Source organism: Coptis chinensis, chromosome 8 (genome assembly GCF_015680905.1).
Source record: "Coptis chinensis isolate HL-2020 chromosome 8, ASM1568090v1, whole genome shotgun sequence".
NCBI lineage: Eukaryota > Viridiplantae > Streptophyta > Magnoliopsida > Ranunculales > Ranunculaceae > Coptis > Coptis chinensis.
The window spans coordinates 31365989-31435732 of NC_141463.1; the positions used below are offsets into that span (position 1 = coordinate 31365989).

Below are 69744 nucleotides of genomic sequence, written 5' to 3' on the forward strand. Positions count from 1 at the left end.
CCATTGGGAATGATAGCGTGATGATTCTCGGCTAAACCTCCATTGAGGGGGTTGAGAAACCTTGATGAAAGCTTGATTCCGATTATCGTAGAAGTCGTAAGTAATTTCCTTTCCACTCTAGAAATGATTAGTTCACCATGAGAATGGGTTTAATCGTTCACATACTAGTTATGAATTGGTAGAAATGTCATGTGTAATTAGGGATTAGGAGTAACTATATTGTTCTGCGAAGCAATTCAATTCGGATTACGACGATTCATCGTTAGTAGGATTAAGTCAAGTTAAGGTGGAATCAATCCCTCTCTAACTCCTTATCATAAAATCAACGTAGCATTCCCATAGTTGTTCTGATAGTCGACTAGTTGCATCTTGTGGGTAGTTACATCGTAGTCTAGTTGCCATTTCGTAAATCTCTCATTAGACTTTAGAGTTAAGAATATTTATACGTAGAGAACACAGCATGCGGAAGGACTAGGAGTGGAACGAATCACTCTACTCCACTATATCTCATAGGATTGAGAGTAGAAATCTTTGATAAAATATAGGCACATAATTTAGTTTTAGTTTACTTACGTTTGAGTTCATCGTTCATTTCGTAGGTAAACTATTCAATTTTATCGTTTATCACTTAGCACGAAACAAGAAACAGAGGTTCAACAATGGCAGAGAACTAACCTGAAGGATGATGCAGTAATGAAGTTGTGTCTACCAGACGAAGCAGCCAAATGAAGTTTCAAAAGAGCAAGTGAAATTTTTGAGCAACCGCCCCTCCAGTTTCCAAGACATCATGATTACACCCGACCCTAGCGCCCCGACTTCAACCAACCGTCTGTCTTTTTCACATCGAAAAAACGGGCGGCACGTTTTCTTCTCTGCGAATCGCCGGATCCGCCACGTCTTTGAACACGCGTCAAACGTTTGCACCCACCAACTCACATGGTTAACACGAGCGCTCCTCACGGATCGTTGGAAATTTCCACCTCTAGCATACTCCCATGCGCTACCGATCTCTCTTAGCGTTTTCCAACCCTCTTGAGGGGCGTGGTGGGGAGTGATATTCTCTATCCAAAGACGTGTCTAACATGGTGGAAATGACACATCGACCTATGGATCAGTCGCATCCATGAGCTAGTAGAACGCTGGGGCGGTCGCAGATTATCCGCGCGAACTTACGCTTAGGAAGTGACCACGGATACCCTTTCCGAAGCAATCATGACTAAAGGTGTACTTTGCATATCTTTACCGTCGACCATCGGGTCGCGGCCGCAAGCTACTTATATCTGACCGACACTCCACATCATTACAGCCGGACTATGAGGGCCGGTTCTCACATGTTACCCCGATCTCCACCCTCGTTTGGGACATCCTTTACGCGTGGTGGGCAAGGATACACTCTCGATATCTATAAATACCTCCCTATGAACTACCCGGACGATTCTACTCTCCCCCACAAAACCAAGAGTAAGATACGTAGGCAGTTCGCTCTCAAGTCGAACTCGGTCCATCCAACAACATATTCCAGTCCCCCATTTACTGTTTGTAAGGGAAAACCAAACAACACCTTTACACTAGCGTCGTTTAATGAGCGCATCGTTAAACGAATGATGTCACTCAAAGTGAACCCTAACTTTGCAACATGGAATGAAGCGTGTGTTGGTTAAAAAACCGTTGAGTTTGTACTGGAAAGTTGAAAGGACCAGCTGCAATATATCGTCTGTACACCACAAGACCACCCGAACACAATACATTGATACTCCCCTCATATATCCCCGCCCTCAAACACAACGAATCACACGAAGGCAAGCTATTGGGGCTGCTTGCGTTCTTATTTTCTATCACATAGTTGGCTTTAGTGTATATATCGCTAGACAAGTGTGCTTCTTGGATGCTATAAAAGTATTGCTGTTTAAGATAAACTCATTTTTTATTTAATTGCAGGCTGAGAAGATAGCTTCAAGAATGAGGGGTTCAATTGATCAGGTAACTGTTGATGACTGTAGCCAAAAGCACCACTGTCACTATTTATTGATTTTAGAAAACTCGAGTATTGGAGAGTGTTTTCTGGTAAATTGCTTCCATGCCCATGGACTTCGTCGAATAGTTACACAAAATACTCATTTATGTTATAATTTTTGCCTTTTCAAGTAGACTTGCTGAGTCGATCTCTTCAATCCCATCTAGCAGGACTAACTTTGGAGGTCCTTTGACTGCCTAAAAAATTATAGGAACCAGTTCTGTTCGAGTATTGCTATTCGTAAGACTACTATGGAAGTGTGAATGAGTGTTGAAATTTCTTATTTTATGTAGAAGCTTTCATATATTTTGAGGATGACACTGAGGAGCTCCAACAATGGGATGAACAGGTAATTCTTCTTGGCTGTTTTGGGTAACTTCTTTACCTGACTTGAAGCTCGATTTAATTTAACATCAATACTTAACGTAGATTTCAAGGACATAATACATACATATTCTACATACCAGTGATAGGCAAGGAGTATTTTACTGTTTGATGTTCTTATTCGATGCCTCTTTTTACTGGAATATGTTAAGAGATTAATTGGTTATCAAAAAAAAAGAAGAAGAAAGTATTAAGAGATTATCTTAAGTACATCATTCACCTCATCTGAGTGGTCAGAATCTAATTCTAGCACTTTTGAAATGATTAAACAAGAAAGGTCTCATAATAGATCTGGTGTTTTCTCCCTTAAATTGTTGTGTTGATGTTTCTAGACTTGAAGGTGAAGTGTCGAAGGATAGACTAATTTTAAAGGTTTAGTCATTGCTTACGATAACACAATTGTCCACACATTCTTTTGTTGTTGAAGTGCTATTTTCTAGTTCAAAGATGGGCAGCTTATTGAAAAGGGTAGATAGGTACATGTTGGTTACGCTTAATGTTGGCATGGGCAATCTTGCCCTCTTTTTCTTATGAAATCCAATTTAAAGATTGGCTTCTGACTAGAGAGGATTACATGTCATAGATTTGCATGTGCTAATTATTACCATGTGTAGTTACTGGGGTAACTGATACCAAAAACATAACTTCAGATCTTGAAATTTTAAAAATGCTTAGTTTCAAATAGTTTTTTTATGATGTCTACCTAAAAGCAACTTAGTTTATGTTTTCAAACGCCACATTTGATAGAATTTCAAGTTTGAGGGGTGACTACTTGTACCAATGTACACATAATGACCTTTAATTGCCGTGAGTCTGACACAACATTTGGGTTGACCATGGGAATGTGGCCCATGTCACATATATTACACCAACTAAACTATGAATTAGTTGATTCAGCATTTCTTCTCAAGTTCTCATGTACCATTGCACTCCTATAAAGTTGGACATAGATGTTGAAGCCCAAACGTGGGAGACGGAATGGGTTTATACTTTTTAGTGTAATGCCACTTCAAAGCAATGGCTTTGTTGCCCTTTAATCATCTTTTAAGATTATTTGATCAATTGTTGACAATAACCAATTCTATTATTTTGACGTGACTCGTGCAGATTGTCGGACTTTGTCAGATGTTCTAGATGGGATGGCAAAGAGGGGCCTGACAATTCCAGTCTGAGCTTGTGACAAAGCAGTTTGCTGGAAGATAACTAATGTTTAACTGCTTGATTTGCACATGCATTGTCACCAAGTACGGCGTTTTTTTGAATAAAACGTGTTTAAAACCCATTAAATTGCCAAGGCGTCTTGTATACGTTTTGAACCCGTGTTTTTCAAAATATCGCGTTTAAAACGTTTGAAACGCGATTTAAACGTAAAAACCGTATATATCGCGAGATTGTGAAAAGACCGCGTTTTAAACTTTCTTCTCTTTGGTTTTGTCACTTTTGTTCGGAAAAAAAACAAAAAAAAAACCCCGAGAAAGCGAGAACTTTACCCCAAAAAAAAAACCCGAAGAGCTCCTTCACCAATTCACCACCAGCACCAAGTCACCAACTCAAGGTTAGCTCTCTCTCTCTTGCTCCTTGCTCACTGAAATACCTTGAGGGTTGAATTGTTGAAAGGGTGCGTACGACCTGTGAAGTGGATCAACCTGCGAAAATGTATATCATGTTTTAATATTAGCAACCACATATAAAGATCGATCTTTAGTAATCATACCAGCATTCATTTCTACTTGGTGGTTTATTTGATTCTCAATCTTCACTCTACTACTCGATCTAATATGTCTGTTTGATGACCAAATAATATTTACACATGTTTGTCTATTATCTTCTATATTATAATTGTTTTTGTAAATTATTTTACACATGGACACACACATAATTTGCACTTTGTAATCCATAAAAATTTTACCAGTTTGAATGTGTCAAGACTCAAGAGTGTGACATGGTCTTGTAACTGAATGACAACGGTGACATATTGGCGCATTTCATTGGGCAGGTTGGGTTGCTGAGCACATAGTAACATGGCTTTTTTGTTTCCTTATTCTTTTGTACTGTGTCCGTGTGTGTGGGGAGGTTAGTTTGGTCTGGATGCGCTAAGGAATAAGGATGTTAGCCCAAAAGAAAGCCATACAATCAAAAGAGAAGAAGCCCTGTGTCATGTGGTACCAAATTCAACTGTTAAAAACCACTTCTACTGTTTTACATAACCTTGTTGCTATCTATTTTCAATTTGTCATTTCTATACAAATACTTTGGAAATAATTAGATCAGAGAATACTGATGTTGATACAAATGTAATTGAATCCCCATTTTTTACTTTTTAGATTTCGAGACCTAAACCCCCCTCTCTGTACTGTCAAACTGTCGAGGGACAATTAGACAAATACCGATTGCAGTGTCACGTAGGGGCTCAAATTATTATGTTCCAGCTGGACTCATCAAGTATTCAAAATAGCTCAATCAGTCTCTAATCTCTATCTCTCTCATGAATTGCAATAATTGTTTGTTGTTGTTGTTGTTATAGAACTACATTTTCAAATTTGCAATCTTTTGATTCTTTTCTATGTATTTGTAGATATGGGAGTATGTCGAGGCGGATGATGAAGAATTTCATCGTTTAATGAATCGTATTTGAATGAGATAGTTTTGCATTTGGCTGGTCTCTCCGTTTGTTTTGCTTGCTTTTCCTATGTCAGTATCACTGTATGAGATAGTTTTTCTTGTTTTATGGTTGGGAAACTTATAAACCGTTTCTTCTATTTCTTATAATCGCAGTTTGTGGCTTTGTGCTGCTTTTTTATGATAACTGTTTTTCTATGGTTACCGTTTGTGCTGCTGGGGCTATACTCTGTCATTCTTTGTGGTATGTTGATTTTGGGGTGTTATTATTCCGTGAATTTGTTTTGGTGAATCAGGTTGTGTTTTAAATTTTGGAGTGTTAATGTGTTATTAACCCAACATTTGCAGGGACTAGTTGTGTCAGAATGTGCTGCCACTGATGTTGTAAGGAAAAGAGGCATAAGACTTACTTGTAGGTGTGTCGTCTGTGGCTCTGTGGAAATAATGCAGAAGATATTGATCACAACATGCTTTGAACTTGCGACTTTGCAGTGGAAACTTGGAACCGCCTTGCAGACTTATTACCATGTTGAGGCACTTCAGCACTTGTTTCTTGTGTCACATAACTTTAAATCCTGTACAACAATAGAATAAGAACTTACTAAATCCGTGATCAATTAGATTATAATCTTAATAATAGTATACTTGCTCCACTAAGCTAAACTTTTGACAAAATCTCCCTTTAAGTCAATTCAAACTTTAGGAATATGATTCCAATAATCCAAATCTAGATGTTAAACTGCAGGCTTTAGGCAGGCCTATTTTATTTTATTTTTTCGCTTGTTAAACACAGATTTGCAAATTATACAAATCCAGATCGAGCATATTCCTCGTTGTCATTACAAATCAATCAACAAGAAAATATTAACGTCTTTGCTCTCGGCAACTATTAATTATCTCATGAAAAAAATGCATAAACGGATTCGTTTATATTACATTTCCATATCCAACTTTCGAATATGTATGTAATGATGGCATTATTGTCATTTCAGAGCAAAATTGATGCAGGATTTACAAGGATTTCAAAAAATATATGTAGAGGAAAAATCAAAATCATATGTAGAGGAAAAATCAAAATCAAATAGTAGAAAAGGGCTAAAAGAAAAAGTTTACAAAAATGATCAACTCCTTATTATTAATTTTGCTCATTCTTTTTTCCACTCCTATATAAAATCAATCTCCTTATCTATAGTATTTTTTTTTATCGTTTATTACCGTTTTTTTTACGTTTTAAACCCGTTTTATTGTTTTAAACCTGTTTTTTATGCCCTACGTCTTTTTACGCTTTTTTTTCCGTTTTTTTGCCGAGACATTCCGTTTAAAACACGAATTAAGTATTTTTCAAGTACACCGTTTTTAAATCCGTACCGTACTTGGTGACAATGTGCACATGTAAATGACCAATGACTCACTGAGAAAATGAGCAGATTTATATTCTAAATGCTCGGGGTTATGTGTTATAATTTGTATTCTCAAAAAATGTTCCATATGCCCTTGTTTTTGATCTGGTATCATGCAAAATTACTTGAACTATTGATTGTTGACGTATATGTTGATAAAGCTCTGTTCATGTTTGTGCTAGCTCGTGTTAAGATTTCACTGCAAAATAAGCCTCTCGGATGATATAGGTGCTGCAAGATAATGTCTAGATAGTTATGGGGTGCAAGTATAAAGCTCAGCCCCATCAGTTGTTGTGGATAATATATAGGTGCTGCAAGACAACGTTTGGATAGTTTTGGGGCGTTAAGTATTGAGTTCAGCAAATCAGTTGTGAACATTGATTTCGAAGGTCTTCTGTCAGCAGTGTTCCATGTCAAAACAATTGACACTAATAAGTTGATCTGGCATTTTATATGTACATATTATCCCACATTTATGAACTTCTACAGGGCCAGGGTGTGAGGGACTCCTAATCGCCTAAATTATGCTAAGCAAACACTCCAAATAATATGACATGCTAAAATGAAGTCAGTAATTAATCGGCCTAAATTATGCTAAGCAAAAGCTCTAAATGCTATGACATGCAAAAATGAAGTCACGCTCAACAGAAAATTGCAAGTTTCTTGCCAGAATATATAATATAAGTGGTGAGATAATTTTATACAGTTGATTGAATCAAGAGCAAGAGATGGAAGAAGTGTCAATGGCCTTCAACCAGCCGAAACAAAAACAAAAACTACAGGTAGAAGAAGAAGAAGAAAGTTTATTACCTATGAGTTCAACATAACAATTTCTCAGCAATTCCGTATTATCACTAAGCGTCCTGTGCGTTTTTGAGCTTGAGACAGTATTAACGGAGTTTGAAACAGCTGACATAATTAGCAACGCACTTTTACCTCTCAATAGACTTTTTTCTTCAATCATCGATATCGATGAAAAAGGTGCGCCTAGGTGGAAGAAGCTTGAAGTTAGAGTTGAGGATCATATTATAGTTCCTACGTTTTCGACGGGTTTATCTACCACGGAATACGACCAAAAATTAACAGAATATGTAACAAAGCTAGCAACCATCGTTGGACTTTCTAGTTAAGTATCCAAATAAACAATTAATATATCATTGCTAGTAACCGAGATTCCGATGCCAGTTACGCTACCAATCGTCCGTCATCTTCACTTGGCCATATGTCAAACGTTCAATTACCGACCGGTCTTACCGGTCTTCTGCCATTCGTACTATAAGAAATTATCTTTCGTTATATTCCAAACCTTTTTTTAACAAACCACCTCCTCCTTCTGCAAAAGACATTACTGAAACTATTCGGTTCCCTATTACCCAACTTGATTGGCTAGTAATAAATAGTTGTAAACTTGATTAACTCAAGGGATGTGGAGAGGATTAGAAGGGAGATCCAGGCATTGGAAAGAGAGATTTCAGAGGCTGAAGCGGCAAGAAATGAGTGGGAAGAACAGTCTTGGGATGTCGATGCATCTCTTGGGAAAATGTACAAGGACCTTGAAAACCTCTCTGTTGAATGCAACCAGGCAATTAGGAGGTTATTTTCATCTTCCTTTATTAGGTTACTTTCTTAAATTTGCAGTATAGTTTCATCATCTTAGGCACCCTTTGTTGTTGTCCAATTTTGAGTCTATTATATTGTTCTAATCTCTACATGACTGTGATACACAGTTTTCATACTTTCAGGGATAAAAAAAAAACCTTGAACAATGAATTTTCCGAAATATAAAAAACCTCCAGAGAAATTGCAGGACATGAGCCATTGGCTCAATGGTTGTGCATCCTCCTACACGTGCGTGAGGTTGTTCTCGAAAGTCACTAGTGTGACATGCAAGATAGGCACCTGAAAGGTCCTTTTATTAGTTGTAACCAAGGTTAGAAAGTGGTCATAAACTTGTAATGAATACAGCCCTTGCGTGACCTTGATAGTCCTCACAGAAAGTGGCCTCTACACTTGTGATCAACTATTGTTTAAGGCTCTTTTGAATGGGAAAAATGTGATCACTTTCATCACTTTATATAAGGGCAACAATTTCAAAGTTATATTTTCTTTTATGTTTCTCTCTTCTATTCAGTGGTACTCTGATGAACTTCACAATGGTGACCCGGTCGTTTCACCTTCACAGCAGTTGTTTTAAGACCTTGGTTAAGATATTTTGTTTTCTTTAAGATTAATATCGTTCTGTTCATGTTCCATTGACTTATCACCAGATTGTTGTTTGTGCTAACCGTGATCCCTCATGACGGATTTCTTTGATTTCTTTTCAGGTTAAAAATTGGAGATGAGTTGCAGTATAAGCTGAATAGCAAAGGATCAAAACCTGCTGATATATTGGGAGTAGACTACAAGTCATCTACACTAATTGCTTTTGTGGATGACTTGAAGAAAAGCTCGATGGCAAAGTTGGAGGAATTCATTTCCCTTCAGCAACAATCACAGGATAAGGATAGTAAAGTCAAGGAGAAAAGAAGCCATCTCACAGAAATTCAATCTCGAATTGATGCGGTAAGTATAAAAGAGCTTTTTAAAGCATGTCATGTGCTTATTGTTATAAGTTTTGCATCAATTATATAACTGGTATGATGCTGAATAATGTTGAGGCATATGGCTGTAGGGGTTTAAGAATAAAGCTCGAATTATCAAAAAGAAAACATTTTTTATCTTAAGCTGGTTAGGTCACCTAATCTCGAACTGCCAAATTTGGCTAGGTATTCTAGAATTTGAATTTAAGTTCTAATCAAATTTTTAGTAGTTTCTGACCCCACCCCTCTATTTAGCTTTTTTTTTTATGCAGTCTAACATATATAAATGATAGGTATCATATTAAAAAATCCCTTATGAGAATACCATTCTTCTGCCAATGGTTACTCACCCTTTCAGGTTGAATCTCAACTAAGTGTAGTGGAGAAGGAAATACAGGAGTACGCATCCATGTGTTCTGCGGAAGCAAAAAGAATTACTGAAGATATTGAACAGGAGATGCATAAATTGGATAAGAGGGAACGAGAAGCAGATGAGTTTCTGAAGGTATATTTCATTTCACATTATTTCTGTTTCGATTATAACATATATGGGAAATAGGATGTACTTACTGATATTCCCATAAATATTTGGGCAGACTTCAATTCTAGCACGAAGTTACAGGATTTGATTAAGAAAAATGATGAAGAAATCCAGAAGTGTGCTCATGAATTGCTCATGCTAGTTGATTCAGTCTCAAAATACAAAGAGAGTATGGTATCTACATTGTTAAATATCAGGAGGGATGTCTCCGAAACTGCTGAACCTCACAAATGTTTACAAGGGCTGCGCTCCTTGGCAGCAGAGTTAGTCAATGTGTAAGGTACACTTTTTAATTTCATCATACCTTCACTCGACATATTTATACGTGCATGGTCAGGTATGGGCACCCTTTATAGTTTCTTGCTCATGATTTCACTATTTTTCTCCAACTGTCTGTCCCTTGAAATTAGAAAAAGGTGCAATTTTTAAGTAATTAGCTACATTTCCGTTATGGGTAATTGCTTTTTTTCTTTTTGGGCGATTGTGTGTGTGTATGTGGTGGGGGGTAAGTTGTTATTTGTTAACATTTAACAGTGATCAATTCACTCATGACTTCTGTTATATATAATTTTGAAGTTCATAAAGTTTTACCATGTTTATTGTGGCACAACCTTCCCATTTTGCCATGTTTTTTCTTTGGCTGGAGCGTAGGTTTTGGAGACTCCACTTGAACTTAGATTACTGGCTGTCTTACCTGGTAAAACTCAAGGCTCAGTGAATTTTTTGCAGTTATAGTTAGGAGGTTGGAACAAAGAGAGCTATGCGGAGGCCTAAATAAGTTTTTGTTGTGTGTTATTTGTAGGTTCTTGTGTGATTAGCAAGTAATATAAGCACTTCTCCTGATTATCGGCTCAATGTTAGCCTTTGTGTATTCTAAGTTTGCCGTCTGTAATATATTATGGATCTCCATGGAGGATTTACGTATTTCTTTCTTTTGGGCAACAATGTACTTGTTCGCAGATTTAACCCTGGGGAAAAATAATATAATATTAAATTGCACGCATTACTCAAACATAATCATCACCATTCCCTCTTCCTTATACAAAAGTAACTCGTTTAGATGGAAAATTTTGGTGGCACCATCGTAAAAGGGCATTGAAAATTTTACCAGATGTTAATTATATATTTTTCAATAACTTGTAAACCTGAAACAAAAAGATTTTCAACAAACGATATACAAATATTACAAGTGATTGAACGATGTTGTTCATTGACTACGTGAGTACGTCACAAGCTTGGTTGGTTCTCTTGAGGTATGTCTCCCTTAAGATTATTGGAAAGGTCAATGGCTCAATGCTCCGTGCTTGGTATAGGGTGGTGGACCGGTATAGTCTAGTTCTTTCCCTTCGAAGATTATTGAATCAGAATGCAAATTTTAGTGAAGAGCAAATGAAAGGTACAGGAAAAGACGCATACTGCACGGCATATAAGTCACCAAAACATGGTGAAATATTTAGTTCATTTCTTCACATAGCAAATGAGATTCATTCTTATTGTTTATTGCTGTAGGATAAAGTATTTTTGTGCTACCTCTTGAGTTCTTGGAATATATACAATGAGTTGAGAGACGTTTTTATTCTGATTGTTAGGGGAGGTGGCTTTCGATGGTTACATTAGAACTACTTCTTCCGAAGTCAAAGCCCTCTATCTGATGATGAACCATGGAAACTTCAATATACTGAACTAGCCATATTGGTGCAGGTCGCCTGGTCTCTAATTCTCTACTTTGGCCATGTACTAAGAAATTTGGTTTTGAATCCGGGGATCCTTCAAACATTTCGCAAAGGGATCAAGTGGTAACTGACATCCCTGAGATTGTTCACAAAATATGGATGTGTTTACTTAAGATCCTCTACATAGGCTATTAAGCTGAACTACGGTAATATGATGGCTATCAGAAAACTTGAACACCATATATATATCTTAATAGAGGATACAAAAAAACTTAGTTCAATGTCTCAACAATTATACCCTAAATATGCTAAAGCTTACAAAGTTACAATGCACAATCCTTTCTAGTAAAAAGTTTACAAATCAAAAAATGTAAATAAGGAAATATAGTTTCACCACATCTCGCACAACAGAAAGTGCTTTTCGGATGGTCTAGATCTTTGATATTCTTCCAACGCCTCAAATGAATATGGTAAATCTTCAGGTATCAACATCCACCTTAGAAGAGGTCAGACTGACAGCACTGGCTCTTGGATGAAGTCGGATTGCGCGTTGGATGAGGTCAAAGGAATTCTATGGGATGGGACTGAACATGAATACTCCTTGGTGTTGCAGCTTTTTACCACATGAATTGCCACCTTGGACTTAATGTTTGACTCCATAATTCGATCAGGGTAGAGGAACACTTGCCAGAAGCCCTTGAGCAGTGGCATTTCAAACTATACAAACTACATTAATAACAAAAGTCACTCAGTTAGATGAGACGAGACTAGAGTGTTGGTTATAGAAAGGAAATGGAGAAGACAAACTGACCTTAACTAACTTTATCGGAATATTGGCCTGCCAAAGTTACGTCACACATTCCTCTGTCTCAACACGCCAGGCATGGAAAGCCTGACGTTGCAAAGAACCTGTGGCACAAACTGACTGTTCAGGGGATGCAAATGTCCAGCTCGATGAGTGAATACCTTGGACTTAAATCTTCGGTTTCATCTGAATGAGGTACAGAAACACTAGCCAGAGGCTCTCAAGCAAAGAACTATGAATTGCGGTCTTCATCGAGATACTCTTCCTTGAGATATCTGTAATTTCTACCTATTTCACAAAAACCATGACAATCATTCAAGACCTGATATATAAGCAATCTTATTAAGGAGACAAAAACTCAAGCATTTGGCAATTCGTGACAATCATGACTTTTTTATTCTTTACTCAGTTATACAGAAAAGCTAATTTCACTTGTAGCCATAAAACTTAAAAAAGGACAAAGTTAAAAAATAGTAAAATAATAACACTGTAATAACAGCAATAAAGATAATTTGATACTAGAAAAACCTTGAAAAATGTTTTTTCCTGTGATTATACATCTCAGTATATATGATTGTTCAAATCCACGGGAAGTTGTAAATGTTACTGTATTTGCTGATGCATCAATAAAATTAGAAACTAGCAGACAACAATAATGATGAAAACAAGGACGAACTTGTACCAAAAACTCTAAGATTCCATCACTATCCTTCACTTTTCATTTTCTACCAAGTATCAATCTACTGATGCAAATTCCCATTAGCTTCATATGTAATGTGTTTATGATTGTTATCAGTAAAGTAGTGAACGTGAGCATACATATGTAGATGACGATGACTATGTCAGTAATAAGATGCCCCCTCTCGCTTAACATTAATCACGTCCACGTACATATAACAGTCATATATATAATGCCACTTAAAAATGTCAAAGGATGAGGTTGCATCCTGAGCCAATTGGATATGAAAATATTATCGACTTCCTCCCCCCCCTTTCACCCTAATTAGCTAAGATTTGCCAAGTTTAATTTCGAATAGTACATGACTGAAAACTGCAACAATGTGATATCTAAGAGTTTGCATTACTTAACTCGTTTCTACAAAGGTTGGAGTACCATTTCTTTCGCTGTCAATTATGTGTTTAAAACAAATACATAGAAAGGTATCCCCCATGTAATCTTATTCTAGCCCTGTGGGTCTGAGCAGTAGTGCGACTAGGAGAGCTTCATAGTCATAATGTTTAGTAGTATTTGACGTGTGATGTTTTTTAGCATGATTTGTTTAGGTGTTGCCACTTTAGCATTTGTAACTTTTCCATTCTACTCTTGTATGCCATCTCAGCGTCATCTTACTTTCTAAACTTTTCTCCATACATCAATGCAAATACTAGTATATCGATCTAAAACTACATTATCGTCTACCTGAGTCAACGGTATGCAACAGTAATCTAGTAACACTATTTCAAATATTGCACTCGCCACCAATAAAATGATGTCATGTCATACACATTTGAGTGTTTGACACTACCAAATACACTTTAATATGGTTCTCTTATTCTCTATGTACTATGTGCAACAGGAAATGCATATTCCATTGCTTTACAATCAGTAAAGTTCTGATTTCTTTCACTAGCTTGAAATCAGCTACATCAATTGCAAAACATATATTGATATACTGGGCAGGATAGCATAGCTGATTACTCATGGCACTGCTACTGAGTAAACAAATAAACCCACAGAAGGAGTAAAAAAAAAAAAAGGGTTGACATGCAATAGACCATCATAGTTGTCTTACATAATTTGAAATGAGATTTACCTTATACATGCACTAGACCAACTCTGGACAAATAATAGGTTTAACACGTTAAATTGGCAATACAAAGTTTTCACTACATAGAAAAGGCTTCCAAAGGGTTTTAAACTTCGGCAAATTATCTGATATGAAATAGAGCAAATCTGTGAGATGGATGGAAATGTCAACATGCTCACAAATGTGATAGGAACATATAGAGAATCAGTCGAACGTAGATATGAAGTGTGGTGTAAAAAGGAAAAGTAAAAACACGTACAACCAAATATCAGAACCTATGTAACATCGACACTCACACACGGTCACAGAGTACAAGCACCCGTGTAAATGTAACTAAGAACATAACTTGGGAGAAGGAAAAAAACACAGTAGGGGAGGGGGAGAAAAACCATAGGACTAAAGCATCAGATACAGAATAAAAATGCCCAAAACAAATATGTGAAATCTTAGTCAGGAAACATTTATTTGATTAAACAATATGAAACTATCAATATTAACCAACAAAAAAGATAAAACACATATGAATATGTTGAAAATTAACTGTTATTGTTAGAAGTTAGAACATGCACCTAAGATTGATTCCTAACATATAAGTAACTTTGGTGACAAAATGTACAATATTGCAGTTAATGAAAGTTTAGAAAATTATGTAAAGAATGAGATAAGTAACTTACCCTAAACATTAGCGTTGATGGTTTCACAATTCAACAAAATTCTCGACCCGAAGGTTGGGAATCCGGTTCCAGTCCTCGCAGCATCTTCTATGTAGCTCTGGATGACAATTGATGATACGAAGCGAAGTTAGTACTGGTAACTTTCTCAAATTCTTGCAAACACGAATTTCAAGAGTTTGAAGTCTACGGGCATGTTGTATTTCCTCTGGTAAAGACGTCAACTGAGGAAACCACTGCAACTTTAAATCTTCAAGGGAAATGAGGTGCTGAAAATCAACCGACATGATTTCCAATTCTGGACAATCCCAAATTCGCAACTTCTGGAGGGCTGTTAGATGTTGCAGCGATGATTCAGATAGAGATTTTAGACCTCCAATGCCTTTAGAGAAGTCAGGTTTCGTAATCCCTCCGTCAGAGATTCCAAACCTCCAAAACCTCCACCGTAGGAAGCCTTTTCAGTTTGTCGCAATTGTCGATGAACAACTGTTGTAGACGTGTAAGGTTTCGTAGAGGTGCTTCTGGAAGAGTTTCCACTTCATCAAATCCCTTAATACAAAGGAAAGAAAGATTGGGGAGTTTTTCAACCGACTCCAGCGGTTGCCTTTTCCAAGAGATAAATATGTAATAGAAGACGGCAGCAGCGTCGGTAATTTCAATTTGGGGCAATTATAAAGCCCCAAATTTTTTAGGCAAGAAGGGAGTAGGAGACATTTTGAAGACCATCCTTCCACGTTAGGCATGTCATAAAATAAGCAACCGTTTGACGTTCGGGTGGGGCTGGATTGCTTCTAGCACCTCTTTGCTGTTGTTGCATTCAATTTCAACGTCCGACACACCAACTGGCCACCGTAGGGTTAGAGTTAAAAGCTTCTCCTTACTCCTTAAGTTGGCTTTGTAAGCATCCTTCGGATCAAGCACATTCTGAAGCCCATTTATGGTTAATTCTCCTTCAAGATGCTCTAGCTTTTCCAGCTCCTGGATACCAGCATAGTCACTAAGCCGACTCACCACAAACGTACTTAAATTCTTGAGGCAAGTCAATTCACCAATTCCCAATGGCATGCGAGTTAACTTTGGACCCTCAATGCTATAAATTTCACTGCCAATCACTAGTTTTCTGAGCTTCCTCATGTTGCTCAAGTTCTTTGGCAACATTTCAAGATTGCGACATTTCATTAGGTTCAGGGTCTGTAAATTTGTTACATTCAGGCAAATCCAAGATTCCACTTTGATAAAGATCAAGGCACCTCAACTGTTTCAAGTTTCTGATTGATGGTGGTAAAGCTGTTAATTTTAAGTTGTAGCTTAACACCAGTATCTGCAAGTTTCTTAGGTTACAGATGGATATAGGTAATGATGCAATATCCATGTTACTGAGGTTGAGATACCTCAAGTGTTTTAAACTACCGAAAATTGGTGGTAGGCTTCTGAAGGTCCATAAATTGCTGAGATCTAGCACTCTTAAGTATTCAAGTTGTGAAAACCTTGATACAAAGAGCTCTAAAAGGGAAGTGGTTGCACAGTGGTGGAAAAGGATTGTGCGGCAGAATGATTGGGATTTAAAAATTGTGTTCAAACTTGCTTGCGATGGTGCCGAATCATATATCACCGATACATGTCATGCCTTCTGAGCAACATCTCTTATCTCACCAATTTTCACAGACAAACAATCATCGACCATAACTGAGCATGCAAGATCATGCATGAGATCGTGCATCTTAAACGTAACTTTTTGCAAAGTTACATCTTCACACATATCTTGGAAGAAAGAGCACCTCAGTAACTCGTTAAAAACTTCACCACCGATATCTTCTACCTCTATCCCTCCACTAAATTGGATAAAACCATTTGCCATCCATTGATGGTTCAATTTTTCTTTCTCCATCGTATAATCTTTTGGATATATGGAGCAATAGGCAAAACACTGCCTCAAGATTGAAGGCAAATGGTTATAACTCAATCTCAACGCAGGTAAGATGGTATTCTTTCCACGTTCTTGAAGAGTCCAAAGTTCGCTGTCACTTACACATCTCCAAAATTCATCATTTCTGGAGTGCAACAGGCTTCCTAGTGCTTTTACAGCAAGAGGTACGCCTCCACACTTGCTTATAATCTCCTCACCCATTTTTCTCAAGTTTGGAGTGATCTCATCGTTCTCCATACCAAACGCATATTGCTTGAATAGAAGCCAACAATCATGCTTTGGTAGAAAACTGAGTTCATGTGTTGGATTAATGATGCATATGGTAGAGACTACAAATGTTTGGAAGCATATAGATTCTACCACTGCCGGGAGACGAGTTGTTACAATGACTGAACTTCCTTTATCTCCACATGTGAGAAGATGAATTATTTTATTCCACTTCTCCCGATAATGGTCCCATACATCATCCAATACCAGCAAAAACTTTTTGTTCTTTAATAATTTCTTGAGGTAGTTTTGCATAGAAGTTAAGTCTGCAAGAGCACAGGCTTGTTCAGAGAGAAATTCTATCATCATTTTTGTAACTCTTTTGAGCCTGAAATCATCAGAGACACAAATCCAAATTTTTTTGTGGAAATAACCATAAACCCACTCATCATTATAGATCAATTGAGCAAGGGTAGTCTTCCCTAAACCACCAATTCCAAGTATGGGACAGATGGAAAGACAATTCTGACTCCGCGCATTGTCTTGCAGTAACTTGACGATACTTTCTCGGTCCTCAACTCTCCCATAGATTACCGGTTCAGTTAGAAAAGAGCAAGTTTCTCGGTCTTGAGCGGAATCTTCAACTCTAACTCCAGAACTCAAAAGAAAAATGTGTCTCTCAGCAGCAATTTCATCAAATTTTTGTATAAGCTCTTTAATTCTTTTTCCCAGTTTGTGACGAAACAAAAGTTGTTTGAACTTTGAAATGAAAGCAAGTTGAGAGGGAGTTACTTACTTGCTTACCGCAACTCGGCTCCCCAACCTCTGACTCAATGCGTTGAAATTCCAATGCGCAATCATCCATAATGTCTTCGGCTTCATAAGCAGCATCCTTGAGCATTCTTAGCCAACCCCTAATCGACTTGTGTTTGATTTGTTTCTTCTCGGCGTCATCGAGGACAAGTCGAATTATAGAAAAAGTGTTGGAGAGTTTCTTCAAGTCTTTGTTCAGATCATTCGGTAGACGAGAGTCCGTGCCGATCAGAGGAAGGATGAAATCAACAATGGGGGAGACAACTACTTCAGCCATATCGTAGTGAGTGTAAATAACTGGTTGGACACTGAAACAATGGAGAAAATTTTCCACCGCTCATTTCGCTGCTACGTCACTGTTAAACTCAGCACAGAAATGGATGAAGCTGGTGGTCAATGGAGACTTCTGAGTCTTTAACAGACCCACACGGTCACACCATGAAATTATTGGAGAAATTGCTTTTACAAAATTATGTCCTTATGTCAGCTACTCGTCTTACATTTGAACAATTTTCTCTCTCAACAACTCGTATTACATTCGATAAGCTTAGAGGTATGTGTATTCTTATTTCAAAAATGAGTAATTAACTATTTGACAAGATAGAGTCTTACTGAAAGCTATATAATCATTTCTCTGCAGGGCATTCATATGTTCTGAAAGTCTTTCGGTTTCTATAATTTATTTGTGTCTTTATCTCGTCAACCTATTGGCTGGCTAAGAAACATCATATATATATATATTTTTTTTTTTTTTGGTAATATATATATATATTAAGAAACGGAAACTAAAGAGGTTACAGATAGTCTATCATCCTCCAAATAGTTCATCAACCAACTAGGTGGCAGTGTCAGCCACCAGAACTAGGAGGAAGATTTTACCCATATGATGCTAACTTGTGAGCTACAGAGTTAGCTGATCTATTGATCCACTTAATACTTACATTATCAAAAGTTACAAGCTCTTCTAGTACATCTTCAAGTATAATCTTTGAATACCGGGAAATGCTTGATGGTTGTTTGTCCAAAAAGTTGCATACATCTTTCACATACAGCTCTAATTCTACTGATGAGCTGAATTTCCAACACCATTGAATTCCTTTAAGTGCCCCTTGACATTCTGCTTATTCCGCAGTTCTGCCCTTCCCTCTGTTTGTTCCTGCTGCAATGAAACATCCATTAGAATCTCTAAGTACATAACCAATGCCAATGGAATGGGGTATATTTGTCTTAAAGCTGACATCAATGTTCATTTTACCCAGCCTATTTGTGGTGGTTTCCATCTTTCTAAAGAAATAGGTTGAAAATTTACAAGATTAAGGTCTAAACCAACTTACAGGGCATTTACAAACCCCTGTACTAGACTATATACATGTGTCCAGTTAGGTTTAGACTTATCATGCAACACTCTACATTGCTCTAGCCATATAATCCAGTTTATATATATACAAAAACTTGTCCAATCATGTTTGTCAATCGGCCAATCCACTGTACCACATGTCTATCCATTCTTTCACCTGCAAATTCTCAAAATCTATTAGTCTTAAATTCCAAGGTGTTGAAAACCAAAGAGTTCTTGTGAAAGGACAAACCAGGAGTAAGTGATGTACATATTCTATAAAAGAGTTACATAACAAACAAGTTTTATCAGCTACATAGAAAAGAGTACTAAGATGGTCTCTTGTTGGGATAATAGAGTGGTAACATTTCCAAGCAAACAAAGTTTCTCTAGGTCTGAGATCATTTCTCCAGAAAGTTAGACTAGTATTGTGATTCACATTGGTGACATATCTTAAGCTTAACTGATGGTAGGCAGATTTTACAGAGTGTTGTCCATTTTTGGTTAAGGTCTAATGTAGTTTATCAACAGGATTATTCCTAGGAATGTATATATTATGAATACTGAGTGAAGCATTAATATCAAAAAGAAAATTTAATATATCTATTTTCCAAGTTCTAGTATTTACATCTATAAGATCAACAACTTTACTGTACAAAGGATTATGAATTGTTGGAATTGGTACTGTACCATGCAAGACTTCTGGAATCCATGAGTCTGTCCAGATATTTATATCCTTACCTGAGCCTACCTGCCACATAGCATTGTAGACTGTTTGCATTCCCTGCCAAAACCAAGATGAACTAGATTTGTGTACAGTAGGTAAAATATTCGCACTATGATGATATTTACCTTTTAGTTGTGTGGAAAGAAAAAAGTCTGGTTTAGTGATGATATTCCAAAGAATTTTACTAAGATGAGCAAGGTTATTAGTTTCCATATCTCTAATACCTAGGCCACCACCTTTTTTTGATTGGCAAATAAAGCTCCAACTCTTTAAATATAAAGGATGTTTTTTACCAGTATTTCCCCCCCACCAAAAGTCTCTCGGAATAGCATTCAAAGTAGAGGTCATAGAGTTAGGTAGCAGAAAGGTATTCATATGAAAAACAGGGATAGCAGATGATATAGATTTAATAAGAACAGTTCTAGCTGCTTGTGATAGCAGCTTGCTTTTCCACCCAGCAATTCTAATGTTTACCTTATCAATAAGATGATTAAATATCCTAGTTTTTGGTTGGCCAAGAAAGAGTGTTAAACCAAGATACTTTTCACCAATAGTTATTTTCCTCATGTGAAGCAAATGCATGATATTAGTTGTATCAGAAGAAGGCATGTTTGGACTGAAGTCGATACCTGATTTTTCAAAATTAATTTCTTGACCTGTGATCTCACAAAAAAGGTTTAGAGCATCCAGAAGTTCTGTTGCCTCATCAATATTTGCTCGACAAAAAAATGAAAGCATCATCTGCAAACAACAAGTGAAAAATAGGACTACTATTTCTTGAGATTTTTATTCCATGAAGCTTGTTATTTTGGGTTTTTACGTTAAGAATTATGGTTAACACTTCCATACATAAAATAAAAAGAAGGGGTGACAGTGGGTCACCCTGTCTGAGCCCTCTGCAAGACTTAAAGAAGCCATGAGGTGTACCATTTAGCATAACAGAGAACTGAGGTGATGAAATGCATTGGTTGACAAGATTGACTGAATTATGATTAAGACCAAGAGATGTGAGGATAGAAGAGAGGGTGTTCCAATTAACCTTATCAAAGGCTTTAGACATGTCAAGCTTTATAACCATAAGGCCAGACTTACCTTTTTTATGTTTGATAGTGTGCATAATATCATGAGCAAGGATGATGTTATCTGTGATTTGTCTATTAGGCACAAAGGCACACTGATAAGGAGATATACCAGGGCCAATAATAGTCTTACGTCTATTAGCCAGGAGTTTGGATATCACCTTGTAAGAGATGTTACACAAACTGATTGGTCTAAAATCACTACAAGAAGATAGATTAGGACATTTAGGGATGAGAACAATATTTGTTTGATTAAGATGTTTGAGAGAATGACCTTGAGAGAAGAATAAAGCAACCATCTTTGTTAATAAGAAACCAGCTTATTTCCTTCATGCCAGCTTAGGTGTCCTTTTTTCTAGTTTTAATTAGTGGACTAATAGATCATTAGACCCGCTAATCATATCAGTCGTGGTCGACAAGTATGGAAAGGGGGAGCCTGGGTGCAGTGGGTGGTCCTTGAAGATTCTGACAAATCATTCTGGGGGACTATGTGGAGGGGTATAGCAGGGGTTCAACTAATGGACCAAATTGAAAAAAAAGAGGTTCAGGGTATCAATTGAATGTTTCTTTTTATTTTTTATTTTGTTTTTGGTTTACGGACCAAAGTGCAAAACTTTGATAATGGTACTTTTTGGTTATAAAATCAACTTGAAATTAAAGTTATTATTGTTGATTTTTTTTGGATACATTCTCTTCTGTAGTCATGTTCTGTCCATCATCCCTATGGATCATGATTTAGTTATCATCATCTAAATGAAAACTATGATTATGACGGAACATGTTGGTGAATTTGGCAACTCAACCGATTCCGTTAGGAAGTTTGCTTTGTATGTCAATGATCCTTGTCTGGTTGATTGTGCCCAGACGGTTGATTGTAAACATTGGTATATTGCGATGGAGAAACGTGGTGGTATCTTTGCTTCTATAAGAGGGAAGATGTATTATTATATGTGGGCACTGGGTGAGGTTATTGGAAGGTAAAATAATGGGCAACTTTCTTTTTGTTCACTGACCTTGCCAGTTTTTTCGATTTGGTGACTCTACTTTTTACTTTTTGCAATGGAATGATTCTTTCAAAGTTGTGTGGCTCTAGGTATTGAGTCATTAGGGTTATTCATGCTCCTCTCGCAAACAATTTTTTGCTTGTTCATGTCACAGGTCGTTACTTGTGTACCACCACTCACATTTTCTCACCAATATTCTCTTCACCCCTAGAAATAGTAGTCAATACTTCCCAATCATATAGACTCCTCAAATCTTCCAAAGCTTCCGCTACCATCCCATTTCCACACCTAAATGTGTCTGTCTTCCTCACCAAACTTCTCTCCTTGATAAACAGTAGCAAACAAGTTGTTTGAGATGTGACAAGAACTTGTGTTGTAGCTGTGATCATCAGCTTATGAAGGACAAACACACGTCATTAGGATTTTTTGATGCTAGCGTATTGGTTGGTACTTGGTAGTCTGTTTTTTTAGTTATGATCATCAAAGAGATTTGTCCTTAATAGATTGACGGAGCTATGTCTACATACGCTTATATCATACTCGGAACCACTCAAAGCCCAAGTTTTTTAGTTTAAAAAATTGGTTTTCTTTCTTTTAATTTTATGTCTTACATATTGTATCATGTATCAAAATTTTCTTTTTAAATTGTTGTATACTTCTTAACATTTTTTTCAGTCGAGAAGAAGCAAAGAAGAAAATTTATAGGATTGTGTGTGAGAATCACTTTGTTGGTTTTGGTGCTGAAATTGAGGTAGAAATTTCAAATAAGCTTAAAGGTTGGTGTGCGTGTTTTTTATTTAGTAATCAGTACTATAGGTTATTGGATGGGTTCTTTCTGTAACTATTTACCAAATTTCTTTACAGGATTGCCCGGGGTTCTAGCCGTTCTTCCAAATTGCTTAATAAATAATTGCCAACAAGGTAAATTTTTTGTGTTCTGTTGTAAGCGTATTTTGACAACCCAACCCTCTATATTGTCTTATTTATGAAATTGAGTGGTTTTGCTCTAAAGTTTTGATGTAATTTTATTATTTTAACTATTTCATCATCTTATATCTTTTATCGATAAAAAAAAATTGCGATGGTTGCTTACTATGCAAACTTGACTTTTTTTTTATTTTCATTTTATTTCTTCTCATGCAGTTCAGTCAATTGCTCGCTTCAGTCCAACGAACCGGAACTACCACCTTAATGATGTATTCAGTTATTATCATCTGTCTGAACGTAATTTGGAGACGATATCAGATAATTGGCATGTTGTTATAAGGAAGCCCGTCGTTAAATTTGGTACTGAAGAACAAATAGTTGATTTTTGTATTAAAATGCTAACTAAAGTTTTCGAAAGGTAAAACAAGTTTCTCAAAAAATTTGACTTTTTGTTTGTTTTATCAATTTTTTATGCTATTTTAGTGTATTTAATTCTTACTGTTTCTTTGATTTAGTTCTTTTTCTATAGTTATTTCTACTTCTTGTAGTTTTACTAAGTGCATCATAGTGTTTTACTAGGTATTTGCTTTAAGGTCGAGGTTTTTTCTTGTATATGAGCCCTTTGGTTTGACTTTATGCCAATATCCAAATCCTTGATGTAGTTTTCGACTCAGTAAGTCACATTAGGGATGTAATTGTTATTGACTGTTGGATTTAGCTTATTGAAGATTTGCAGTTTCTTGAGATGGTTATTTCAACACTCAAGTTAGGTATTTCCTTTTAAATTAGTTCTTGCATTTATTGTTACTGATTGTTGCGGTTCTAGTTACATGGACGCTACAAATTTAGATAAGTTTGTACCGTTGCCAACTATGATACCCTGGATTGAATTTAATCCCAATTCCCACATCGGGTAGTAAGTCATCTTGGATCCTAGATATATTATAATGCTCCAAACATACTAGCGTTGTGGCCTTTTGAGAAAACCCCACACATTTGATGGGCATGCTATAGACTTGGCTTTTGGGTGGCTAAGAGGGACAATATTAATTGTTGGTATGTGGTGAGTCGTTACAAAGTGCTACTATTAATGTGGTGGGGCTGTGATACCCTAGATTGGGTTAAATCCCACATTGGAATAATGGATACATAGCTGTCTTGGATCCATAATATATTGTAGTGCTTCAAACTTACTAGTGTCACCTTTGGAAAAAACCTATTAGTATTTTGAAATAGTGGGGGATTGTTGGAATCTCTATTGTATTTCAAGTTACTAGTGCGTGTGTGCAAAGTGTAGGAGAATAACATAGAGTGTTCTCTACACTATTGTACATAGAATATAGTCCCACATTGGTTATCTACCACTAGCTAGTGGGTAGTGGCTTGGTCAATTGCCTAAACTTGTTTTGCTTTTGCAGCAAGTTTCGGACTTCTACTTTCAGTAGGCTTCCTTTTCAGTTTTGGAAACCGGCCAATTGGACTTATACGACCAGTATGATTACTTTTCATATCTAGAAACCGACCGACCATACCTCTATATATACAGGATTGTGCGTCCATATATAATCAATCTAAGAGATAGAGAACTCGCACATAACAAAACTAGCCTCTTTTTCTTCTATTCTTCCTGTCAGCCACTAGAGAGAGTTATATATCTGTTCTAGAGAGCAGCCTTTTCAAGTGCAAGTAAGTCTGCTAAACCATTGAATCCTGTAAGGTGAAGACGCCACTGTTGCCTTTCTACACCATTAGAAGGGGCGAAATCTTTCCTTAAGGACAGCCTAATCAGCGTCTTGGTTGTTTACTGTTTGTCTACTGTTCCTTTTGTTCTACTCTAGTTGCTATTTTCATACAACTATTCTAACAATCTTAAGGAAAGATCTTCGTAGTAGAACAAAGGAGAGTGCTTTAATACAACAATCAAAAGATAAGTCTTTTACTTTGAGTTATTGTTTGTGTTATTAAGTTATGACTTTTGAAATTTTCTAATAATTTCATTTTTGTTAGGGAAACCATTTAAAGATTGAATTTTTATTGATCTTTTGTGGTTTATCAAACCCTATATGGTTGTAGACCTTTCTCTTACGTTTGTGGGAGTCAAATCTAAGATTTCTATCAAGAAAAATGTCAAAGTTTGTCTTTTTGCCAGCTGCGTCACTCATTACAGAAACTGCTATAACTTTCAGGTCAGGGCTTGGTTTTGCAATCCGCTTCTCGTGTTCAATAGATGATTCAAAGAGCTTTCTAGTGATATAAGGCTTAATGCCCAATTCATCCTGAGCTGGTTCAATGTTACATTTCTTTTGAACTATTTTTCTGGAAGGAAGAAAATATGGTAATCCAGTTTTTCAATCGGTTAGGTATCATATTCTTTCACTCTTTGCAATTCTTTTGGTTTGATTATGATGATATTCATGACTTGAGTTGCATGCTAGTTTTTATTCTTAGGAGGGAAATCCCTAAGCTTAAACTTCTTTAATAACCTAGTCAACAAATTATATGTATTTATCATTAAGATATTAATTGGTTTGACTAGAAGTAGTTTGATATTAATTTTCTTTGTACATATATAGATGTATGTAGATGGTCTAAGAGAGACCTTAAGATAGTTAATATCAACCACACTCAAATCTTGGGTAGTAATTATAATGTATTCAATGCATAATTGCTTACCTCTATTGAATGTACGTGTTGTTAGATGATGGTTATAATTGTAATGTTGTGAAAATACATGTTAGATGAAGTAACTTGTAGCTTATATATAATATAACATATGTTAAAGTTTTGTAACATGCTAGTTTTGGATATTAATCATCGTGGATTTATTTTGAACTTAATGATAGTTTATTGATAAATTTTTTCTAGTTGAAGACAATAATGGGTTGAGCCATTAGATGTTGTGGCAGTACTTGAGGTCTTGTTGATAAGGTATTCTATCTTATTTGAGCTCATGTAAGAAGAGGAGGTGGAGTCCTCAGTTGTTTTGCATATTCAGTGGCTAGATTTGCTTAATATCGTATACCTTTTGCTGTAAGGGGTACAGTTAAAGTTTACTTTTCCGATCCTGAACCTATGATATGATATGATATGATATTAATCATGTTTGGCATGAATGCATTATTTAACATTGGCATAAAGCTTAACCATGTCATATATTATTAAGTAATAAGCATCGTTGTCTATGAGAGGAAACAATCAATATCCTCCTAAACCTAATTCAGTCAAGGAAATATAAGGTTATGGATTATCTTCTTAGACAATATTTTCTAGTGACTATTTTAGACAAGGAGATGTAACGCTTGTAAATTGTCTTATTAGGCATTATCCTCCTATGACTATGAATAAATAGCCAAGGTGATGTACAAGTGCGTGGATTGTCTCACTATATGAATTGGAATGTTAAATGATGAAAAAAAGAATGATAATGATATTATCTTGAGTAAAACCCTTTTCATCTAATTCTTCTATTCTTTAAAATTCATTAGAAATGGATTTTCTTTCATATAGATAGCATGAACATAATATAACTATGTTTAATATGATCCATAATTATAGACTTGAGTAAAGTCTATTCTTGTTATAAGAGTGCATATTATTGTTGTTGTTTGTTTTAGTGTTTATAGTTGTATAATGTGTTTTGCATGTAAGTTTGATTAGGTTGAGTAACTTAATCAAGTAGCTGCTAGAGATTATGTTAGGTCAGACTTAGTTTGGCCACATATCTAACCGCACATCTTATTTGGAGGCAAATGGTTATATGTCGAGGGGGATGAGACTTATGCTCGTATATAGGGTGACACTGACGGCAACCCTACCTATGTGATTGAAGATCCCATGAAGTAGGTTCAAAGGGAAAAACAAGTCACTTCGTTGTCCTACAGTACTATCGTCTTATTTATGAGACGTCCCACCCTATGGCGAGATGGTACTATAGTATACATTGTATAACTAGAATTGTAGTGAGTAAGGATGAGTTCTTTAACTCTCATTGGATTCCATAGCCCATATTTTAATGAGGTGGTGTATTTAAAATGTAATATACACCTGATGGAAATCCACCTACGTGAATGTACAACTGGGTCGATTCTTATGAGTATTCGGGCAAGTACTCTAGAGCATTCATAGAACATAGGCAGCGCAGGGCCAAAAAGTGCAACACCGCAGAACTGGCATATAATGAAAAAGCAATGTGGGTGCATGTCATCTATTTCACTACAAGGGAAATTAGTTCAAAGTTTTTTTAATCTACCGCTTTCACGAGAGAAAAGACATGTTACCCTATGACTGGTTTAAGCCCGTAAAGCATTAATATCTTAGGCATTGCGTTTTCGATTCTCTCTGGCATTTCGTTAACCCATTTTCTTTTGTAATATTCTATTTCAAAATAGTGGGGGATTGTTGGAATCTCTATTGTATTTCAAATTACTAGTGTGTGTGTGCAAAGTGTAGGAGAAGAACATAGAGTGTTCTCTACACTATTGTACAGAGAAGATAGTCCCACATTGGTTATCCACCACTAGCTAGTGGGTAGTGGCTTGGCCAATTGCCTAAACTTGTTTTGCTTCTACAGCAAGTTTCGGACTTCTACTTTTAGTAGGCTTCCTTTTCAGTTTTGGAAACCGACCGATTGGACTTATACTACCAGTATGATTCCTTTTCATATCTGGAAACCGACCGACCATACCTTTATATATACAGGACTGTGCATCCATATAGAATCAATCTAAGAGACAGAGAACTCGCACATAACAAAACCATAGCTTCTTCTTCTTCTATTCTTCTTGTCAGCCGCCAGAGAGAGTTATATTTCCGTTCTAGAGAGGAGCCTTTTCGAGTGCAAGTAAGTCTGCTAAACCATTGAATCATGTGAGGTGAAGATGCCACTGTTGCCTTTCTGCACCATTGGAAGGGGCGAAATCTTTCCTTAAGGACAGCCTAATCAGCACCTTGGTTGTTTATTGTTTGTCTACTGTTCATTTTGTTCTACTCTAGTTGCTATTTTCATACAACTATTCTAAGAAAACCCACACCCATGATGGATAGACTTTGGACTTGTGCCTTTGGGTGAGCTGCATAAGTGGAACCAATATCGACTGTTGGTAGTTGTTGGGTCGTTCACCATCGTTGACAAGGACAGGGATGTCTGGTACATTTATAATAACAGGGGGTGGGCACATTGACTTGAAATTTCTGATTTGTTTATCTATTGTCAAGATATTTTCTGACATCATCGGTTTATATAGAAAGAAGGTGCCAATTTGGGGAGAGACCACAAGAAGATCAGACTTGGTATGGTGTTACCCTCATGTCTAAGAACCTAGAATAAAAAGACCAAGACATTTTAAATAGTGGGGAATGAGAACGAGATTTCGCCATCCCAGATAAATACTACCATTGTGTAAACACAGGGATTGGCGCTAACCTAGTTGGAATCTAAGTTACATTGACACAGATAGGTGTGTCCATTATCTGACACAGATATGAAGCGTATGAGACGACAAAATATAAAAAATGGGGCTACACCTCATACCATATGTCTGATATGTGTCCGACACGGACACGTGGCTACATATTTGACACGGAATATTTTTGAAATATGGCGTGTCCATGTTACATAGATTGGAATGTGTTAGTACCAGCCTATCAGGTATTACACGACACTTAGAGGAACACTAGATAGATTACCTAGAGGGCCCTAATTGGAACGAAAGACTTTGTGTGTGTGTGTCTCTTTGTGTCTATCTGTGTCTGTGTGTATGTCTATGTGTGCATGTGTCTGTCTTTGAGTAGTTAGAAATGCCTCCCCAAGGCATTATCATTTCACAATTGTTTGAGATATTATCCACACTGTGAATTTAAAGCCTTTCATCATAATAGTTTTGGATACTCCAATTTCAAGATTGTATCACAGCGTTCTATTGTGTTAAGCTGATGCAGGAGCCTCAAAATGGACCACTAATCAGCTCAGGCCTTGCCACTAGTTTATTTTGGTGTTCTTTATTTTGTTTTATTAATGTGAAAGTCTATTAGTATGTGCCTAGTCTTTTGAAGAAATCATATGACTAGCTCATTACTTTTTAAACATTAGAAGGCTAAGATTTAAAGATTAGGGTTATTTAGATTTTGGTCCTACTATTAATAGTGAAATTAGGCTTTGGTCCTACTTTTCAAATTTATTAGGCTTTGATCCTACATACTTCTGTTTGTTGATTGTGAGTCAAAAATAGTTGACCTTGGTCAATCTGCTTCAATCTGTTTATATTTTCAAAATGACAACATTACCCTTCAGTCTAGGACCAAAACCTAATTTCGCTATTAATAGTAGGACCAAAGCCTAAATAACCCTAACTTTTTGGGTTTATTCGATTTTAGGGGGTTTTTAGGTTTTGGTCCTCCTAATAATAGGGTAATTAGGCTTTAGTCCATGAATGATCGATTATTAGGTTTTGGTCCTCCTAACCGTGAGTTGACCACGTTGACCAACGATGGACGTTTGCCCAACTCACATATTTTGCTATTACCTACAATACCCTTGACCTGCCTTACACGTGACTTATTGGTTTTTGAATAAAAAATATAAGACACATGTCAAAATCTGGACAAGTAGTCATTGGAATTCAATTACACCAATTTTCTAATTTCTGAACTAGCCGTTGGAATTCAATCTTATAAGTAAGATTGTCCATTCAATCCTAAAGGGGAAATAGAAGAGAGGAGAGAAGATGGGTGGAAGTGAGGTTGTTGCAGTCGTTGCCGCTCCTAAGGTAAAGTTAGGTTAGTTTAGAAGGACTAAAACCTAAACGATGATATTAATAGAAGGACCAAAAGCTAATTTATTTTACTATTTTGTAGGTTTGTCAATTGTGCTATGAAGAGGGCCATTATGCTTCAACATGTTCATACTTTGGCATTCACTGTGATTATGCACCTTGTTGTGGCTTTATGAGAGTTGTGTTAGGTCACACAAATCAAGGTACTAGGCAATTCAAGTATCTTAAGTGTTCTCGTCCTAGTTGTAAGTTTGTGAAATGGATATACTTCGACAAAGAGGTATACCACCAAGTTTGTAACCTCTGCAAGGAACAAGTTTGAGTTTGTGAAAAGTGTGAGTTGTGCACTAGTTGTCATCTTCCTAATACTTGTGTCAAGAGTGCGTGAGAGTTGTGAGGAAGAGTGCTATGTGTAAGTTGTACTAAATATAGTATGTTCTACTGTGGATGTAATCTGTGTGGATGTAGTGCTATCAAGTACTCTATTCATACCCTATAAATAAAGTTGTCTACTTTTACATATCAAAACATAGCATTGTACTATATAAGATTCTTCAAACAAAAAACACAAAAACCATAGCACTCCAACAGAGCATTGTGATAAGATTCTTGAAAAAAAAAAAAAAAAAAAAACAGACAAAATAACACTCCAACATCTTGTGATGTGAGTGATCTCACTGGGTTTGACTTAAAGGCTCATAGAGGCAAGGAGCAGATGTATTCCCTGGTGTACTTGGTGTCTGAACATGACCACCATCATCATCCTCTCCACCAAACCAGTAATGAAACCCCCTTGATCCTCTTTTTCCCCTTGGCGGTCTACTTCCCCTAGGTGCTCTCCCCCCTCTCCTAACTCTTGGCACTTATTGCCCAACATCTTGTTGATTAGCATTATTCTCCTGATGCTCATGGTGCTCTTTGCTTGAACATGGTGCTTTTGCTGCTCTTTGATGAACATGGTGCTCTTCTTTGCTTCGGCTTGGTTTGTCTTGATCATGTTCTTCTTCTTGCCCTCCATTTTGAGCCTTTTGTTTGACTAATCAAGATTTAAGAAACATTTATTGATGCAATCATAATTTCCCTAATTTAAAACATATGACAATAAGTCAAACATAATTTCATTGAAACACAGTCCTTAATTAACAGGACAATTCCCTCAAACATTCTTCATACAAACATAGCATAATAACATTAAAACATACCCTATACATAATAGACCCCTACAACAACATTCATCACTCAAACATTTTTCACTCAAACATAAACTTAATAGACCTTACTTAGCATAGACATAGTTGATCACAAACATAAACACTACTTCTACTTCAATTTTGGGAGCACAAATCCCTTAGCCTTTAAGGCTTGCACAACAACTTTCTTTGGTATGTTCTGGTGTTCACCACCATGAAGGTCTTCCTCCTTCCTTTTAGATCCATGATTTTCCTCCCAGTTCAGCTCAACCATGTGATCCAGCACCATTTTGTGTGAACTCTTTGGATTAAGGTTTATGAATTGTCTACAGATTTCAGCTTGTCTGGCAGAGAAATTGTTGTAAACACCAGGAAGGATGAGATCTTTTAAGTGGGGTGGGTACCAGTCCAACAATGTCAAGTCCCTTTCCTTTACCTTTTGCTTTCCCTTTCCCATTGATATATGTGTGAGAGATGTGGAAACGAGAGAAGTGAGAAGTGTGTGAGAGGTATGAAAGTAATGTGTTGGTTTTATAGCCCAAAGTCAAGTCTAGTCTTGGAAAACAGACAAGTTTTGAAAACAGACCATGCTTATATGTCTAGTCTAGTCTAGTCTTAGAAAATAGACAAGTTTTGAAAACAGACCATGCTTATATGTCTAGTCTAGTCTGATCTTGGAAAATAGACAAGTTTTAAAATAGACAAGACATGGATATGTGTGTAGGTTTTGGTCTCCTTTGAAAACAGAAAACAGACAAAATCCCAATAGAAAACAGACAACTTTATTTATATAAAACTCTAACTTTAAAACTCTAACTCCAATAGAAAACAAACAAATTCCCAATAGAACTCCAACTAACCAATAGAAAACTCCTAACTAACCAATAGAAATCCTAATAGAAAACAAACAAACATGTTAGGGCTTGTTACCTCTTCTGCTTGGTGATGAGCTTGTCTCCTTTGCAGCCTTCTTGCAAGTTCTTGAATTATGTCCTACTTCACCACAATTCCTACATTTTCTTTTGCCACTAGCCTTTTCTTCATCATTTCCCCTTATCCTTTGTTTCTTTGGCCTCCCTGGCCTTCTTTCATTTGGAGGAGGTAGCACAACATTCTTAGGTTTAATCTGTTTAAAAAAAAAAAAAATAGAATCATATTCATTTAGATAACAAATAAATAGAACAATGTAGATTCAAATAACAACCTTGTCCCAGTGTTCTTTATTGGCAATTGGATAGATATAGCCTGCATAAGTTGCTCTGAATGACTCCACAGTGTAGTAATGACTGCAGTACCTAAAAACAAAACAATTTACAAAACAATATAATAAGATAATATGAAATACTATAAAACAAAACAATTTACAATAACATAACAACTCACTTGGCCCAACTCTCCTTCTTTGGTATTCTTGGTCTTATCACAGCTATTGCATGGACACAGGGTATCCCTGTCATTTGCCACACAATGCATTCACATGTCATATTAGTGATGTGCACAAGGAAGGTCTTCCCATTCTTGGTATTGGTGGCTAAAAACTCATTTGGTGCAACTCCTGAAATTTGATACCTATGATACTTGGCTTCCAACTTTTCAATTACACCTTGTACAACAGGTACCAAATCACCCTCACTTAGTCCATCACCTATCTCTCTTCTATCATACATAAGTGACATAATTGTCAATGTATACTTGTCCACAAACTGCATCAGTGGCTTGTCTCTGATCTTAAGGATCCAAGAATTAAAAGATTCACAACAGTTACTTGTGATAGCATCAGTCTTTGGTGCTAGATCAAAATATGATCTAGCCCATGTCTTCCTAGATTCCTTCTCCAACCATTTTTTGGCATCCTTGTCTGCCTGCTCTATTGAATCCATAAATGCCTCATGTGTAGTTATCTTGTATGCTTTAGCTGCTCCCCAACATAAACTCTCCAAATAATGACCTTTAAAGATAGTCTTAAAATTATTGTACATATGTCTGAAACAGAACCTGTGATTGAGGTGACCTAATGGTGTGAATATAGACTATAATATGAGAAAATCAAGTTTAAATATATGATGTAATATACATGTGATATGCATATGGGAAGTTAGTTGCAACACCATCAATGAGACCCTTCCGCTTTTGTCGGATATAAAAGTGAGTCATCTGCTTTGGATGCTTGTTCAAGTGGGGCTTAAGTAAGCTCAGCATCTTGTTCTAGGTAAACTTATTCTCACCCCTACATATAAAGATAGCAAGTGGAAAAATGCCATTCATTGCATCCATTCCTATAGCACTAAGACAGGATCCCCCATACTTGCCCTTAAGAAAGCAACCATCAAGTCCAATGATTGGCCTACACTCATTCACAAACCCATCTAATGATGCCTTGTATGCAACAAAGAAACCCACAAACTCATCTACAGAATCCTTGTACCACTTTACAATCTTTGCATTCATTCCTTTCCAAAATTTGTTTTTCATTTCTGAAATCACCATGTACCCTCTTCATAATTACCATGCATTTTCTCTAACAACATGATCCTTGCTCTCCAAGCAGTCCAATAAGATATGTGTACACCATACTCATGATATATCTCATTAAACAAGTCATTTGGAGCAAAGGTTGGATGGGCCCTTGCAAATGCTTCAATTCATTAGCAACCCAAGGAGCTTTGGCTTGCCACAACTTTGTTCTCCTCATCGACTTCACAAGTATGGATGTCATTATATTTCACGAGCTTCTTTGTAAAGCTCATTTATCTTCTTGCTACATTTTACAAACCACTTGCAGTCCTTATCTTTACAAATCACAAAATACCTTTCCTTATCATTCTTCTTCTTGTTTTGAAACTAAACCTGGGGAGGCTGCCATATCTTTTATAAATTGTCTACACTCTCCAATGTGTCTCCATTCCATATTTGGTTTCAATTTCAAGTTCTTTTTGGAGACTGTTGCTTCTGGGTTATCAGTCCTCTCAGCATCTTCTTCCACATAACAATTTCTTGTTGATATCACAAAATTGTTCATCTCAGTATCTTCTTCTTCATTATCTGACAATAGTGAACCTTCTGAACTCTGACTTGAATGTACATCAACAGGATCCCAATCCTCATCTTCCTTATCAGATTTAGGATCACCCAAATTAAATGTATCTTGACTACAAGGACCAAATCTAGCAACCACCTCAAACTGTCTATCATTTTCATCATCTGAGCTATCACTAAGGAATATATCATTGTTTCCATGTTCAACATCATGCTCAAATGCCTCACCACTCTCAAACAAATCATTGAATTCAGAAAGAACTTCTTCCACACATGCCTGACTACTCCCAACAACTTGTTGATCAACAACAGTTGGTTCCACACCATCTCCATCCTCACTTTGACTTTCAAAGCCAATCTCCCCCTCTTGATCATCCTTAAATCCTTCATCCAATGATTCATCACTTGCTTCCAGAATTGGTTCAACATCATCTTCATCACTCTGACTTTCAAAATCTGAGAAATTAGACTTGTTTTGTAAAAAAGTCTTTGGAATCCCATCTTTCAGCAATACTACTCTTCTAGGAAGTTTTGCATTTGGTTTTGGTTTTTTGGTTGTGAAGTGGAATAGGTTGTGAAGTGGACTCATCATTTGGTTTTGGTTTTTTGGTCAGAATAGGTTGTTTTGAGGGAGTGGTTAAGTCTACAATGACATTTCTAGTTGACTCATCATTTGACATAGGCTGTGAAGTGGTTAAGTCTACAATGACATTTTCACTTGACTCATCATTTGGCATGGTCAAGTCAAAGATGAGAGATGGGCTTGGATGATGTGAAGGGACTGAACTAGACTTATCAATTAGTGGACTTGAATTGAGTGTGGACTCATGTGTGGGCATTGAATTAGGTTCATGTGTGGGCATTGAAGGACATACACCCATGACCCTAGGGCTTGTCTCCCAATCTTGGGTCATGCCTTGCACATTCTGGTAATCATAAGACACAAACAGATGAAATTTATTGTCACTTTCAACCATTATATTCTCCCACATATCCATAAGTTGTTTGTCAAGATTTTCGGTGGACACAAATACCCCTGCTAAAATGCATTGAGCGGATGACACCTTTTTCACGGGAACAAACATCCTAATTTCTGGATGAATTCCATCCAATTCAACTCATCTCCTTCTACTGAATATACTCTCCTCAATCCACCAGAGTACTCCTCCAAACCAAATAAACCAGGCATAGTATTTTTCCATGAACCTCCCAAATGAATAACAAATTTTCTTTTGCCATACCACATGACTGAACTAAAGCAAAAACACAACATTTTATATAATAAGGAATGGACATAAACATCAATAAAATACGGGGAAACTGAAATACAAATCCACTATTCTTAAGTAATTATTTAATGGCAACAACATGGAGAATCCCTCATTTTAAATTAAATAACATAACCAACAAACAAAAAAGGTCTAACCATTGGAATAACAAAATACGTAATATTTACAGACTTAATTAGGGTTTAAATATTCAAAATAATCATTGACATGCAAATTAAACATGCAAAAGAAGGAGCATTGACAACGTACCTAACCAAGTTTGTTTTTTTTTTTTTTTTGTTTTTTTTTTTTTTTTTTTTTTTTTTTAAATATAAAACTCCAACTCCAACTAACCAAGTTTGCAAGTTTGTTTTTTTTCTTTAATATATAAAAATCCAACTCCTAACTAACCAAGTTTGCAACTTTCCTTCGAAGATCCAAACTACGTCAATGAGAGGACTGTTAACACTTTCATTCTCTCTGTGTGGAAAATGATAGAACAGAGAAATGAGAAGGGAGAAACAGAAATGAGAGAGAGTGAAGGAAGAGAAATGGCGTGAGTTAGTGAGTTTATTCCCGCCAATTTTATCGAGATCCATAGTTAACACGTGTTTTGATAACAACGGCCAAGATCTAGAAGATCTTACCCGTTAAAAAGTGACCACGTGTCTCATCACATACTGTTGAATTGGCATCAAATTACAAAATTAGAGATGGTCAACTTGGTCAACATTGACCTCATAAAGGTATTGTAGGTAATAGCAAAATATGTGAGTTGGGCAGACGTCCATCGTTGGTCAACGTGGTCAACTCACGGTTAGAAGGACCAAAACCTAATAATCGATCATTCGTGGACCAAAGCCTAATTAACCTATTATTAGGAGGACCAAAACCTAAAAACCCCCCAGTTTAGCCCCACTTTTAATAGGGTATTCAGTGTTTGGCTCCTGTAAGTTGCTTAATTCGTTTTTGGCCCCAATTCTGTCAATTGACTGAGTCAACTTTAACTGTACCGTATCATATTTTCAGAATGACAATTTTACCCTCACATGACTTGCACATGGAATTTGTAAATATCAGTGTCGATTTATTTCAATTTTGAATTCCAATACAATTTCATTTCATTGATTTCGATTTAAATGACCATCTAAATTAAAAAATCATATCGACGGCTTGGATATTAGTTTTTACATATCACGAGAAGTCAAGAAGGAGTTAGTTTATAATTAGGGTACTAAAATGACTAATTAACAATTACCCTAACAATTAGGGTTTAAGGCTACTTACAAAATTTGGGTTTTTTTTTTTTTCAATTATAATTTATTTGTCAAATTGAACATAAATTGGCCCAAATTATACTATATAAATTGGGGCTTTTGTCAAATTAGACTTCTATTGTGAATATCGTACATAAATTGGCCCCAATTACATGTACACAAATAGAGGCTTTTGTCAAAGGGAAATTATAGAGTAACACAATGTGTTACACTGAGAACGGTCACACATTCCAATAGAAACTAACCACGTAGAATACAACCTAAACAACTTGAAGAGCTGGTAAACTTAAGAAAAGACCAATCTTGCCCTTCTTCTTTACCACCAGCCATCGCCAACTACCAATTCCCCTCTGCCTCTACTCTCCCTTCCTCCTCCTTTTCTCTCTTAGTTTCTTCTTCTTCTCTCTGAAAATCACCACTACCACATCTAATAATTTTTATAATTAAGTCTTTTAGAATTTTGGAAGTAAGAATTAAAAATCAATTAGGCCCTAGTACTAAAACTTTGAAATGTAACTGAAAAAACAGTTTAACTTTACATCGAAGAACCAAAATCTATGAAACTTATCATGTGAGGTGTAAATTAATTAGTTGCAACCTATTTTAATTATGTGTTTTTGATTTAAGAATAAGAGAAATACGAAAATAAATAAAAACAGAACGATATGATGAGAGAGAAAGTCGGTGGCCGTGCCGGTTATGGTAGGGGCAGCACCTGTGCAAAACAAAGAAAATGGTGGTGGATTCTATGGCTTTCCAATGTACATACTAAGTCAGTTTCCGTCTCTTTTCTATGTGACTGGCTATAGTGGTATCAAGATTTCTTTTCCACATGGCAAAATTTAACTAGTTCGTGTTACACACTTGGGTAACACAAATGTGTTACCTTAGAACGACTCTTTGTCAAATTAGAGTTATATTGTGTATATTATTGAACATAAATTGGCCCTAATTACACTTAACAAATTGGGGGTTTTATCCAATTAGGGTTCTATTTTGCAAAGTGAACACTATAATGAAGTCTTTTGGATTGTGGGATTTTAGTATATTTTAAAAAAAAAATCCATTTAAATATATTTTTATTTTTGGCCTCTTTTTTAACAAAACTTTTAAGCTTTTAGCCCCTCCTCCATTAAGGACTATGGGAGCAACATTCAAAGCTCCAACGGCTAGTAGCTAATGACCCTTGGATGCCAATCGTAAGATTTTGACACATGTCATTTTGTTTTGTTTCAAAAAAAGAAAGTCACGTGTGGCACATGTGAGGGGTATTTAGGCCATTTCGAAATTATGAAGAGCAAAACATACTGTACCGTTAAAATTGACTCAGTCAACTGACAGAACTGGGGCCAAAAATGAATTAAGCAACTTACAGGAGCCAAACGCTGGATACCCTATTAAAAGTGGGGCCAAAATCGAATAAACTTTAACTTTTTAGTCTATTAATAGCAAGATGTTATTCAATCTATCTTCAGATTCAAAAAACCTTCAACTTTCTCATTTTTTTTTTATTGTACAAATCTTGTTCAAAAATCTTTTGACACAATCAATTTAATCGAATTACATAATGTAAATACAAACATAACAACTTAGCAGATTTCAACACCGAATTGTCCCATATTTTTTTTTTGTAGGAAATTGTCCCATATTTACAGCACACATTTAATCATTAATCAATAGCCCATAATCTACTAGTTATTGAAACAAAAGAAGGATGGGTGGTAACGGAAAGACAAGTTACTCAGCGAATTCATGTGATTACAAGTTATTGGAAGAGGTTGGATACGGTGACAGTGCTGCTACTATTTTCAGAACGATTTATCTCCCTTCTAATCAACTCGTTGCTGTCAAGTGCTTGGACCTCGAACGATGCCGCACCAATCTGGTCTCTTTTTACTCTCTCCCATTTATTAATGGATTTTTAATATCAAACGCTGTCAATCAAGTGATTGTTTGATTTGATCATTGACTTATTGGGGTTTTAAGATATGTTATTTAGGCTTTGGTCCTACTATTAATAGCGAAATTAGGCTTTGGTCCTACTTTTCAAATTTACCCTCCTTATTCACCAATTCCTCGAGATGCGCACAACAACAAATTGACTGTCTAATTTTTTAGTTCTCTGTAACCAAACCCTATATCGATACGTGGCAAACTAAAAATGTCAATATAAAAACACGTGACATGCACAAGGAGGGGTATTCTGGCCATTTTGAAATAACAAGCAATTTGACCAGGGTCAACTATATTGACTCACAGTCAAGGAAAAAAATAGGACCAAAGCCTAATAAATTTGAAAAGTAGGACCAAAGCCTAATTTCGCTATTAATAGTAAGACCAAAGCCTAAATAACCCTAAAAGTTATTAAACTTATTACAATATGATGGGTAGGATGTCAGGGTTGTTTGTCCACATTATATATTGTCGTATGGAGACCTCGTAAGCAGCTATTATTCACTTTATCAAAAATTCTGATAATAAGAACTTTAGGTATTCCTACCATTCATATCAGTTCATGTTAGAATCCTTATTATTATTATTATTATTATTATTATTATTATTATTATTATTATTATTATTATTTTCTGTTTTTTGAATTTCTTGACAAATTTTTAGCGAAGAAGATGCAAAAAAGAGAATTTACATTGTTTGGGTAATGCTTTATTTGGTTTTTGTGTTGAAATTTCTGCGGAGATGTTAAATCACTACACCATAACAGGCTATTTGCAATGGCAAAAAAACGTTGTTAATAATTTTCGCAACACTTTTTAAGTATTACAAATATGGTGTGGGTAAAGTTATGAAATTTTTGCAACGGTTAATAAGCGTTGCAAACAGAAATTTTCCAACGCTTATTATAACTATTTCATACCCAAATTTAAAACCTTTGCAACGGTTTTTTATTTCACAAACGCTTTTTAAGCGTTGCAAAGTTGTTAGTTAATTTTTTTTTTAAAAAAATTAAAATTCATTTGTAATGGTTATAAACCGTTGCTGATGAAAAAAAAAATTCTCATATTTTGTAGTGAGACCAGCTAAACCTACAATAAATAATGGATACAAGAATGGTTTAGACAAATATATATATATATATAGCTACAAACTCACTCCAAACTGAAGCAAACAAAATTAAGGACAGAAAGCAAACTTCCCAAGAAACAAACCACTCTTGCTTTCAAAATCTTCCCTTCACTCTAAGAAGTCCTTGGCATCTTCAAACCCCAAAAGCTCAACGCCATCACATTCCCCTTCCACGGCCACAGAAACCTGCCCCGCCACCCCCTCGACCCATCGCTCAAGCAGCAGCATCTCCTTGTGCACTCTCCGACTGGATTATCAATACAATGAATAGCCATTAGAAAATAACAATGTAAAGAAAAATTAAAAACACCGTGACTACCAAGGATGGCACAGTGGAATAAAAAAAGAAATAACAGAAGGCTGAACAACTAAACTCTTGGGATTTGAAGACACTGAACTTTTGGCCAAGTGTAACATGTTTGATAGATAACACTACAAACGCCATACAACTTAACTGGAGAAAACCTTACCTTTGGGTTCTTCACGGTCTCGTCCACACTTAGAATTAGGCAAGCTGCCTCTGTTGCCGCATTTATAGCATTTATCTGAGACATTTGCAATCACGGCCAATGTCTAAATCCAAGGGATCACAGGTAAAAAGAAACTGAACAAAGCAACATGGGAAAGAACATCGAATACCTTAACAACAGCAGGTTCCCATACAAAGTTGGCAAATGTATCTATGATTCCACCAGTGTTTATATCGACCCCGTAGCGGGCACTCTCACCTAATGACATGACATGTGATTAAAAAATCGGCACTTCAGCCTTTCATAAACAATTTAAACCGCAAATGAACAAAGACATACACAATCAAAACCATAACACATGCAACTGGCAAGTGTCAACCAAGCTAGGATGTTAAAAAGTAAAGAAAATAGTGCAATAGTGCAAAGTCCATTCTAATAAAATCTATTTATCCAAAAAAAAAATATACGGACACGTGGATACGTATCCGACACGGATTATTTTTGAAATATGGCGTGTCCATGTAACATAAGATTAAACTATTCAAACAGGTTTGGTTCTTTGAACTGATTTATTTTCTACTTCTCTTACAGAAATAAGTATATCCAACGAGTAGTGGATCAAAAGCTATAGCAATTAATATTTATAATAGAAAGTAAAAAAAAAAAAAATCTCTAGTAGTAACCGCAAGTACGTCATCTCTCTACACAGATGCATAAATTTGTACTAAACAACTACATCAATTGAGTGCAAAACTGAATTTCAATATAACGTTACTTATAGATATATGTATCGTACTATCAGAGAGAGAGAGAGCATCATATACCTTCAACATTTGATCATGTAAAATACTACCCAAGAACTTCCTATCATGAGAATAAGCTGCAAGATATAACACAAGATTAAGCAAGCTTGAATTTAAAGAATAAGCTGCAAGATATAACACAAGACTAAGCTAGCTTGAATTTAAAACACACAAACTGGCAGTAAAGGGGAAGGTGCAAATGAAAAAAATAAAATAAAATAGGGAGGCATTGACCATCTGAAGACCCGTAGTGGAAGAATTCACTTCAAAATACAAGCTAATAATAATGAATATATACAAAGTGTGGATAACATCACCTTGATGCAGCCGTTATCATCTCCTGAGGCAATAGTGGTCTCAGTCAAGTTGACCAAGCGATTTTACCGTGCCCGCCACGCGACAACAATGAGCGTAAGAATAAAATAAAATTCCTCACAAGAATAAAGTAAAAGAAAAACTTACTCATGGGCATTATCCAAACGAGCAATTGTTAATAAACGGTATAAACCCAAATCATTGGAGTTAAATGCTAATATTAAATGCCTCAAAGGAAAGCATTTCATCACACCATACAAAAAAAAGATGATGAAATGGCATTGGCACTGTTCAGATTTGTACCTATTGATAGGAGTGGTCATCAAATATGCCATTGGTACAAGGTACAGAACTTGATCCCAGGTATGATGGTTGGTGTCAAATCCACCCCTGGGTGGTTCGAAACTCGTACCAACTTGATGATCCAAAGGAGGTCCTTGCATATTCATCTTCCCATCAGGTTTCATATTCTTATCCAACAAAAAGTTGAGACCGTATGGTGGGTAATGGTACTGGCCACCTAGTTGTAGTCTCAAGCAAGTATTCCTGTTTAAGTCGTGCATGCCATCGCCATCCCATCCGATCCATCAATCTCTACCTTTCTGTGCCAAAATATCCGAATAGCTGGTGGAAAGTAAGCATCTATGGAGCACTCCAAGTCTCTGGAAACAAGCAACCAAATCCAGTCCAATCAAGACACAACAACAAATGTTATAGAAACATGAAAAACAATAGAAGGATAAGAATCAAAGAACTTCACCCTGTACATCTTTACGACATAAATAACAATTAGGAAGTTTATTTCCCAACATAAATTACTTTCTCAAACTTTCATAGAAGCACTTTTGGAACTTCATAGAGTGATTAGAATAATCAAATTGCCACTCGAAAGTAGATAACTAGAAGATCAGTAACTGTAAAAACTAAAATCATAAGCAAATATTTTCATATATAATATGACATGGATGAATGAGTACCCCCTATGAAGCCCTCGTAAGGCCATTACCAAAACAAGACATCCACTAACTAGGGCTATTCTCACAAGTCCTTGGTCAGAACTTATGGAGATGGAGCCTGCGGTTTAAGAATTCCTAAATATAATAAATTAATTAGAATACGATAGAGAAAGGAGGTTTTGTGTGTGTGTGTGGGAGGGGGGAGAATCATTTATCACAATCATAAATTGTAACTGGCATGAACTCAATTTACATAGGTAATTTAGATAGATTCCCATAGATATACACGCAAAGCAGGTAACATAACAGTGGTATACTGCTATAGCAGTTTTTCGGTCAGTACATCAAAACAAGTTGCAAAACAATGCCATCCCTAGTCAACTTTGCACTTCGAGTTAAATCAGGCCTCAAGTCCTCAGAATACAATGCCATGCTCAGAAACATTGTAAAAAATAAGCCTCATGTATGGAAGTTTAAAGACTAGTATGAGAATTTTCAGATACTTCCAACTGAATTCACTCGCATTTGAAGAAAACCTTAGCACAATTATTTATGTATCCCGCTTACCTCTGATGTAGCAAGCTTTGGTCCTCGGTTAACATCAAGTGTTGACTATCATTATTGGGAAGCCATGAAATAGATTGCGCTTGTTGCTCACTGCCCATTCCCAAGGGCAAATGTATACCATTCTGGAACTACAGGAGTGAAATGATTCATATAAGAGCTCTGTCTACATAAACAAGTGAGAGGGAGGACTAAAACCAGTGTTACCTGAGTAGTGCATTCTAGTGACATTAGCTGCTGCTTTCCAAAGTTTTCTTGCCAATAGAAGTTAAAGTGCTTAACTACTAACTCTTAGGTCCAGTACCTCTCTATGTGAACAGATCCCTCCTATAGTCCCATATGCTTTGCTTTGTGCATGATGCATGAGGCCATGGTCATTACTCTAGTGACATTTATTAAATCATGATGCAAAGGAAAGCAACAAGTACAACCTTTGATTATACGTCTCTAAGTAAAATATACAACTCCAAACCTTGACTCCACTCCCATGCTTTTGGTACATTCATGGAAGATGTTCTACTCAGCATTCCTCTGTTGAATTTGCTAAACCATGATGCAAAAGAAAGTTACAATGAACACAAAAACCCTCGCCACGAAGAAGGTTGTGTGGTGTTTGTATTCATGAAACGTAGAGCGCACTGGACAGGTTGAGAGCTTTTAAAAAATAAGAGCCGAATTGGAAGTGCCATAATCATCAGCAACTGTCCAAATGTGTGAATGGAGGACGTGTTCTTGCTTGGAAGAATTAATTAGAACATAATGTTTACCATGTCAGATAATTCGACCACTAAAAAGTGATATAGTGATACAAGATATAGGTGAGATGGACTCACCAAAGAGAGACCACGGAGACACAAACCCGAAGGGGGAACCCACGTAAAAAAAACCAACAACATCCTATCTAAAAAATTTCTAGGCAATCTGATATTGGTGGAACAAGGCCTAGAGAATGATGCAGATGATGCCACATAATGTTATTGGAGTAGAGAAACAGGTCAAACAATGGGAATACCTTGTGGGAGTGGATACGATTAAGTGATTCTTTAAGAGAATCTTCCATTGCCCTTAAATGTTCAATATTGTTGATCTTTTTTAGGGATCGGTCCAACAAATTTGCAAGATGATAGAACTATATGAGTTTCACACTTTTTAGCAAGTATACATGCATCTCAAGATGTACAAGTATAGATCTAATTTACTTCCAAAGGCCCAAAATGCAACAAGAGAGAACAAAGAATACCATTTTTTTTTTTTTTCCTTTTTAATTTGGATGAAGGATATCTAGGCAACACGAAAGATGTGTCTACCACAAATAGTAGTGGAAGTTGCAGACTAAGGTAAAATAAGAATACAATGGCACATGTATTAGTAACAATAGTTCTTCCAATCATAGAAATAATTCTCCAAATATCCTTAGGTGAAACCGTATCTCATATAAGTAATCTATTTACAGCAACTCAGATCAACCTAAGCAACATAAGTTGGTTGCATCTTAAACAAAAGTTCTCATTCAAGTTGTTATGCAATCAGGAACCTCAAAAAAAGATCCATGTAAAAATCATTTATAAATAATAATAATAATAATAATAATAATAATAATAATCATAAAAGTAATAATAATGATAATAATGGGGGATGGATGCCTCATGAAGCCCCCTTGCTGACACCTTGCATGGGACTTCGACACCATATGTGCTCACACTGGTGTTGAAAGGTAATGACTACTTTAAACTTTAAATTGAGCAACAACATCAATAGATTGTTTATTCATTTGATCTATGCTTCATCAGAATATAGTCCTTACTTTTCTGATGTACAAAATTTTCTAATTTAGTTTTTACTTTCATAACTCCTGCCATGTAGTGCTCATGACATTAACCACTCATGCTTAACCCTTAGGCCTCTTAAAATGCTTCGTCAAAAATGCAACAAAAAAAAGCTAATGTGTTATGCTGCTCCAAATCAACAGAGTAAATAGAGAGCCACTATCTTAGCTAGAGAATGTTTTCTAAGCTCAATTACATTTTACGTTGACCAACGAAGGTGTAGCGCGTAGACTGTAGACAAAAGTTTATCAAAAGAAAAAGTCTTGACTACAGAATATAGGTTCATGATGTGTGAATATCTCCTTCAGTAGAAGATACAAAAGGCTAAAACACTTACAGATACACAATTAATAGAAATACAGTGTCACGAGATCATATACAAGAGTTGGAAAATATTTTTATTTGAAGTCTTACCTCAGTCTTTTATGCATTTATGACAATTGAGCTTCGAGTAGCCTTGATTGATTCATCAGATCCTGCCCAAAGCAGTTCAACCAACTTACATCAAAATCCTGACACATTGACAGTCTTGTCAGTTTGAAAAATAAAGAGGAAAAAAAAATCAAGCTCAGTTCGGTGAGGCGTACCTCAACAGTTTGAGTACTGCAAAAAAGCAAGACGGTAATATCAGATTTCTTAGTCAGGTACAAAACTAAATAGAAATTACAGAATAAGGTCTAAACTAAAAAGAAATATGTAAGACCAAGAAATATGTACCTTGTACCCAAGAAATCCTGAATATTTACATTGTGGTCCAACTTCTTAAATGTTTTCTTTAGCGCCTATACTCTCAAAAGAAACAGAAAAACGTAGCTTAAAAATATAGCACTGATGGTCCAGAAAAGAGAATAGACCAAAGTGAGAAGAAGAGTAAAGAATGCAATTTAGGGAAGAAAAGAAAGAAAATGAAATAATACCGGTACCGCCATTGATAAAACGAACAACTCTACAAGATTCTTCATGTGCATGTATTTCATAACTATTGCGGCGGTGATGAATTAGTTTTGCAGAGTGCAAAAATTAGTTGGATCGAGATGATAATTTTAGGGATCTTGAAATGCGGCGGTGAGAGAGAGAGGAGAGAAAGAAAGTTATGTTTTATATTTCGATTTTTTTCGTTTCCCTCTTTCGCAAAATTTTCAAGTTTTTAATTTGTAACACTTCTCCAACGCTTTTTAAGTGTTAGCAATTAATTCCGGAAATTCACCCAAATAAAACAACTCTTTACAACATTGCCAACGTTTATTTAATGTTGGAAACTTAATAACGGTAAATAACCGTTGCAAATCAAAAAAGGTGCGTGTTGCAAATATCCTATTATGGTGTAGTGAATAAGCTCAACGGTTAGTGCATTATCAGTTTGGAAATGAGTCTTTAATTACTTTGTGAGAGGGAGTCTTGCTGAAGCTACTTGTGTAATTTTTCTGCAGGTCTGCCGAATGTTATAGCGTTGCTTCCTGATTGTACGTTTCATGGTAAGAACAAGGATTGTGGTGGTAAGTCTTTTTATGTCATGGATTACTTTGTTAAAAATTGTTGAATGTGTATATTAGGGAAGGAAAGAGCCACTCCCTTGTTTACACTCCCATGTACATTCGTGTAAACAAGTGTACCTACAACTTAAGTGAAGTCTTGATTTTTGGTGGAGATGATGTCCCCGCCATGAAGATCGTCCTTAGAGATAAGTCACCTTATTTGAATGTCTAACCTTGTTAAAAGAGTGATTGAGCGTGTGCGTTAGATGAAATACCGAGTCCATCGAGAATATCTGGTTGTTGAACTATTTACGATAGTAACTTGAGCTCAAATGTTTTCAAGTTTTGTAACATAATTTCTTGCTCTTGATTCTGTACATTTTTTAGATGAGAATATCGAGATCTTATGATCTTCATCATTTTTCTTTTCTTGATATACTCTAGCTGCATCTTATAAGGTGGAGATATTATTAGTCTTGTTTTAACTCATTCTTTATTCCTTTTTCATGCAGTCCTTGTTATTTCCCTTTCGAGCCCTTTGAGACCCGATTGGGGTCATTTTTATGAGACTTGGGATGAACATTATGCAGATCCTGAGAATTCTGGGGAATGTATTTGGTGAATCTCAAGTTCAGTGACTTTCTGAAATGGGTGGCGAAGAGTTTGGTAAAAGTGATAACCCATTGGCTTTACTGTTCAGATACACCACACTTTGCATATCGCAATGGGGTCATCCCATTTACGATTACCACCTACACTGAAGAAGCGGATCCTTATGATGATGTGGTGTGTCAGCAAGGTGCGCATACCATCCCTAGTTGAGCGTGTGATGAACCTGTGTGGATCCTCATAAATGGTCCACATGGCTTTACCTGATCCTCCTCATTTGTGGCCTCGTTGGATCGACTTGTGTAGTGAGACATCCAACTAGATGGAATGCTCAGCAGCACAATGCCTCTATGGACCAGCTGGGCATGATCTCTGGACATGACACCCAGACTGGACCCTTCATATCTGCAGGCCTAGCCTTGGTTCATAGCCAAGTCACAACATGGCATGTGGGCCAAGCCTCGCTATAAGCCCGTAATCAGCTGCAAACTAGGGATAGATTTTAACTCTATCCAATGTAACTGAAAACTAGGGATAGATTTTGGCTTTATCCAATGTAACTGAAAACAAGGGATAAGGATCCATATCCAGATATTCCCTAGTTTTTTGGATGGTTACATATTGAAAAGTTTTGACCAACAAAACTACATTGAAAAACTCCACACTCCGGAGATTTTCAGAGAGACTTGATCCCGCTGGGGTATGTAGGTAGCCACTGAACTAAAAAGTGGTTCAGTCTCAACAACTAAGACATTTTTTCTTATGCAACAAGTTCAACAAGGTGCGCAAGTTCTAAAATTGTTTTGTAGTAGCGATAATACTCTCGCATGTGGTGATATTCAGAAGATGGTGATATTCAGAAGGTGGTGATATTCAGAAGGTCAATTTTTGTTTTAAGAATGTCTGGGTAGATCTATTTTGCTTCAGTTTTTGCCCCGACATCTTTTGGCGCCGTCTGTGGAGAATCAACTCACGACTACGCTCTTCTCTTTTATTATATTGAATATCACAATCAATGGCTGCTAGTAGACCCAAAAGAAATCAAAAGGTGGCTGACACTAGTCAGGCTCCAGAAATTGCACAAAACCTGCCTCCTAATGCTGAGACAACACAACACATAGTTGCTGACGAGGTTCATGCTCAGAAGAAGTATACGCGTTAGATTCCCCCACAAAATATGGACGCCCAGCATGAAGAAGAAGATTTGGTGGAAAACCTATGAATTACTGTTCCAGCAGGGGAACAAGATGCAACTAGGGATACTCGAGTCGTCACACACAGAGACGGAGTTGCATTTGCTGGGGCAAAACCATCGATGCTGCCTCAGCGTCTGCAGCAACGCCTTGGGCCTAGGTCGGGTGCTATTTCCACCCAATCTGGACCATCCACATTGCCTAGGCATTTGCAAGGCCGCCTTGGGCGTGGATCGGACCCTCAGGATCTGAGCCACAATGCTCACCCATCTGATGAAGAAACTCTAATGTCCATGTTGCTCAGGATGACCAGAGAAAACAATCAACTTAGGAGAAACTCTCAGCAAGAATCTTCCGTACCAAGGGAGAGCAGGTCTCAAAAGAGGAGGCATCATCTAAGAAGCCATGCCATCCAGCCGCACCCAAAACCCCAGAACTCTAATTGTGGAGCGTTTAGGTGGTGTTGACGCTGTACTAGGACGGGTTCATAGCCCACAGCATCACCGAAGTAGATCAGTGTCAAGACGTTCCCAGTACTCCAAGGAACGATCAATGTCAGTTTCCGGTTATTCCTCTTCGGATCAAATTGATCTAGAGCGAGACATCCAACGCTCTCGCAATTTGGTACTACAAAGAGGACAATACAGACTAGCTCGAGGTAACATAAGATTTGATCGTAGTCCTGGAGGTTCAGATTCCTCATAATCTGGATACAATGGTTCAAGGAACACTCGCCAGAGGACTAATGGAGGTTATCAGAGAGTGCTGGAGATAGAAAAGGTAGCCAACAGTGGGCCAGAAGCCACAGAACTGGAGCTCTCCACAATTTTGTGGGTGGTTACGCTCAAACCAGAGAGCTAAACCTACGCAGGGCAGAAGCAAATTTCATGCAACATAGGCAAGACTCTGTTGAGCCAGGCTGGAGCCCTGAAAGGAGAAACCGTACCCACAGAGTCGGCACGAACAATGTCGCTCTGCAAGAAAATAGTGACAACTTGAATGAGCAGCAAGTTCAAGAACTCATTAGAACTGCCATGGATTCCAAAGCTACTCAGGAAGATAAACGACATAAACTGGCAATCAAAGGACCTGAAGAATCTCGTTTTCTAAATGTAATCAGAGATTACATTTCCCCTGGTTCTTTCAAACAACCTTCAGTCCCAACCTACAATGATGTAGATGGTTGTCCAGATGAGCACTTGATGAAGTACAGAACGTCTATGGATCTTTTTAATAACAATGATACGTTGATGTGCATAATGTTCCAAGCTACCCTTAACGGAGAAGCTTTGACATGGTTTAACGAACTCCGTCCTCGTTCAATCCATACATTTCCGCAGCTCACTGACAAGTTTTCAAAACATTATCGGTACAACAGGAAGACCATAAAAGGTTCTGGAACTCTTTTCAACCTCCACATGGAGAAAGGAGAAAGCATTCGAGACCTTGTCAGAAAACTCAGGGTGCTGCTCAAGGAGGTCAACAATGTCCCAGATGATGTTGTTGCGCAAGCTTTCAAAAATGCTCTTCCTTTTGATAAGTCTGGTCCGTTCAACTCACTAACTTTTAAGCCTCCAGAAATAGTTCAGGATTTGCTGGTGCGAGCAGAAAGGTATGCTACTATTGAGGAAGATTCAAAGTAGAAGTAGCAAAAGGATTTTTCAAGTGATAGAGGAAAGCAGGAACAACAACAGCGTGATAAAGACAGAAAGAAACATAACAAAGGTGCCAAAACTAGCGTCTCACAGAGTCAGAAACAAGATGGCTGCCCGAGCAAAGATCTTACTCTTCCAGAGCTCAGCATCAATATCTCAGAATTGTATGACAAGCTCAAAGGAAAACTCTACAAGCCGTTCCCTATGAAACCTGATACTGAGGGAAGGAGAGATAAGTCAAAGAAATGCAAGTATCACAATGATTTTGGCCATACTTTGAATGACTGTTATGCATTGAAGAAGGAGATCTCCAGAATGGCAGATGGGGGACAGCTGAAGGAGTATTTAAAGGGTAGTCAAAAGCTGGCTCATGTAAATCTGATCGAGCACGATGTAATAGCTGTATGTCATGCTCAGGTGGCTGTTTGCTCATCCAACTGTGAAAGAAAATGGAGCATGAAGTGCAAGATTCAAAAAATTGGTAGTTGGAATCACGTAAACAGTATCAAATTTAAATCTAGGTTCTATGCTGAGACTATTGTAGAAGGAGGACTAACTTTCACTGAAGAAGATGAGCGAGGAATCTACTATCCTCATAATGATGCTGTGGTGATTACAGCATAGGTTGCCATCCGCAGAGTCCAAAGAATTCTGATAAACATCGGTAGCTCTGCCTATATCCTATTCTCTGGATGCTATTCTGTCATGAATCTCGACGATGATCTTATTCAGGAAGATGGTACTCCAATTATCATCTTTAATGGTGCTCCAGCTAAAAAGGTTGGTAAAATTAATTTGCCAGTCACAGTAGGTCCTAAGGTTGTAGGAGTTGACTTTGTTATGGTAGACTGCCCATCCACATATAATATCATTCTAGGAAGAGATTGGCTTCATGCAATGCATGCAGTGGTGTCCACTTATCACCAAGATGTTAAGTTTCCAACAGCAGAGGGAACTTGTAAGATCCGAAGTGACCAGATTGCATCTCTGAAATGCGATGAGCATGCGATGGATGATTATAAAAAGTCTGAGGTCAGAGGACACACCATTCTCAACATTGAGCAGAAATAACAATTACAGTAGGGCTGGACCAAAGCACCAACGAGGGCAGCCAAAGCACCTCGAGAGGCACCAACCAAGGGACCTCCAACAGGAGATAAGATGAAAGAAGTGCAGATAGGAGAAGAAGAAAGTCAGACCACCTTCATCTCTGAAGCACTTTCTGAAACAGAGAAAGAGGCTTTGGTGGCCTTATTGAAAAGTAACAGAGTTATCTTTGCTTGGAATCCAATAGATATGCCCGGTATTGACCCCAGCGTCGCTTGTCACAGATTAGACATTGACCCAAAAGTCAAACCGGTAAGGCAGAAACCACGGAGAATGGCCCAAGACAGGAAACTCTTAGTGAACAAGGAGATTGACAAATTATTGGAGGTTGGATTTATCTGACCAATTGAATACCCAACTTGGGTTTCCAACATTATAGCAGTACCAAAGAAGAATGGGAAGCTCAGAATTTGTGTTGACTTCATAGACATGAATGAAGCTTGCCCACTGTATCCTTATCCTATACCCAAAATTTCAGATATGGTGGATGCGACATATGGCTTCAATAAACTATCTTTTATGGATGCAAGATCAGGATATTATCAGATTGTACTGCACTATGATGACCAGAAGTATACAATATTCATCACAGACAGAGGCCTATATTGCCATGTGGTTATGCCATTCGGCCTAAATAATGCTGGAGCCACATACCAAAAGCTTTTTAATACTATCTTTGCTGATCTTATTGGGGTTATTATGGAGGTTTATATTGACGACATGGTTGTGAAGTCAAGCGAAGAATGTGATCATCTTGCTGACCTACAGAAAGTATTTGATCGACTAAGGAAATACAAAATGAGGCTTAACCCTGCCAAATGTTCATTTGGCCTATCTTCATGCAAATTCTTAGGGTTCATGATGACCCATAGGGGAATTGAAGCTAACCCGAGCAAATTCGAGCTATTCTCGACATGCCACCCCCTACCTGCAGAAGGGAAGTACAGAGGCTCTTAGGTCGTCTTGCGGCTCTCTGTCGTTTCATATCTCGATACTCTGATAAATGTAAGCCATTCTTTCAGATTCTGAAAGGTGCATCAACCTAGAATGAAGATTGAGAAAAGGTTTTCTCTAAAGTCAAAGCCTACCTTACCTCTCCCCCAATTTTGGTTAGTCCAAAGGTTGGAGAACCTGTAGGAATTTATCTTGCTGCAACTGACTCTACAGCCAGTGCAGTCATTTTTGTTGATGATTCTAAAAAAAAAAAGCCGATTCATTTTGTTAGCAAAACACTAACTGCAGCAGAAAGTCGTTACTCCAAAATTGAGAAAGTCGCATTGGCCTTGGTACATGCAGCTCGGTAGTTGAAGCCGTATTTTCAGGGGAGAACGGTGAGGGTTTATACTGAGTATCCTCTACAAAAGACCCTTGGCAAACAGGAGGAATCAAATAGGCTGATTGAATGGTCGAGTTACCTCAGCGCATATGATATTGTTTATGAGCCAAGGACTGCAAAAAAGGGGCATGCTCTAGCCTCTCTTATTGTAGATTTTCCTGTGGATGACATCTAACTAAGTCCAGAATTAGCAGAAGTAGAACAATTTCTTGATCATTCAGTTCAGTTCCCTGCACAAACTGAGGAATTCTCACCTAGTACATTCGATTATGGGGGCTAGCGCATTCTTGACAGCAATCAAGCTCTCTGGACCATCTTCACCGACGGTTTCAAAAAATGCATCCGGATCTGGTCTAGGTTGTGTACTTATCAGCCCTGAAGGACAGAAAGTTGAAAGGTCAGTCAGACTAGGCTTTTCTGCCTCTAATAGTGAAGCCAAATATGAAGATGTTATCTATGGTATGAATGCTGCACTTAAGCTGGGAGCGAAGAACATTCAAATGCTAACAGATTCTCGCTTGGTGGCTAATCAATTTGGTGGTACTTTTCAAGCAAAAGATGAAAGGATGTTAGCATATTTGACAGTCATACATAAATTGGCTGTGTAATTTGACAAAATCTCTATCAGTCAAAGGCCAAGGAATGAAATCAGGCACCTTGAGGCACTAGCTTACCTCTCTGCAGCTGTCCAGCTAAATGAACCAAGATAAATCCAAATTGATTTCCAACAAGAGCCGAGCATCAACCTACAACCAATGAGACTTCATGAGGCATATGTTATAGAGTGTAACACGTTACAAGTCTGTGTTGTTAACACTCGACGAAGAAAAAGAGAACAGGTAGATCGTGCATCTTCAGAATCTAAAGATCCAGTTGATGTTGAGGATCGCCAGACTTTGGCATCCTTATGCAAACAACTCAAAAGAAAGCATCCCACATTCAATGATTCAGATCAAGGAATGAACCCTAGTAACCTTGGCAGTTTTGGGGGCGACCATGAAGATACTGGGGGCGACATCATCCCCACCGAAAGCGAAAAGTCTGAATCTGAAGTAGAATCTGAAGAGGAAACTCTTGATGATTTAGAGAGAGAGACTGATAGCAATGAGCTCGCACAGATTCGAACACAGGACACCTCCCTTTGCTAGACAGAACCAACTAGGGAACTGGTTGACCACTTACAGCAGTATCAATTGTTCGGACTGGTGGTTAATACAGAAATCCAGGTTCAAGCACACAGTGCCTGGTCAAGTTCGGACTGGTGGTTAACCCCTCCAACTAGACACACTGCAGGTTCAAACCCAAGAGAACCTAGCTGGTATAGACGACTTTGTGATCAAATATCTATCAGCTCTACAAAACCAGGTTCAAATGCTCAGCATGCCCTGGTCAAGTGAAAAAGCCTAATTTTTACTTGCAAAAATTCCAAGCTCCAACATTTTTGCACTTGGAAGTGCATAGAATACTAAATGCACACTCTGAAGCCCAGCTGAATGGCATCAATTGTCTAGCTTGGTATAGACCAAAGCGTCCCTCTTGCCTGTTCAAATCTTTATAATTGACTGAGGTCGGTGATAAGGCAAGTGCTGTGATAAGTGCTCAAAAAGTGCTATTTAACCCTCGATTATGCCTCTTGTTTAGCCATCTTAGTGGACTAATAGTGTTTATAAGTTGTGTTTTAAGATTCTACAGGTAAAAAAGAGAGTTTTATAGAATATTAGAGAAAATAGGGTAAAACGAAGCAATTCGGAGCATTAAGGATCACATGGGAGGCCCGTGGACAATCATGGAGAAGGCCAAGGAATTGGAGCTGTTAAAGATGCGACTTGGACCTATATTAAAGTCTATTTGGAAGCCCAAGGCCAAAGGATTCGTTGCTTGGACCAAAGCCCGCAAAAGAGGATAGAAGGATAGAGCAAAAGAGAGAAAATCGGCTTATGCGTCTGGGACGCATGGATCGAGCGTCCAGACGCATTGAATGAGTCTGGGACGCATAGATCGAGCGTCCAGACGCATTGCTTGAGTCTGAGACGCATGGATAATGAGTCCAGACGCATGGATCGATTAATCTTGTAGCCAATTCCTTCTCAGTTTTGGACATGAAGTTGGACTCTGAAAGAAGTCTATTTGTATTAGGAAATAAATGACGGTTTGGAATGCTTCTAGAACTCATTGTAACCCCTATAAATAGAGGACCTAAGTGCCTCATGTAATTGGCCAATTCACTTATATTCTTGTCTCTTAACTTGAGGCAGAGAGAGAGATTAATAATAAAAGATCGGTTTTAACTAGCTGAGTCTTAATAAATTAGTCTTTCTAGTCTTATGTTCTTCAACTCTTCTTCTTCTCGTTCTTCGTGTTCTTCCTTCTATATGGAAGGCTAATCTTCTCCTTCAAGGGAGGAGATGAAAAGCCCGATCTTAAGGTTTAATGATTCTTCCGGGTTTTATAGTGTTCTTCAATCGGGTTAGTTCTTTATGTTTTAGTTATTAGTTCCATTGCCCACACCAGGGGATGGAAGTATAGATTAAGGTTTTTATTTATTACAATTGAATATCATGCTAGTTTAGGGTTTTATTTATTGCAATTGAATATTTGCTAGTAACATGCTTTTATTTATTGCAATTGAATATAATGCTAGAATAGAGTTTTATTTATTGTAATTGAATATTATACTATTATTCTCTACTTTTCTTCTAGTTGTGTAGTGTTTTAGAGTAAGGGAAGTATTCCTTGTGTTTGCCTTAGATGGTGATTCATTGAATAGCTGCCCAAACTCACATAAAAGGAAAGAAGATACTAGTAACATGAACATAGGAACAACCTTAAGTAGAGTTAATTGTTTAACGATGTTTCACCTAAAAGGCATCGGCACTCATTTCGATTGCCGATTGTAGTCTACTTGGAGAACAACATAAAGCAAAAGGTCATTGAATCAAAAGCATTGGTGGATTTGAATCTCTTGAATCTATCTCTCTCATATTCTCTCCCTATTTCCAATTCTTAGTTTTAGTATAAGTTTAGTTAGTTAGTTTAGTTTAGTTTAGTTTAAGTTTAGTTAGTTTAGTTTAGTTTAGCATTAGAATCTAAAATCTCTACAATTATAGTTTTTAATCCCTCAAACCCCCTTTCCAGTCCTGTCCTTCATATAAACATACACTTAAAAGTGGAATGATACCCTACTCATCCTTTACTCATTGAGGGATAATTAGGTTTTGATACGCTTCTCTTTTGTTCAACGACTATACCATCTACATACGCAAAAAGAGGTAGTGTCAATGGCGCCGCTGCCGTTTTAAGTTGTTTATGTTTAATGTTTTCTTTCAAGATTAGAATTTTGGATCTTGAGGTAATTTTAGCCGCATCATCCATCCTTTTAAGAAAGAAAGAAGCTTGAAGGACATCTCAAGACAAGATTCTACCATCCAGGTAAGTTAATCTTCATTCTTTTTATTGCTTTCTTAGTATAGTTGCATCGTAGTTTAGTTTTATTGTTTTATAGTATAATTGCATTTAGGATCTTTTCAACAATTGAAGTTGTAAGCCAACACAGCGAAAAATCAAACTCTAGTGTTTCTTGTCTGAATCTTGACAAACGGACTATCGATGCGTGGGAAGTGGTACTTAAGCAATCCAAGTGATTCACCATAACCCTAGAAGAGACAGCTTTAGACAACGGGCGAGATACTAGCTGCAAAGCCCAACCCAGTTGAAGGAAAGTAGTTTTGCATATTAATATAATTTAGAATAGTTGCATATTAGTTTAAGCGCATTCAAGCATAGTAGGATAGTTTTCATCATCTTCGCATAGCAAGAATACTAGACAGGATTGATACAATGGCCGCACGCAATGATGGAGGTGTTTTGGACACCAATAATCCTGAAGCTATCCCACCCATGCAAGCACAACAGAGGAAGAAGCTGAGCGATTTCTATTCGCCAATCATTGGAGACCCACCCAGCAGTATTGTTTTTCCAAATTCAGAAGCTAACCAGTTTGAACTTAGAGCATCAGTAATCTCTATGCTTCCAAAGTTCAATGGTTCAGATAATGTTCAGCCATATGTTCACATGAACAAATTTCTATCAGTCCTCAGAACTTTCAAGAACCAGAATATCAAAGATGAGAGTATCAAGTTGATTCTTTTTCCGCTCTCACTAGAAGGTCAAGCATCTGAATGGTTAACTGCACAGCCGATCAATTCAATAGACAACTGGGAGAAGTTGAGAACAAAGTTTATGAACAAGTTCTACCCACCCCAGAAGACAGATGCCATGCAGCAAGCCATTAGCAATTTCAAAGGAAAAGTGACTGAAGAATATCATCAAAGCTGGGAGAAATTCAATAATCTGCTAGTCTCATGTCCACATCATGGATATGACAAGAGCATACTGGCTCATTTTTTCTATCGAGGACTCTCGATGATGAACAAGCAGATGATACAATCAATGCACAAAGGCAAGTTTACATCGATGGATGGAGAGGAAGCTTACAACTTTCTCGAGAATTTAGCTGAAGAAACACAACAGTGGACTACTAGCAACGAGGATGTCGCTAGCATGGAGGGGGAGCCAAAGCAATTTGGCTACCAAGCACATGAACAAGCAGATCAAGAACTGAAGTCTACATTGGCCAGCCTGGCCACCAACATTGAAACTCTGAGTAAGAAATTTAATCAGTTCTCTATGAATCCCTCCAAGATCAACAAGTCTCAAGCTAAATCTTTCCCAATCATGCAAGCTAGCCAATACTGCGAAGTCTGTTCAGACACTTCTCATACAACTCTAGAATGTCCTGGTTACTATCAACATGCATCAGTTGGAGAGTACAATATAAACTCATTTCAGAGGCCCAACCAAGGTGGTAATAACTTTCAAGGTAATTATTGGAGACAGAATGCTGGACCCCCAGGTTCTCAAGATCAAAGTTATATTCCACAGACAAGTCAAGTTTCACAGTTGGTTCCTCAACAACAATTATACTCTCAGCAGAATTCCAATACAAGTGGAGAGTTAGTGCCTGATCCTAGGAGAAATTATGCCACACCTGCCAACTTGGAGAATGAAATTACTTTGCTATCACAGAAAAATCAGAAGTTTGAAAGTGTTCTAGAGCTTATTGCACAGTCTCAGCTCAATCTCCAGCAATCTCAGGAAAGTCAATGTTCTAGAATGGAGTCTCTAGAGGCTAAGGTCGACCAACTCACCACTGCTTTGTCTGTAAAGACACAAGCCACTCAACCTAGCTTATTGGAACCAATATTGAAGAGTGAAGATGTATGCCACATTGGGACAACTTCTAGTACTGATCACCTCCATGATCATGTCAGCTCAGTTACTACTCTCAGATCAGGATTGAAGGTTGACAACAAGGTTGACTTACCTTCTCATGATGACATTGCTACAGAGCAATCGGTCAAGATTTCAAATGAAGTTCAAAAGGAAGTGGGAGAAATCCTTTCCACTCCCATTTGTCAAGATGACCAAGACAAGATATGCAAGAATGCCAAAGAGAAAGAAGAGCAAACACATGCTGATGTGTTTGTACCAAAGGCACCTTTTCCTATATTTTTTGCTCAAAGCAAAAAGGACAAGCAATTTTTAGAGATGAAGGAGGCATTTGAGAAAGATCACATCAATATCCCCTTTCTCAAAGTGATCAAGCAGTTGCCATCATATGCCAAATTCTTGAAGGATGCATGCAACATAAAGAGAAGTACTCATGTTCCAAAGCAAGCGTTTCTAATTTGGACAAACAACATCTATTATCCATCGCCAAGCTCGGTCAAGCTCAAAGATCCGGGGAAGTCCTACAATATCATGCAAGATAGGAGAAAAATTCACGGGTAATGCTCTTTTAAGACCTTGGTGCTAGTGTTAATCTCTTGCCATATCATGTGTACCAAGCGTTGGGCCTGGAGAACCTAAAGCCTACAAAAGTCAAATTGAAGTTAGCTGACCGTTCTACCAAGATTCCCAGAGGCATAGTTGAGGATGTTCTTGTTCAAGTAGCCGATTTCTACTATCCAGTGGATTTCATTGTGATAGACACCCATGAAGCCTTTGATAAAATTCCAATTATTCTAGGCCGACCTTTCCTCGCTCTTTGCAAAAGCCTTGATAAATTGTCACAACGGTGAAATGAAGATCAACTTTGGTAAGATGTCTATGGACATAAATATCTTTCACCTGTTGCATAAGGATTGTGATGAAGCCGAAGGTGGAGAGGTGTACTTCCTTGATAGCATGATACAAGAATTCGTCCCATTCGAAGATACAATTGAAAGTGCTCAATCTACAAAAAACTATGATGAACCTGAGAACCACACCACAGAGGCGTTGCTAGCCATGTTCTTGGAATCTCTGCGAGAAAATTCAGAATTTAAGTGAGCAGAATGGAAAATTGGAGAGAGTATCATACCTTGAGAAGATGAACTCTACATTTCAGGATGAACAAAAGACTTCTGCCCAGAAAAATCAGTTACTAGAAAATCAGCTTAGAGAAGTTTTGGAAAAACAACAGAATCTAGAAACTGAAATGAGTCTTCTAAAACAGAAAGTGAACCATATTGATAAGGAGAATTGCCTTTGTTGAAGCTTCTTCTACACCATCATTATTGCGAACAAGAGAAGTATGTGAACGGTCCTCTCGCCCACCACCGGCGTAGTCGGCCCGGACATCCATTATCATCATTTGTGGTGGTAAAGGGCACATCGGATACTATTGTCTGTTAGAAAAGAGATTTTCGTCAACCTTCTACGGGGGAACCACAAGGCCTATCACACAATCATCGGACTGAAATAATTCAAGGTAGAGAAGCAACTTCACCAACAATCTTTCCAACATATCAAGGAGTATTTTGATGACCCACAAAGTGAGACCTCCTCGTCCTCCAAACATTAAATCCGGATTTGGGTGAGAAAATCTGATCTCCTCACTCCAAATTGATAATGCATGATATATAGTCTTGAGATCTGACTTTAAAAGACTCACATTACGTCTTGGGGATCCGACGTAAAAAATTCGCATCAATGGTAACATCTTCCCTTTTCTCATTCATTTCATTTACTTAATTTCTATACATTGGGGACAATGCATATGTTAAGTTGGGGAGGTGTACTTGAGAAATGAATTTGAAAATTAGTTTTCAAAAACTAAAATATTTTTGTTTCTATATCGGTGACATGAGAAAAATGAATTTTAATGATGAGTGCGGGATATAGATTCTATCTTGCTTAGTGTGAGTTTGATAGATAGTTGATATTATTGATTTCATTACGCTTAGACTATTTATTATGCTCGGACATAGTTCTTATTGATAGAATTCTTTATCAAGGCACCACCATAATACTTGGTTAGTTTTGTGTACTTTTGCTAGAAAGAGATTTAAACCCCTAGTAAATTTGGAAGTAGAATTTTTAGACTTAGCCCGTGAGACTTGAGTGTTATACCCATTCTTTGGAGAGTTCTTCGAAAAATCGAGTCTTAGTGACTCAACATCTTTCGAGTTCTTTATGTCGTTGTAATATAGTCTCATTATTCGTTGATTTGGTTAATCACGAAGTGACATCAACTGGGGAGATAGCCATTAGGTCTTGTAGTCTATTGAAACAGAGTATCATACTGATAAGTCAAGAAGTGAACCCATTCGGCCTTTATCCCACCTAGTAGGACCATCATGTTAAACCCTTTTGAGCCTTACAATAAGCCATTTTCTTTCATAAAACCCTTGACCCATCACCCAACTCCGGACAAAGGAGTATAGCCAAAATCTTTATCATCCATACCCATATGTTTTACGAGAATCGAGGGGCACAAGGAGGAAGAAAGACCACAAAAGGAAGATTACAAGGAAATATCGAGAGATACAATGAAGTCCATCATTACGTTTCAAGTGAAAGAAGTTAGTGGAAAACAAGCATATCCATTACTAATCAAGGATATACCACCGAGCTTTAAAAAAAAAAAAAAAAAAGTTGAGTTGAATGGAATGGATGGAAAAGCTAAGGAAGAATTTTCTCTGCAATACGTAATTTGAAGAAATCTTCCAAAGAAAAAGCAAAACCCTTTAGTGTTTTGAAACAATCTTAGAATCCTTTTTACCTTTCCTTCATAAAACCAATACAGACCAAGTTACAACCCATGACTTATCACTCTGGTATAGTGCGAAGTCTAGAATAGGTGAGAGGATGCTAAAGTGAAGGACCGACACTTCATATGTGATTGACATTCTTTCCATGAGACTACTTTTATTAAGAAGTCTGTTTTTTCAAAGGTAGTATGTGGGATGTTAGATATACATTATTCTTTTCCCCACATACATGAGGTAAAATAGTAGACCATCTTTCTCGAGAGATTCTTTTATGAGAGTATGACCCGGTGAGGATTGAAAGTCGAGATTATCTACCTATGGTAAACTAGGGATTCGTTTCTTGGATAGGAGAGTATAGAAAATTGACTAAGTACACACATAAGCCTTGATTGAGAATTTTTGTCAATTTTACTATCTCTCATCATAATCTATGAGTCTTTGCAGCAAGAATGTAATTAGCAATGGAGATTGTCTATTGGAGTAAGCACAAAGTGGGAAAGGAATTTCTCTCTACGAAAAATACTATCATTCTTGAACATGCTATTGATTGATTTTGTGGGTATATCACTGAAAACCCTTCACGAGACTATAACTTCGTCCTTTTTGGGGAACTTAAAGGTTTAAAGCCTTGTTGCATATGGTAAATGCAATGTGATGCCCTCGAAAATGAGTTAGGATTTTATTTTTGTTATTAGGATGTGATTTTGATCACTTATCTATTTTTATCTTATTTGCTAAGAGACTAGCAAAAGGCTAGTTGGGAGTTGTGATAAGTGCTCAAAAGTGCTATTTAACCCTCGATTATGCCTCTTGTTTAGCCATCTTAGTGGACTAATAGTGTTTATAAGTTGTGTTTTAAGATTCTAGGTAAAAAAGAGTTTTATAGAATATTAGAGAAAATAGGGTAAAAGCGAAGCAATTCGAGACATTAAGGATCACATGGGAGGCCGTGGACAATCATGGAGAAGGCCAAGGAATGGAGCTGTTAAAGATGCGACTTGGACCTATATTAAAGTCTATTTGGAAGCCCAAGGCCAAAAGGATTCGTTGCTTGGACCAAAGCCATAAAAAGAGGATAGAAGGATAGAAGCAAAAAAGAGAGAAAATCGGCTTATGCGTCTGGGACGCATGGATCGAGCGTCCAGACGCATTGAATGAGTCTGGGACGCATAGATCGAGCGTCCAGACGCATTGCTTGAGTCTGAGACGCATGGATAATGAGTCAGGCGCATGGATCGATTTCTTGTAGCCAATTCCTTCCGGTTTTGGACATGAAGTTGGACTCGAAAAAAGTCTATTTGTATTAGGAAATAAATGACGGTTTGGAATGCTTCTAGAACTCATTGTAACCCCTATAAATAGAGGACCTAAGTGCCTCATGTAATTGGCCAATTCACTTATATTCTTGTCTCCAGAACTTGAGGCAGAGAGAGATTAATAATAAAAGATCGGTTTTAACTAATTTGAGTCTTAATAAATTAGTCTTTCTAGTCTTATGTTCTTCAACTCTTCTTCTTCTCGTTCTTCGTGTTCTTCCTTCTATATGGAAGGCTAATCTTCTCCTTCAAGGGAGGAGATGAAGCCCGATCTTAAGGTTTAATGATTCTTACGGTTTATAGTGTTCTTCAATCGGGTTAGTTCTTTATGTTTTTAGTTATTAGTTCCATTGCCCACACGAGGGGGATGGAAGTATAGATTAAGGTTTTTATTTATTACAATTGAATATCATGCTAGTTTAGGGTTTTATTTATTGCAATTGAATATTTGCTAGTAACATGCTTTTATTTATTGCAATTGAATATAATGCTAGAATAGAGTTTTATTTATTGTAATTGAATATTATACTATTATTCTCTACTTTTCTTCTAGTTGTGTAGTGTTTTAGAGTAAGGGAAGTATTCCTTGTGTTTGCCTTAGATGGTGATTCATTGAATAGCTGCCCAAACTCACATAAAAGGAAAGAAGATACTAGTAACATGAACATAGGAACAACCTTAAGTAGAGTTAATTGTTTAACGATGTTTCACCCAAAAAGGCATCGGCACTGCATTTCGATTGCCCGATTGTAGTCTACTTGGAGAACAACATAAAGCAAAAGGTCATTGAATCAAAAGCATTGGTGGATTTGAATCTCTTGAATCTATCTCTCTCATATTCTCTCCCTATTTCCAATTCTTAGTTTTAGTATAAGTTTAGTTAGTTAGTTTAGTTTAGTTTAGTTTAAGTTTAGTTAGTTTAGTTTAGTTTAGCATTAGAATCTAAAATCTCTACAATTATAGTTTTTAATCCCTCAAACCCCTTTTCAGTCCTGTCCTTCATATAAACATACACTTAAAAGTGGAATGATACCCTACTCATCCTTTACTCATTGAGGGATAATTAGGTTTTGATACGCTTCTCTTTTGTTCAACGACTATACCATCTACATACGCAAAAAGAGGTAGTGTCATGCTGCGAGTGCGTCAGGCTTGAAAAATGTCCCGTACGACTAAAGTATCGGGTCCATATATATGGCTTTGACCTCTTGCCTGGCTTCGGCATGAAACACAAATCCCCGAAGTTCAAAAAGCCAACATATAGAAGCGCACTGTGTGTTGGTCCGAGTAAATGGCGTCGACCCTCTGGCTCGGTCCTATTTGTGAACTGGGTAACTCCGAACTTTTAGGACTTTGAAAACCCAAGTGTTGGATGCAATCTATCCCTTGGAGGCGCCGCCAAGTTTGGATAGAGAACATCACTTGGTACGGTTGAATGACATTGATCCTCTCAACCAAAAACAATATGCATAAAATCAGACTCTGTGCATTAACGTCATCTCTGAGCTTCATAGCAAAAAGCTCAGCCCACTTCAATCTAATTGGGATAATCTTTTCTAAAACTGTCCAAGATAACACCTTCAAAGGTTCAACTATATGGACTTATTTATATCTGAGCATTGATATATGCTTGGAGAACACTACTTAGAGTTTTGAACTCTCTAAATTAATGTAAAAGCAAATCAAGGTTCCTTACTCACGATCTTCGTTTCGTAGAGTTTGAATAAGGATTCGAACTAACCTAAAGCTTAGAACAACTTAAAATTAGATGTTACAATAAAGGGAAATTAAGGAGTAAGGATATAATATAAATGTTGGATTTTTCCTTCCTACACAAACATTAATAAAAACATTAACAATGAAAACATGCTCTTAATACCGAAATAGAAATTTGAAAGAGAAGTTGGAGAGTTAATCCTCCTCATGTGAAACTATCATTAGTGTTGATTTGAAAAAGGTTTTGATTCTTCCTAGACTCATAGACAAGTCCCTAACGGAAAAATAGATTTGATCCATAGCATGCATGGCTCACTAAAGAGCTCATACATGCTAGCAAGTGAAACAAACAATGACTTATCTCTAAGCTCATTGCTTGATTCCTAACTAAACTCTACACCAACTACCATTTTGGGGTAGGATGTAGGAGTTAGTTGTTCTTTCTAAACCTACCAAACCAACAACAATTGGTTTACCCTCACATGAGTTAGATTAACTCCCCAAAGGGAAGTTAGCTCATGATCCTTGGGACAAGGATTTATGAACTAAGAAAAACACAAAGAGAAAGAAGAGAGAGAGAGAAGAGAGAGAAGAGAGAGAGAGAGAGAGAGAGAGAGAGAGAGAGAGAGAGAGATGAGACAGAGAGAAGCTCAACAACCAAACTCACTTCTAATTTTATTTCTAGAAGAACAAGTGTTCCTCCATTAAAACTATTACAAGCTTTTTTAATCAAAACTAAAAACTAACTTCTCCTTTTCACTAAGGAACTAAAATAATGTCATGTGAGGAAAATAAGTCAAGGGAGTAAATGGAGTGTCCCCACATTTGTCTAATTTCTTCTCCATTTGAGAGAAATCTCATTTCCTCCCACGTGAATTATCAAACCACATTGATTCATTTTTATCTACCACATTAAAACAAAGTGACACCTTGCCTTTTTTCATAATTAACACCTAATCTAATTTATTACATGCAAGGTGTCAACTTTGCACCAATAATTTGTTATCTTTGTCTTGACATGCTCCATGATTGATGACTCATCCAATCTTGTGGCCCCGCATAGTGGGTCCATATGCGATCGATGGCGGTCCGGTATTTTGGGAAGATGTTACAATTTCCCCCTATCGTAGAGTTCATCATACGATTGTCGAGCATCTCATGTCGCATTTCGAGTCTGGTTCGAGAGGTAGGAGCTTTGGAAGTTTGATGCTTACGTATTGGATTTGGGAGAATTAGGTATATCGCCGTTCCTCGTGCTTTATTTCAAGTTTAACCAATATTTCCATATTCTTGCAAATACGCAAAAGTATGAAAACATATTTATTTCATGATTATTAAACACATAATTAACCAAATTTATATGTCTCAATGGGGTTTCATAATACACTTTTGGGTGCTTATCACATTACCCCCAAACGGACACTTTGCTTGTCCTCGAAGCAAAGAAGAGACACTAAAATAGATAAGTGGCCAAAATATGTGTAGTCCTAAACTAATTCTCGTTTTGCAGAGTCGCGGTTGCATTGACCATATGCAACAAGGCCTTAAACCACTAGGAATTCCCTAGTGGATGAGTTATAACCTCGTGAGAGTTTTTCGAAAAGATACTCACAAACTTCATTTATACTACTGGCGACTTCGGTGTGAAACTTCGTTTCCTAAATTAATCTCGGATATCCATACATCTCCTTAGCGGGGGAATGAGGATTTATTTCTTTGAAACTCAAGTTAATATGTATTCAATAATTAAAACATCTACATATGATTATTCATGCAGTGAACTTTTCATTGAAATATACTAGCGAGTTTTTGGATCCCTTGGAAGCGTACCTAAATGGGTTCTCCACCGAGGTTTGTGTCGAAACACAAATTCACTCAAAAAATTTTCCACTTAGGTTTTGTTAACTCTAGTGTGCGGTGGGCACACGTTTCCTTATCTCAATGGCCGGTCGAGGAGGAGCGATGTCGATCAATCCGTCTACTACTTATTATCACACCACCCTACTCCTAATTGGCTAGAGGTCTTTATTAGGTATTGTGGGGCTTAGGTGATAGTGTACAAGAAAATGGAAATGGATAATCAAAATTCTGAGTATGAGAGAATAGGGTCTTCATATATTTACACTAGAAATCCTTGTTTCCTTTCCTTCTTCTAGTTTTGTTTTTTCCAACCTTGTTCTTAAGCCTCACGGATCTATGATATATATTTTTTTTTATATATATATATATGGCTTAAGAACATGATTCTATTTTTCTTTCTGAAGCAAGTGGCTGACTTATATTTAGGACAAGTCTTTCTCTTTATTCTTTCCACATTTCATCCTATTTCTCATACTCATCACTTAGGTAGGTTCTTTCATTTGGTTTAATAAATGGGTAAGGAATTTTTAGTGAAAGTGAAAGGTTTGATGAAACGGTTCGATTGGAGTGACTAGCGGTAATATTTTGTATGAGGTATGAATTTTTAGCTATGTCGATCCAAAGAAGGCCTAAATTCTCGCCTAGGGTTGGGTGGTGATCAAGTAAGTAGATCGTAATTTCCTCTGTCGGAAAAACTACTCCTCTGTGTCATCACACACAAATCACTCATATCAAGGCTTTTGGTTAGATTCTCCACAGGATTTATAGTTTAAGTAACTAACCGTTGGTTCGAAAAACTTCTTGCTATGTACCATCAATGATACTTTCGATTACATGAATATTCATGAAAAGATGTATAAACTATTGCATATGTATTATCTAAAGTTTCTTAAAAACAAATCCTAATTAGGATACTAATGTGAGATTTCTAGACAATTTTCATCATTGAAAAGGAAACAAGACTTTGTCACTAAGTACAATTATTAATATGAAAATAAAAACTATATATAGGCTACAAGATGCCTAATTTTTTGCTCTGAGGTTTAAAAGCACCCCCAAAGCGAGAATGATGCTTAGTCCTCGAAGGATCAATAATTAAAAGAGAAAGTACTTGAGAACCGTGAGCAAAATTAGGGCTAGATTCTTTGGACAGAGAGGTTGGAGATCATAATATATTATTCAGAAAGAACAAGAAAATGTTGATAGCACACTAAACATAGCACACCGAAATAATGAACCATAGCATCTGAAACATGAAAAACCATAGCACACCAACGGAAGGTTTAGCTAGATATATGTACAATGGCAAACTCAAGTTTACCATCGGTGGGGCGAAAGTCTGGCGTCCTCTTTAAGGAAATGCATTTCCTTAGCATCGCCCCCAATAGATAATAGTGCGCCAAATTTCTGCCCATTCTTTGTCTCGGATTCCCTCAAATTGGTCTTTATCTTTTCGTCCTTTGGGTAACATCGAACATGCTTGGTGTCGGCGGACGCTTCCATTAATGAAAACCTCAATGGCGAATGATTCGTTTCTTTGGGCACATGGAATCTACCTTGACCCGATCATGAAAAGTGGCTACAAACTGTGGGAAATGTGTCTTCATGATCCGCTGGCGGTGGTTGGTAAAAGTATATCTTGATCACGAAAAGTGCGAGCTCGTTTGGTGGAGATAACTGACAACCTAAAATGTTAAATAATGCATGACCCTAAGCTAGTGCACTGAATACAATGCAAAGCGGCCTCATTGGCGGTAGAAAAATGCCAATCTCCCATAATGTTTAGAATTACAAATAACATGGCGAGTCCCCATGTTCATGGTCATGCTTGCTAATGGAATGGTGATGTTGCGCCATGGCACATGGCCATCTCCTTCTCGTTTGATCTCAAGACCATCACCATAAAGTGCGAAAGCGCTTGCCCCGAAAGGAGCGGTAAAATTATGATAGATGTCTTGCCAAGATCACGGCGGGTTCGTGGTATGGAAGGTCAAAGATAGAGCAAGTTGTTGTTGAGAAAAAGATATGAGGTGTGTCACCAACTTCGGATTGTGGACCGTCTAAGTAGAAACCATGCATGGTTGAATCTTTGGTGTGTCATCCATATTAGCATAAAAAGTATGCAGCCAAACTTGGAGAATAAGTTTGGGGTTGAAGAATTAGGGAAGACCACCCGATGTTTGTGATGTAATCATGGAATAGATGGCCATAGGCATTGGAATCTATCATAGGCTGAAAAGGATTGCTTTCGGGGAATGAGTTTGGGAGGTACCATGGATGATGAAGATGCAATGTTTGATGAAGATGCCATGGTGGATGAAGTAAAAGAAATGGAGTAGCGATCTGAGGCAAAACTGGATGGAAAAATGAGTATGTAAGAAAATAGACCCTCTGTAGCACATGTTAAAATTATATTAGTCACAATGGAAATGATGACAATCCTATTAAGCATTGCATACAAAAGAAGACAAAAAGATAAGACAAAATACATAGTAAAGGCGGAAAAAGCGTAATAACATAGATGATTATATACTTATTGACTTAGTAATATCATGGATTCTTATATTGCTCTTGGAGATGCATATTTTGCACCAAAGCTGTTTAGGTCTTCTATTTGTTGGCGTTGCATCTGAATGTCCCCTTGGGGTGAGAGATGCAGTTTGATTTTCCATTAGGAGAGCATGATTTTGCAAGAATTGAGAATGATTTTCCAAGATCTCCTCTGTTTCAACATCATCGTTGCTTGGCGATCTTAGAAATCACGAAGAGTTGTGATGATGATATTACGACAAAGCGTGTAGTTCCCTCAAACCACGATGAAGAAGTTTAATGCCTTCCATGGGATTAATAATATTGACATGACATTTTCATCAAATAAATGGCGGAATTTGAGCTTGGGGTGTTACGCTCATCTATCAGTATCGGGGTCCAAAACCAGCGCGGAGTAGTACATTTTGAAGTACCTTTATATATGCTCTTTGAAGGGTGTCTCTGGAGAAATTATTGGATAACCCCAGCGAATCATAATCTGCGTAACCAAAGTGGGTAGAGCTGCTGACCTTCTTGTTTTCTTGGTGATTACGTTCGGAGGTGTTGGATCGGACAAAAGTCATCTCTTTTAGTTTGCAAAATCAAAGTAGGTGAAGTTGAGGCTTTGTGACTTCAGTTTGGTGTGATGTACCTACCACATTATGTCCCGACCCGATTGGAGCCACAACACGTTGATTCTGTTTCAAAAGCGTTGAAGAACCATGTGATGTGTATTTTCGGCGTCGCCATGAGATCTGGTAGCTCATGATAAAAGTTTTTTGGAATCGAATGATGACTCTTGAACAAAAGGGACTCCTAGGTTTTATTGGGATTTGAAGTATGTAGGAGATCATTTCCTTATTCAATTCAATCGTTGTCCATAGGCATTGAAGTAGAATTTTCCATCTTCATATCCGCTAAATTGGTAGAACATCAAAACCAATTCTCGTGAATAACTAGGCTGCTTGAATGATATAGAAGAAGCGTTCATCCATGACGTATGATTTGGTGTCAAAATAAGGAGAAAACCGGCCTTCTTGAAAGTTTTTAGGTAGTCTTTTCTCTGCCGTTATTTTTCTTGGTTGAGCCATTCTTGAAGGAAGGATAGTGAAAATTGTATAAATAAGAATGGCTTAAAAGAAGAGATTTATAGGCAATCTATGAGGCTATACCAATCACGGAGTCAAGTGTATTTAATGACCCATGTGATTATATACGACATCATAGGGGATCCACGGTAAGTCTTTGTCATGTCGGATATCAAATACAATTAATGAGATGGTTTAATGTTTAGAAAATCACGGAGGAAAGTTTCCGCGGGGTAGTTAAACTTACGTAATTTCGAGAAATGATGATCATAACTTCGGTAATAGAATATGGATAGAATAATCAGTGCATGTGTGACAAGTGTTATGTGTACCTTGTAGCGTCTTGCGATTTTCTCTGAACACTATGTGTATCCATTAATTATTTTGGTGAGTTTTGGATGGCCTTTTTTGTTATGGTTTGTTTATTTATTTACTTTTATTATTATTATTATTATTTTATTTTATTTTTATTTTTATTTTTATTTTTTTTTTTTTTTTTTTTTTATTTTTATTTTTATTATATATATATATATTTTTAGAGAGGAAAAGACAACTAATATACACAAATATTTAATCTGGAACTTCTCAATTAATCGTAACCCATTACAAATGTGGGAGAATTATTTAACACACCATACTAATATACAAAATGAAAATCAAAAAAAAAGCGGTTACATAGATCTAGATGTTACGGATCATGTTGTGCATAGTGACAAGAGAATAATGATAAACACTTGTTATCACGATTAATGTGATAGCCCATTAGCGTTGCTCGTTTTCCCATCGCTCTAGTTTATTCATTATGTTCAAGAAATTGAAAATTTGTGAAGAAAGAATGTGTGAAGAGTGAGAGAAGGGAATGAGTGAAAGTGGAAAGGATAGTTGTATTTATAACTTGATTTCGACCGTTGGGCATCGACCCGTTTGGATCGATCCGTTTGGATCGATCCGTTGGGTTCGACCGTTGGGCTTTTTGAGTAGGCCCGATGAATCAATGAGCAAACTCATATTTTTGAAGTATTATATTAGCATAAATAATTTCTCATTCAAACCGTGCGGAGATACAAAATTATGAGAAATCAACCGATATATAATAATTTAAGCTAAAAATAAAAATGCAATGCATAAGGGAAATAAATGACATAGTCATTTCTAAACCAAAGGAAATAAACAACTCTTGTGAATCCTCGGGTTAGCGGAAGATGAACCGGGGTTTTCGTCTTGACCCATGACGAACTTGGTTTGGTATTTGGGAGTGCGGAATGGCCTATAGGCGTAACAGCCCGATCTTGGAATTCTTTGCTGATTTGCCATCATCATTTCTGGAATTGGCCTTGGCGATTTCTCATTTCTTCTTTGGAATTCATGCTAGGGGAAGTAATCATCTCTTCTGGCGAAGAAACATCCTGCGCATACTAGAATTCATGTTCCTCAAGGCATCCATAGGAGTATTGATTTGGCGCATGGTATCTTCATTAAAAGCGATCACGGTGGTGAAGGAGGAGGAGGAGATGCGTTATCATGCTCAATGTCATCTCTAGCTCTTTGGGTCCCGATGGTCTAAAACACAAGTCTCAAAAATTCCAAAATTCTCGAAAGACCTTGTTTCAATGAAAGGAGTAGCGATTTGGAACCCTAAGTTAAGCATAAAAGGAAGTAACAAGTCTGACAAGAGAGTGACCTATTTGGCGGTGGTC

General features: G+C 37.2%; 7 protein-coding genes and 1 long non-coding RNA gene across 22 annotated transcripts; 4 read left to right on the forward strand and 4 right to left on the reverse strand.

The window, feature by feature from the left end:
- Positions 1 to 1592: 1592 nt before the first annotated feature.
- LOC147481068 (uncharacterized) lies at positions 1593 to 5692 on the forward strand. Of its 3 annotated transcripts, XR_015204604.1 has the most exons (7): positions 1607 to 1799; positions 1939 to 1980; positions 2308 to 2363; positions 3506 to 3953; positions 4974 to 5089; positions 5174 to 5261; positions 5366 to 5692. XR_015204604.1 is itself a non-coding variant. In XM_086577466.1 (6 exons), exons 1-4 carry the CDS (start codon positions 1642 to 1644, stop codon positions 3576 to 3578), a joined length of 384 nt encoding a protein of 127 aa, XP_086433592.1. In that variant the 5' UTR covers positions 1593 to 1641; the 3' UTR covers positions 3579 to 3953; positions 4974 to 5261; positions 5366 to 5692. The 3 variants fall into 3 exon arrangements, 1 of the variants encoding a protein (XP_086433592.1); XM_086577466.1 differs by having other exon boundaries at positions 1593 to 1854; positions 4974 to 5261; XR_015204603.1 differs by lacking the exon at positions 1607 to 1799 and having other exon boundaries at positions 1888 to 1980.
- Positions 5693 to 7145: 1453 nt separating this feature from the next.
- Positions 7146 to 11710, forward strand: LOC147481069 (kinetochore protein NDC80 homolog). The gene is made up of 6 exons (XM_086578824.1): positions 7146 to 7218; positions 7818 to 8010; positions 8742 to 8979; positions 9355 to 9503; positions 9600 to 9817; positions 11127 to 11710. Exons 1-5 carry the CDS (start codon positions 7146 to 7148, stop codon positions 9814 to 9816), a joined length of 870 nt encoding a protein of 289 aa, XP_086434950.1. The 3' UTR covers position 9817; positions 11127 to 11710.
- Positions 11430 to 17718, reverse strand: LOC147481070 (putative disease resistance protein RGA3). 3 transcript variants are annotated; one of them, XM_086581392.1, is made up of 4 exons: positions 17433 to 17718; positions 14498 to 17278; positions 12022 to 12303; positions 11430 to 11936 (listed from the first exon to the last, which is right to left on the reverse strand). In XM_086581392.1, exons 1-2 carry the CDS (start codon positions 17716 to 17718, stop codon positions 16116 to 16118), a joined length of 1449 nt encoding a protein of 482 aa, XP_086437518.1. In that variant the 3' UTR covers positions 11430 to 11936; positions 12022 to 12303; positions 14498 to 16115. The 3 variants fall into 3 exon arrangements, with proteins under 3 accessions (XP_086437518.1, XP_086437520.1, XP_086437519.1); XM_086581394.1 differs by having other exon boundaries at positions 14498 to 17274; positions 17425 to 17564; XM_086581393.1 differs by having other exon boundaries at positions 14498 to 17286; positions 17425 to 17543.
- Positions 14521 to 15628, reverse strand: LOC147481071 (putative disease resistance RPP13-like protein 1). Its single transcript, XM_086578825.1, has 3 exons — positions 15293 to 15628; positions 14924 to 15043; positions 14521 to 14763 (listed from the first exon to the last, which is right to left on the reverse strand). The coding sequence occupies exons 1-3, from the start codon at positions 15626 to 15628 to the stop codon at positions 14521 to 14523; spliced, it is 699 nt and encodes a 232-aa protein (XP_086434951.1).
- Positions 17719 to 17796: 78 nt separating the features above from the next.
- On the forward strand, positions 17797 to 29812 carry LOC147481072 (organelle RRM domain-containing protein 1, chloroplastic-like). Of its 11 annotated transcripts, XM_086581396.1 has the most exons (7): positions 21214 to 21560; positions 22263 to 22363; positions 22452 to 22508; positions 22731 to 22932; positions 24701 to 24874; positions 25380 to 29278; positions 29367 to 29812. In XM_086581396.1, exons 1-5 carry the CDS (start codon positions 21337 to 21339, stop codon positions 24768 to 24770), a joined length of 654 nt encoding a protein of 217 aa, XP_086437522.1. In that variant the 5' UTR covers positions 21214 to 21336; the 3' UTR covers positions 24771 to 24874; positions 25380 to 29278; positions 29367 to 29812. The 11 variants fall into 11 exon arrangements, 5 of the variants coding, with proteins under 5 accessions (XP_086437522.1, XP_086437521.1, XP_086437525.1 ...); XR_015206915.1 differs by lacking the exon at positions 21214 to 21560 and adding an exon at positions 20872 to 21125 and having other exon boundaries at positions 22731 to 22874; positions 25380 to 29812; XM_086581395.1 differs by having other exon boundaries at positions 25380 to 29812.
- Positions 29813 to 30147: 335 nt separating this feature from the next.
- LOC147481073 (uncharacterized) lies at positions 30148 to 32474 on the reverse strand. Its single transcript, XM_086578826.1, has 4 exons — positions 31858 to 32474; positions 31679 to 31769; positions 31405 to 31600; positions 30148 to 30320 (listed from the first exon to the last, which is right to left on the reverse strand). Exons 1-4 carry the CDS (start codon positions 32451 to 32453, stop codon positions 30148 to 30150), a joined length of 1056 nt encoding a protein of 351 aa, XP_086434952.1. The 5' UTR covers positions 32454 to 32474.
- A 6641-nt stretch (positions 32475 to 39115) lies between these two features.
- LOC147481074 (uncharacterized) lies at positions 39116 to 40455 on the reverse strand. The gene is made up of 4 exons (XR_015206399.1): positions 40431 to 40455; positions 39776 to 39864; positions 39607 to 39681; positions 39116 to 39383 (listed from the first exon to the last, which is right to left on the reverse strand). It is a non-coding gene; the product is annotated as an uncharacterized LOC147481074 (long non-coding RNA).
- A 9252-nt stretch (positions 40456 to 49707) lies between these two features.
- On the forward strand, positions 49708 to 50451 carry LOC147481075 (uncharacterized). Its single transcript, XM_086578827.1, has 2 exons — positions 49708 to 50034; positions 50086 to 50451. The coding sequence occupies exons 1-2, from the start codon at positions 49708 to 49710 to the stop codon at positions 50449 to 50451; spliced, it is 693 nt and encodes a 230-aa protein (XP_086434953.1).
- Positions 50452 to 69744: the final 19293 nt, after the last annotated feature.

What these genes read in the sequence shown, in the direction of transcription:
- LOC147481068 (XM_086577466.1), top strand. Translation starts at nt 1,642, where the DNA reads ATGAAGCGTGTGTTGGTTAAAAAACCGTTGAGTTTGTACTGGAAAGTT. An exon ending in TGAGGGGTTCAATTGATCAG is followed by an intron (nt 1,981 to 2,307) that starts GTAACTGTTGAT and finishes TATTTTATGTAG; the next exon opens with AAGCTTTCATATATTTTGAG. An exon ending in TCCAACAATGGGATGAACAG is followed by an intron (nt 2,364 to 3,505) that starts GTAATTCTTCTT and finishes TGACTCGTGCAG; the next exon opens with ATTGTCGGACTTTGTCAGAT.
- LOC147481069 (XM_086578824.1), top strand. Translation starts at nt 7,146, where the DNA reads ATGGAAGAAGTGTCAATGGCCTTCAACCAGCCGAAACAAAAACAAAAA. An exon ending in GGTAGAAGAAGAAGAAGAAA is followed by an intron (nt 7,219 to 7,817) that starts GTTTATTACCTA and finishes AGTAATAAATAG; the next exon opens with TTGTAAACTTGATTAACTCA. An exon ending in TTCAATCTCGAATTGATGCG is followed by an intron (nt 8,980 to 9,354) that starts GTAAGTATAAAA and finishes TCACCCTTTCAG; the next exon opens with GTTGAATCTCAACTAAGTGT.
- LOC147481071 (XM_086578825.1), bottom strand. Translation starts at nt 15,628, where the DNA reads ATGAGGAAGCTCAGAAAACTAGTGATTGGCAGTGAAATTTATAGCATT. An exon ending in AATGCAACAACAGCAAAGAG is followed by an intron (nt 15,044 to 15,292) that starts GTGCTAGAAGCA and finishes CTTTGTATTAAG; the next exon opens with GGATTTGATGAAGTGGAAAC. An exon ending in CTACGGTGGAGGTTTTGGAG is followed by an intron (nt 14,764 to 14,923) that starts GTTTGGAATCTC and finishes GTTGATTTTCAG; the next exon opens with CACCTCATTTCCCTTGAAGA.
- LOC147481070 (XM_086581392.1), bottom strand. Translation starts at nt 17,718, where the DNA reads ATGGCTGAAGTAGTTGTCTCCCCCATTGTTGATTTCATCCTTCCTCTG. An exon ending in GGTTGGGGAGCCGAGTTGCG is followed by an intron (nt 17,279 to 17,432) that starts GTAAGCAAGTAA and finishes TGAGTTCTGGAG; the next exon opens with TTAGAGTTGAAGATTCCGCT.
- LOC147481072 (XM_086581395.1), top strand. Translation starts at nt 21,337, where the DNA reads ATGAAAACTATGATTATGACGGAACATGTTGGTGAATTTGGCAACTCA. An exon ending in AATAAATAATTGCCAACAAG is followed by an intron (nt 22,509 to 22,730) that starts GTAAATTTTTTG and finishes CTTCTCATGCAG; the next exon opens with TTCAGTCAATTGCTCGCTTC. An exon ending in CTAACTAAAGTTTTCGAAAG is followed by an intron (nt 22,933 to 24,700) that starts GTAAAACAAGTT and finishes TATAACTTTCAG; the next exon opens with GTCAGGGCTTGGTTTTGCAA.
- LOC147481073 (XM_086578826.1), bottom strand. Translation starts at nt 32,453, where the DNA reads ATGTACAATAATTTTAAGACTATCTTTAAAGGTCATTATTTGGAGAGT. An exon ending in AAGAAGGAGAGTTGGGCCAA is followed by an intron (nt 31,770 to 31,857) that starts GTGAGTTGTTAT and finishes TTTTGTTTTTAG; the next exon opens with GTACTGCAGTCATTACTACA. An exon ending in ATAAAGAACACTGGGACAAG is followed by an intron (nt 31,601 to 31,678) that starts GTTGTTATTTGA and finishes TTTTTTAAACAG; the next exon opens with ATTAAACCTAAGAATGTTGT.
- LOC147481075 (XM_086578827.1), top strand. Translation starts at nt 49,708, where the DNA reads ATGAATCTCGACGATGATCTTATTCAGGAAGATGGTACTCCAATTATC. An exon ending in ATGATTATAAAAAGTCTGAG is followed by an intron (nt 50,035 to 50,085) that starts GTCAGAGGACAC and finishes CAATTACAGTAG; the next exon opens with GGCTGGACCAAAGCACCAAC.